The 70,940-nt window shown below is 47.7% G+C and overlaps 2 protein-coding genes and 1 pseudogene across 4 annotated transcripts in view; 2 read left to right on the plus strand and 1 right to left on the minus strand.

The window, feature by feature from the left end:
- Cbx7 (chromobox 7) overlaps nt 1-1,064 on the plus strand; it is a 16,600-nt gene extending 15,536 nt beyond the window's left edge. For all 3 annotated transcript variants that reach the window (XM_038344078.2, XM_038344079.2, XM_038344080.2), the window contains exon 6: nt 1-1,064. This exon is cut by the window's left edge. The gene's annotated coding sequence lies outside the window, so the exon portion shown is untranslated.
- Nucleotides 1,065-16,075: 15,011 nt separating this feature from the next.
- LOC119824003 (DNA dC->dU-editing enzyme APOBEC-3-like) lies at nt 16,076-31,292 on the minus strand. The gene is made up of 8 exons (XM_038344149.2): nt 31,003-31,292; nt 28,001-28,157; nt 26,648-26,927; nt 26,394-26,508; nt 18,357-18,522; nt 17,327-17,585; nt 16,978-17,090; nt 16,076-16,608 (listed from the first exon to the last, which is right to left on the minus strand). Exons 1-8 carry the CDS (start codon nt 31,086-31,088, stop codon nt 16,543-16,545), a joined length of 1,242 nt encoding a protein of 413 aa, XP_038200077.1. The 5' UTR covers nt 31,089-31,292; the 3' UTR covers nt 16,076-16,542.
- Nucleotides 31,293-51,764: 20,472 nt separating this feature from the next.
- On the plus strand, nt 51,765-53,021 carry LOC119823645 (annotated as a pseudogene).
- Nucleotides 53,022-70,940: the final 17,919 nt, after the last annotated feature.

Below are 70,940 nucleotides of genomic sequence, written 5' to 3' on the forward strand. Positions count from 1 at the left end.
TTCTTTCCTCAAGCTTCTCAAGTCCCTGGTCTCCCCTCTTTCTTAACTCTCAGTTGTCCAGGGTTAACTCAGTGCTTCCATTGGGGGCAGTCTCCTGTGGTGACCTGCTTCACCTCTCTCCTGGGTCCTGAATCTAGATAATGTTGGGGTGGGCCAGGAAAAGGAGTCAGGAAGAGCCCCAACTCTTGACAGAGAGGTGGGGATGGGTGACTAAAGCTTTTCTTTGCTGGCCCACAATTCTGGGGACAGCATCTGGTAGATGTCATGCTCTCCGTCCCTGGGGCACGAGACTAAATGCCTGTACAACTTGGATCATGAGGCTGGGGGAAGGGGGCAGAAAAGGCTGCTTCCGGGCAGGTGTCTTCTGTCTGTAACAGCAGGCAGTGTCCTTTTCTGTCATGTGACCCTTTATGAAACCCACCAGCTCCGGGAGATTGTGGCCTGGGCTGGGGATCCTTCAGGGCAGCCGTATGACTCTGGACTGCTGTGGTCTGGCTCCCCAGGGAGAATGGCTCCAGGCTTTGAGAGGCTACACAGGTTCTTCCCAGCCTGAAGATGGACAGTGTCCAAGTGGACAGCACCCCCCTACACACACTAACCCCCTCCAAGGCCAGTACTCAAATGAGGAGTGGTGGCCACCTGCTCATCTTTCCCTTGACTTCGCCCATTTGAATGTAGAGGTTGGGTAGTGCTTTTCCCTCACTGTGGGTTGGGGTGAAAATGTGCCTCAGCTTCTGGTATGGATACTCGAAGTGCCACATTTGAGCCCATTTGGGCTGTGTGGTTATCATCTGGTAAGATGGTTATTTCATTGCCAAGTTCCTCCCACCTCCTGCCCACTGGGGGAGGAGCTCAGTCGGCGAGGTGGTATAGGTTTTTTTTTTTTTCTTTAAGTGGCGGACCACACCCGCCCACCAGGTCTCAGCACAAGACCACTTTGCACAGAATGAGCTCCGAGCTTTGTTCAGACTATATGAATGTATTGGGAGGGATTGGGACGGGGCATGTGTGCTGGGGAGTCAGCAGGTACAAAGTGCGGTTTTATTTTTGTACTGATGGGTAAAAGAGACTATAACATCTATTTATTTAGATGGTTTGTCTGGTAGACGAGGCAAAGATTATTAGAAATACATTAAAATGATTTTAAAAATTCCTGTGTGTCTGTTTTTTGCTTTCCTTTTTTGTTTTTTTTTTAAGATTTATTTATTTATTATGTATACAGTGTTCTGCCTGCATGTACATCTGCAGGCCAGAAGAGGGCACCAGATCTCATTACAGATGGTTGTGAGCCACCATGTGGTTGCTGGGAATTGAACTCAGGACTTCTGGAAGAGCAGTCAGTGCTCTTAACTTCTGAGCCATCTCTCCAGCCCCCCCCCCTTCCCTTTTTATTGTTTTTTTTTGAGACAGGGTTTCTCAATAGCTTTGGAGCCTGTCCTGGAACTAGCTCTTGTAAACCAGGCTGGCCTCAAACTCACAGAGATCTGCCTGCCTCTGCCTCCCAAGTGCTGGGATTAAAAGTGTGTGCCACCACCACCCGGCTAAATTTATTTCTATTTATATGCATTTGTGTATGTGTCAGCACATCTGTGTCCAGCAGATGTGGGAAGATTGTGGGGGGCCTCTGGAACTAGAATTACTGAGGTTGAGATTATCTTTCTATTAATTTTTAATTATTATTATTATTTTGATAGTGTCATAGCTGAGTGGTACCCTGCTTCCCACCCCCACACTACAGCCTAGGTTGGTCTCCAGGTCTCCTAACTATAGTTTGTGATCTGGGACAAGTCATTCAATCTTCTGAACCCTCTAGACAATCAGTGAAAATCAGCTGGGAACTGAACTGAGACTAGTGTGTCAGAGGGCAGGGCCCCTGCAGTGTCATCAGTGACCACAATAAGGGAGAATTAGCACAGGAGAGATACTTATGCTGGGGATGTAGGAAGGCCGGAGGATTGTCACACTCGGCCTTGATTGAATGTGGGGTGGGGATGTGTGTGAATACACACCAAGATCATGCCTGAGTTTCCAATTTGGACATTGGGTAATTGTTTGAACCCCATCTGTAAGGAGACAGGGAGAAGTAGGTTTGGGGGTGTCCTGCGTTATCCCCAAAGCTGAGCCTGCGATCAGGATGTTCTGGAGTGTCTTAGGGGTGATTCGGGAGCAAAGTGAGAGGTTTGAATGAGTAGAAGGAAGGAAAGCCACCACTAAGGTGGACAGCTGGCATCAGTTGTGAGATGAGACTGAGATGCACACTGCATTGTGCAGTTCTAAGAAATAGGTGGGAGGGCAGCCCTCACTGAACGGCCCTGCAAGTCTAGTGTCCACCTCCTTAACCACCCACCTGTTGTATTGCACCTGGACTAGAAATTGATAACTGCTGTCACTTGACACCTGCAATGGGACCTTCATCCACGGCCAAGATCAGAGGTGATATCAAGAGGGCCACTGGAGATGTGGTGTCTGCTCCTGCTCTGTCTACCTGAGCCCCACAGTACGCCCAAAGGGGTGGCCTTGAAAATCCAGGCAAAGAGACTAGACCTTCTTGGTAGGCTGGCCATTGGTCCTGGCCCCAAGGTTGCAGTGAACAGTATTCATCGTCTCCTCCGCTCTCCTCAGCTCACATTCCCACTGCCAGTGCCTTCTTCTGATGGACCAGGGCCCAGTTGCCTTACCTTCATCAACCAGACCTTGCCTTCTTATATTGTCTTAGTCTCCATGGGATGAGAACAGTAAGACTTCCCAGAGACAACTCCAGGTTCCAGCCAGCTCCTCTCTCTTCTGGATGTGAAGCAGTAACCTCAGGGCCAGTGCCAGCCTCTGAGTAAGTGCTGTGTTGGTTTGTTTCTCCTGTTGATCCACTGGCAGCTTCTGAGGAGCACCCTGCACTGCTCCCCTGGAACAGGCCATCTGATTCTGTCCCACAGGACGAGCAGATTCTGCAAGTCCAAGGCCGGACTTACCTAGCTTCCAGTCTGCCCTTTCCTGGACATGGCAGCATTCATTGGGCGTGTGTACTGGACCAACTTACAGAGGTGCCTCCTGCACAGACACCCCTCTCTGGGCTGTGTAACTCATTGTCCCCACCAGCCCACTGCCCTGAATAGTGTTGCAAGGTGCAGGGCAGCGAATCTGATGACCGTGCCCACATGGCTGCATCCTCCCCACTAGGAGACTGCAGCTACTGAAAGCTGCAACAACGGAAAAAGGCTGTGGGGTAAATCCAGTGTTTTGTCACCCATAGATGGCAGCAAGGTCTTGGTGATGGACAGTCTAAGTGCTAAACAGATGCACATGACTAGAGGTGTTCTCAACCTTCCTAGTGTCGTGACCTTTAGTACAGTTCTTCATGTGGTGACCCCCAACCATAAAATTATTTTTGTTGCTACTTCAAAACTGTAATTTTGCTACTGTTATGAATCATAATGTAAATATCTGATATGTAGGATATCTAATATGTGACCCAAAGGGGTTGCAAACAGGTTGAGAAGGGCTGCTCTAAAGAGCCTAGAGTCCCAGGGGGACCAACCAGCCATTACACTGGTAAGTGGCCTCCTTGAGGCTCAGTGTCATTTGGGATCCACCATCAGTTCCTGCCTCTGATGGGTGGATGGAACAAGTCATCGTCCCTAGTATCTTTGAGCCAGCTTTGGGAGGGGGTGTCTATGCTGAGCCCTCACATAGCCTCCACTGTTGGTCTTGCCTGCCCTGGGGGCTGTGCCCTTGGGCAGATGCTGGGGTGAGGACTGAAGCTGGCCGTCACCCATTGTCAACAGATGGAGGAGGGGCAACGGATCTCCCATCCTCCTGTTTCCTGGGAGTCCTCTGTGGTCCTTGTTTTCCTTGCTGGTCTCAAGCTCTACTTTATATACACTTTCAGTCTCAGTGTTGGGGAGGCTGAAGCAGGAGGATTGTGGATTTGAGCCTTGCCTGTATATAGGCTGGGTCTATATAGTGAGCCCCTGTTTTAAAAATAAATAAATCAGGCCAGGCAGTGTTGGCGCACACCTTTAATCCCAGCACTCAACAAGCAAAGGCAGGTGGGTCTCTGTAAGTTTGGGGCCAGCCTAGTCTACAAGAGCTAGTTCCAGGATAGGCTCCAAAGCTACAGAGAAACCCTGTCTTGAACTCACCCCCCAAAAATAACAATAAAATAAATAAATAGAAATCCAGGTATAAGTCAGACATGGTTCTACATGCCCTTTAAGAGTCCTTACCAGCCAGGTGGTGGTGGTGCATGCCTTTAGTCCCAGCACTTGGGAGTCAGAGGCAGGCGGATCTCTGTGAGTTCAAGGCCAGCCTGGTCTACAGAGCGAGTTCCAGGACAGGCTCCAAAGCTACAGAGAAACCCTGTCTCAAAAAACCGAGAAAGAGAGAGAGAGAGAGAATCAGTCCTTTCCATCACTCTGGAAATAGAGACAAGCAGATGTCTATGAGTTTGAAGCTAACCTGGTCTACATAGGGAATACCAGCTACCAGCGAGCCAGGGTTACACTGGGGAGAGGGATCCTGTTTCAAAACCGAACAAAAAGCTGGGTGTGGTGGCCCATACCTGCAACGTTTGCATACTTGAAGGCAGGAGGATCAAGGAGCTCAAGGTCATCCTTGGCTACACAGCAGTTTTGAGGCCAGCCTGGGCTATGTGAGACTCTGTCACAAAAAAAGGAAGGAGAGAGGGAGAAGAAAGAAAAGAAGAGGGAAGGAGGATGAAGCTCACAGGGTCAGGGCTGACACTGTTCACATTAAATCCACTTACAGCTTCCCACCAGAAATCTCACTAGAGATCTCAGCTCTTTACTCAGTGACCCCCCAGGCTGAGAGCCCCTTGCAGAGGGAGAGGGGGTCCAAGAGCTCAAGGCAGACCTCCCAAGCAGACCCCTCATAGCCTGAGAGGGCCAGTGAGGAGGGAGATGGGCCTCCATGTTTGCTGTGGTGAGGGTGTTTGTGCACAAGGTGGCCAGAGCCAGTCTCCCATATTACTAAAAAGGGGTACACGCATACACTCTTACCAGCTTTTTTAAAAAAAATTTATTTGTATTTTATGTATGAGTGCTGTGTATGAACACCTGCATGCTAGAAGAGAGCATCAAATCCTATTATAGATAGTTGTGAGCCACCATGTGGCTGCTGGGAATTGAACTCAGGACCTCTGGAAGAACAGCCAGTGCTCTTAACCACTAAGCCATCTCTCCAGCACCTCACCAGCTTATTGATTTTTTTTAACGTGTATTAGTATTTTGTCTGCAGGTATGTTTGTGTGAGGGTGTCAGATCCTGGAGTTATGGAAAGTTGTGGGCGGCCATGTGGATGCTGGGATTTGGACCAAGGCCCTCTGGAAGAGCAGTGAGTGCTCTTAACCACTGAGCCATCTCTCCAGCTCCTCTTATCAGCTCTCACAGGTACAGAGGGGAGGGGAAGGTGGAAGCTGTCTTCACACACAAGCTTCTGGAGCTTTGTCATCGCTGTGGTGGCACTGGTACCAGGTGTCCTGGCCAGCCTGTGACATCCACAGGTGCCTGCTGGGCTGACCGTGTTCTTATGTCCTTTTGACACTCCAGCTACTGCATCTTTGGGAGGGAGTCTACTTCCAAGTATGGTCTGAGCCGACAGCTGTGGGGTCAGGGCATCGTTAGCTTGCGGGGCCTGTGTCTCTGGGAGACATTCTCCTGGTCACCGGGTGTGAGGAAGCTTCTTCTGGGGTCAGTCAGAGGACTGGTGAAGAGGGTGGCACCCAGTGCTGGTTGGTTGTTGCCAACTTGACACAAGCTACAGCCAACTGGAAGGAAGAGACCCCAGCTGAGGAAATGCCTCTGTCAGATTGGCCTGTGGGCAAACCTCTGAGGCATTTCCTTGGTTAACGATTGATGTGAGAGGGCCCAGCCCACTGTGTGGTGCCACCACTAGGCAGGTTGTTCTGCGTTCTGAAGGTGTAAGTCACAAAACAATCCCACACCAGTTTGGATTTATGATTAATAAAAGGGTTATTTATTTAAAGGGAAAAACTTACAGATCACCGTCCTAGATAACAGCCCTCTGCGTGGGAAAGGAGTCTAGTAGCTGGAAGCAGGGGAGAGAGAGTAGGGCTACTGCTGCTTTTTAAAGCGGAAGAGACCATGCCCAAGTGGGCTGGTATCTTAAAGGCTATTGGCTAAAGGAGCAGAAGGAGCTCCCGCAGCACCTCCCCCTTTTTGTTTAAGTAAGAGAGTTCCAAACCTGATACAAAACAATATACACTAGGAACAGATATCAAGTATAAGATTAGAATTACAATCAGTATAAATAATATTAAGCAAGGAACATATGCTAAATGTTTTAATAAGCATTCTGTCCTAAGGAGTCTATGTCTTGTATTGGAAATGGTTTGGCTAGATTGTAAGAGGACAGTAACTACGATTATCTAATCTTCAACCCTATCAAAGGCCTGAGAAAGGAGATAATATTACTTGAGCAGGCAGGAAGTACGGTCAAGTAGCTTCCAAAGTGAGCAATATATGACAGAAACAATTAGCTACCTGAGCAATCACCCAAAGTCTCATTTTGCAACGTTGAAGCAACCAACTTTGGCTAAGGCCTAGAATAACTGACAGACCATTTTCAAAGGCAAGAAAATTTTCAAAACCGTCTTACCCTGTCTTGACAAGATTTGACAGTCCTGTTTATCCATTTCTAGATACCATGTACCTTGTCAGTCGTTGAGGCATGGGCATTTCTTTGCCCAAAGGCCAGTTTTTGCCAAGAAGAAAACAGGCTCCAGGTGGAGTGTCTTTGGTGCTCAACATTCTCTGGGGAATAGATCGGTGCTGCCAGGAGCAATCATGTCTCATGTCAACAAAACCCTAAGTTATTTAAATGCCATGTTCCACAGATCCTTAAAGTGGTTGAAGATTATCTATACAGAATATAATCTCTATGTATCTAAAGAACCTGATTAGTTTAACTATAAGTATGACAAACATAGATGACTATTGATCTATAATTCTTAATACCTATCTAACTTAAAGACTAAGACAATACTGGGCAGTGGTGGAGCACGCCTTTAATCCCAGCACTTGGGAGGCAGAGGCAGGCAGATCTCTGTGAGTTTGAGGCCAGCCTGAGCTACAGAGTGAGTTCCAGGACAGGCTCCAGAGCTACAGAGAAACCCTGTTTCAAGAAAAAAAAAAAAGCAGACTAAGCAAGCTATGGAAGCAAACCAGTAAGCTGCACCTCTCCATGGCCTCTGCTTCAGTTCCTGCCTCCAGGTTCCTGCCTTGACTTCCTTTCTTGATGGACTGTGATCAGAATGTGTAAACCAAATGAACCCTTTTCTCCCCAGTTGCTTTTGGTCGTGGGGTTTACCACAGTGATAGAAAGAAAACTAAGACACGGCCTTTTCCCCACAGGGCTCCCAGGCCCTCGAGGAATTTGCTGGACCTTTGTTGTCCAGAGCTGGGGCTCCTTGCTTGCAAAAGCTGTGTGCTCAAGCTTCCCTCCATCCTTCATACCCTAGAAAAATACCAGGGCTGACCATACTCTAGAAAAATACCAGGGCTGAACGTACCCTAGAAAAATACCAGGGCTGTACGTACCCTAGAAAAATATGAAAGAAAGTGAAGTCTTTTTTTCCAAAGCAACCAGTTGAATGAGAAAGGCCTCTGGTTCTCACTCAGGCCCTTGTTGACCTAGGCTAATCCCACTGAGCCCCTGTACTCTACGTGGGGCTAGACATGGAAACTAAGGTTTCAGGCATGTGAGGCAAATACTCCATCATTGATGATGGCCTTGGTTCTGCCTGGTGTTTTGAGGATTGAGGTATTTTGAAGATTTGAGTGTCTCAAGGGCTGGGGATGTAGTTCAGTTGGGAGAGTGCTTGCCTAGCATGCATGGAGCCCTGGGTTTAAGCCCCAGCAACCATAAAACAGAACACCGTGGAGGCAGAGACAGGATTTGGAGTTCAAGATCATCTTCAGTGTGTAGTGAGTTTGAAGTTAGTCTAAGCTGCATGAAATCTTGATTAGAAGGAAAGAAAGACTCTCTTAAAAGTGCCCTTCCGTGAGGAGGTCCCTGCAGGTTCATACAGGGAGGCCAACCTTCTGACGAGAGGAAAATGAAAACCCAGTATAGATTGACTTCATCAACTTGACCCAGACTTCGGGGAATCTGATGTCATTGTCAGCATGTGTGCGTGTGCATGCATGTGTGCGTGGTGTGTGTGTGTGTGTGTGTGTGTATGTACATATGTTTCTCAAGACAGGGTGTCTCTGTATAACTACCGTGGCTGTCCTGGAACTACTCGTCTCTGCCTCCCAACAGCTGGGATTAAAGGTGTGTGCCACCATCACCCAGGTCATTGTCGATATGTTTAAAACACAGTCCAGTTTGGGCAAAGGTTTCCAGGCAACAGTCAGTCCAGTCAGTCCAATTCCAGGTGCACAATAAAGCTGAAGGTATGACCACACAGAGACTCTTTTACAAAGTGCGTGTGACTGTGAGGGTGGGCTCTGTAGCTCCAAGGCCTAGAATAACCTAACAGAGAGGTCGGCAGGCTGTAAAGTAGTGTGATAGTGTGGTATCTCCCTTAAGGGTGGGTAACTGTCTAGGGAGGGAAGAGTCTAGAATAGTCATTCTGGGGACCTTAGGTGAGGCCTGTCTCTAGCAGAGGTGGGGTGATGTCTGCCTCCACAGACAGTAAAAAGGTCACCAGGTCATTCAAAAGCTACACTCCCAGCCTTCTGAGTGGTAAACAGGTGTTTTATCTCCTCTATTGAGAAAAGAGCCTGTGCGTTTACCATTCTTGGTTTTCCTCACGCTCCTCTGTGAGTACAAGGATCTCTGCCCTCAACACATTAGGCCAGTCAGTGGTGGTGCACACCTTTAATTCCAGCACTCAGGAGGCAGAGGCAAGGGACTCTCTGAGTTCGAGGCCAGCCTGGTTCACAGAGAGTTCCAGGACAGCCAGGGCTGCGCAGAGAAACCCTGTCTCGAAAAACAAAACAAAGTGTCCATCTGAAGTCTGGGATTCAGGAGCAGGTTGCTTATGCTCTACCACCACTCCAGTTCTTCCTCATCAGCTGCGGTACCCAGAGTGAGGACTCCCAGCGCTTCTGGGTCTCTTCAGAGGCCAAAGAGCCCCACTTGGCATCTAAGGAGCCCCCAGCCTTGGTAGGAAGTGAGAGAGACACATTGACATTAGAATCAGCAGCGGAAGCATTTCGCAGGTACGAGTTTCATTCTGAGTTGAAGGCAGCTGTAGGTGGCCCCGTGAAGTCTGCTTGCCACACAGTGTTGGTTTAAAAACACTCACCGCCCACGGTTCCAGAGATCTGATAGGGTCAAGGCCGACCGGATGGTGCTGCTTGGCTGTGGTGAGGGATGCTAACTGATTTGTCCACGGTCACCTTTTCACTGATTGAATCTGGGAAGGGGGAGGGGTGGTATCTCAGGTCCCCCGTGTGTTGCTTGGTTTTCAGGTACTCTATATATTGTGTGAAACGGCCCCCTTGCGTTATGTGCGCATGTCTTTTCTTCTAGGCGTGCTGCCTCCCTGCTTTATCTCCACGTCTCTCCATGGCTCTGAGAATAATCTCTAGTAGCCATAGTTGTGGTTTAATGAGTAAGTTTATTTTATTTTTTTTTAAGATTCATTCTAAAAATATTCTGTCTGTGTATATGTCTGCAGGCCAGAAGAGGGCACCAGACCCCATTACAGATGGTTGTGAGCCACTATGTGGTTGCTGGGAATTGAACTCAGGACCTTTGGAAGAGCAGGCAATGCTCTTAACCACTGAGCCATCTCTTCAGCCCCATGAGTAAGTTTATTTAGTAAACCTCAAGCCAAAGTAAAAGAATAAACAGCAATAACAAAACATCATTAAGTGGGGCTTAAAACATCCAGCAAAAACCAACTGGGAAAGCCTCATTAAGGCAGCCAGCTGTGTTTCCACCCTAGCATCCTGGGCAGAGCAGAGTGCTCCTCCAGTAAGGCTTCCAAACCAAAGAGCAAATAGAGACAACATCATTCAGTAAGGTGCTCACATCACCCAGCAGAAAGCGCCTGGGGAAGTAGAGGCAGTCAGCTGGAGTTCCCAGTTGCTTCCATGCTGAACCCCTAGCTTCTTTTTTATCCTGGGAGATGGCTGACCTTCTAGCTGCTCTTTGTTTGTTTGTTTTTGTTTTTTGTGACAGGGTCTCCCTGGGTAGCCTTGGCTGTCCTGGAACTCTCTCTGTAGTCCAGGCTGGCCACAAACTCAGCGATCTTCCTGTCTCTGCCTCCGGAGTGCTGGGATTAAAGCCGTGTGCCTCCATCACGGCTCTTTTAGCTGTCTTTCGGATGCTGTTTTTTACTCTTGGGCTGTTTTGTGGGTCTCTCCTCCTTCTCACAGTTACATGGCCAGGGGTCTTGGGAAACAACATGGCGTAATCGTGCTTGCATCTGAAGCAGGTGGAGGGAAGCAACCCCACCTTCAGAACCAGACTCATCGAGTTTAAGCAACATACGACATTTACCAATACAATGTTCATTATACCCACACAAATGGCTTAGATCTCATCTAACCAAATAGGTCTAAAGTCTGTCTGCCTGTCTCTGAATTCTCAGTGCTCTCCCAGCAGATGTTTCTTTCCACTGGCAGGTTGAGCCACGCAGACACTCTTAGCTCTGGGGGAAACAAAGGTATTGAGAAAGGGGAGAGGGTTACACGATTAAACCAAGCATTGTCCACCTTGAGCTACCAACATTACCACTCCAGCCAAATCTGGGATTTCAGATAGTTTTTCCTTCATGTATTTGGCTTCTATTTAAAAATTTTTTTTTTAAAAATTATATATACATGTATGTGTGCACATGACTATAGGTTCCCATGGAAGCCAGAGGAGTCAGGTCCCCCGGAGCAGGAGGCAGAGATGGTTGTGAGCTACCAGATGTGGATGCTAGGAAATGACCTTGGATCCTTTACAAAAGCAGCACACATCCCTCTACCCCTACTGGCTACTAATCTTCCTTCCTTCTTTCCTTCCTTCTTTCCTTCCTTCCTCCCTCCCTCCCTCCCTCCCTCCCTCCCTCCCTCCCTCCCTCCTTTCTCCCTTCCTTCTTTTATTGGTTTTTTGAGAAAAGTTTCTCCGTGGCATGATCCTGGCTGTCCTGGAACTCTTTCTGTAGACAGGCTGACCTTGAACTCACTAAGATCCACCTGTCTCTGCCTCCCAAGTACTGGGATGTGATGATATTTTGCTTGCGTTTTAATAAATAAAGCTTACCTGAAGATCAGAATGCAGAGCTAAACCATAGAGGCCTGGCAGTGGTGGCACACACCTATAATCCCAGCACTTGGAAGGCAGAGACAGGTGGATCTCTGTGAGTTCGAGGCTAGCCTGGTCTACAGAGCAAGTTCCAGGACAGGCTCTAAAACCATAGAGGAACCCTATCTCGAAAAACAAAACAAACAAACAAACAAAAAAATATATATAAGCCGGGCGGTGGTGGCGCACGCCTTTAATCCCAGCACTCGGGAGGCAGAGGCAGGTGGATCTCTGTGAGTTCGAGGTCAACCTGGTCTACAAGAGCTAGTTCCAGGACAGGCTCTAAAAAAGCTGCAGAGAAACCCTGTCTCGAAAAACCAAAAAAAGAAAAAAGAAAAAAAAATATATATATATAATATATTTTATTGTTTAATTGTTCCTTTACATCATGACATTAGGTGTCTTTTAAACCTGTCGAATGCCTTAACTCCCCGACCTTGTTCGTATTGCTACTCCGGATTTGATGAGATGTCAGCAGACAAAAGCATTGCACATGGAAAGCCTGACAACCTGAGTTCAGTCCCGGGGCCCAGGGGCTGAGAGCAGAAGGGAAGAACCAACCCCACAAAACTTGTCCCTGGGGATGGGGACTGGAGAGATGACTCAGCAATTAAGAGCATTTGCTGATACCACTTTTGGGCATATACTCTAAGGATGCTCAATCATACCACAAGGACACTTGCTCAGCTATATTCATAGCAGTATTATTCCTAATAACCAGAACCTGGAAACAACCTAGATGCCCCTCAACCGAAGAATAGCTGAGGAAAATGTGGTACATTTACACAATGGAGTACTACTCAGCGGTAAAAAACAATGACACCTTGAAATTTGCAAACAAATGGACAGAACTAGAAAAAGCCATACTGAGTGAGGTAACCTAGACCCAGAAAGACAATATAGTATGAACTCACCCATAAATAGATATTAGATACAAAGCAAAGGATAGCAAGCCTACAGCCCACAACATCAGAGAACCTAGACCGCAAAGAGGACCCTAAGAGAGACAAACATGGATCCACTTCAGAAGGAGCAAAGGAGAGGATCTCCTGAGTAAATTGGGAGTGTGGGGGCCAGGGGGAGAGTAGAAGGGAAGGGGGTGGGATAAATATATAGCTCAATTAAAAACAATTAAAAGAACACTAATTAAAATAAAAAAAGAGCATTTACTGTTCTTGCAGAGGATTTGGATTTCATTCCCAGCACCCACTCTGGGAAACTCACAACTGCCTTTAACTCCAGCTCCAGGAGAGGCTGGTTTTTTGTTTTGTTTGTTTGTTGTTTTTATGCAGGGTCTCATTATGTAGCCATGGCTGGCCTGGAACTCATTAAGTAGACCAAGCTGAGCTTGAACTCACAGAGATCCACCTGTGTCTGCCTCCTGAGTGCTAAAGACTAAAGGTGTGGGCCGCCAGCCCTACTGTCCCTACAGCCTCCATCTTTATTTGCTTGTTACGTTTCAATGAGGAATGTCTCCCACAGGCTCAGATATTTGAGCTCTTGGTGCCCAATTTGGGAGGTTTTAGAACCTTTAAGAGATAGAATTTTTTGTTTTTTTGTTTTTTTAAGATAGGGTCTCTCTGTGTAGCTCTTGCTGTCCTGGAACGCGCTCTGTAGACCGGGCTGGCCTCAAACTCACAGAGCTCTGCCTGTCTCAGCTTCCTGAGTGCTGGGATCACCACCAGGCTAAGAGGTGGAGAAGGAAGTTTGTCACTGGGCATTGGGTTTAAGTGTTTATAGCCTCCTCGTGTTCAGCTTGTGCACTAGACTTCCTGGGTATGGGTGGGACTGTGAGCTCTCAACTTCATGCTTCTCTGTTGGCTGCTGTGCGTTCCCATCATTACGAAGGCCCTCCTTCTAGAACCACAAGCCAAAACATACTATTCCTTTCATAGTTACTTTTAGTCAGTGTTTTGTCACAGCAACAGAACTCCTGATATCTGTTTGTCCCCTTACTTTCATCCTCTGTTGCTTAAAAAGAAGAAGAAAGCAAGCCAGGCCAGGGCCTTTAATCCCAGCTCTCAGGAGGCAGAGGCAGGTGGATCTCTGTGAGATCGAGGCCAACCTGGTCTACAGAGTAAATTCTAGGACAGCCAGGGCTACACATGGAAACCCTGTCTCAAACAAACAAACAAACAAATGAAGGATGTTTCTTGTAAATACTATGAAATGATTTATGTTCTTTACGTTTAGTGTGATACAGCTGGTTCTTGTTTCTTCTCGTGCTGTGCTCATTATTGTAACTTATTTCCTCCTTACTTTTCCTTTCCTTCATCCTGAAGAGACTTTGAGAATTTTAACTATCTAGGAACTGTTAAGATTTTAGGTACCAGAACAGGAAGGTGTCTCAGCAGTTAGGACCAATGACTGCTCCTCCAGAGGACCCAGGTTCGATTCCCAGCACCTACAGAATCGCTCTCACCCATCTGCAAATTCAACCCCAGGGGATCTAAATCCTTCCTTTAGCCTCTGTGTGCATGGGACATATGTTGCACAGCCACACATGCAGGCAAAACACCCAGACACATAAGATAAAATAACAAGGAAAAAAAAGATTTGGGGTACCTTACAAATGAGCTAAATGCATTCTGAAATGAACTGGTTATAAGTCTTTGAGGATCAAGATGGAATGTTCTAGTGACATGTTTAGCTGTTAAATTGGCAAGAACACCTTTAAAAGATGATTATCACTGTCAGCCTGACTGGATTTGGAATCACATAGATAACACCTTCGGATATGCCTTTAACAGTGTTTCCAAAGAGGTCGATGTCATTTTCCTTGTGAGGTTTGTGTGCGTGTGTTGTGTGTGTGTCTGGGGGGGACACATGTCCATGTAGAGGCCAGAGGTCAATGTCAGTTAACTTCCTTTATTGTATTTCAATTTTTTTAGTTATTTAGTTAGTTTGTTTGTTTTTGAGACAGGCTGGCCAGGACTCCCAGTGTAGACAAGGCCGACCTGGAACTCCAGAGATCCGCCTACCTCTGTAGGTAGGAAGCTGGGACTGCAGACATGGACCGTGATGCCTGGCAACTAATTAATGAGAAAGAATCTTTCACCAAACCCAGGCAGGGTCCAGGGCTCACCATTTTAGCTAACTTGACTGGCCAGCGAGCTCTGGGGAATATTCCTATCCCTAAGCTCCCCAATCCCAACAGCACTGGGGTTCTCGGCAAGTAATGTCACACCTAGGATCCAAACTCAGGTCCCCTTGGGGCACAGCAAGCACCTTACCCGCTGACCATCTCCCAGATCCCCAGAAAAGTTTGAGAGGACTCACCTTGATGTGGGTGACACCTTCCCAGGGGTTGGGGCCCTGGACAGAGTAAGAAGGAAATAGAAAGCCAGGGAAATGCCAGCATTCACTTCTGTTTCCTGGCTGTAGACACGTCTTCCTAAGTTATCCAGGCTGGCCTTGAACTTGACTGAGCTCCTTCAGGATATTTAACCTCTGCAGTACATAGGATTGCTGGGGGACAGTCCCAAGTCTGCCTTAACCTGTTTATGTAGGCATATAATAGAGATTTGGGAGGGATAGAGCTCATTGAAAACACAAAACAATCTAAATATTCCACACTCTATAGGGAATTTGCCCACAGACTTTTTGTTTTATGTATATATACATATATGTACATATGTCTTTAGTCTATGTGTATACACACATATGGCTGTGGGGTGCCCACAGAGTCCAGGAAAAGGCATCAGATACCTTGGAGCTGGAATCAGCGCTGGGTTAGAGGCTGGAGATGGGTGCTGGGGTCTTGAACTCTGATCTTCAAGAGCAGCAAGCTTGTGTGCCTGTGAGCCATCTCTCCAGCTCCCTGTTCTTGTTCTTGTCAATCCCACTCTGATTGGTGAGTGGCCACCTTCTTAGAGAGGAACTCAGTGTTTGGCTAGGGGACTTTGCCCCAGCCTCTGGCATAAGCCCGCTCCCTGGGAGTTGCTTCAGTCCAAACTCCACATCCGAGAAAGCCTGCCAAAGGGTGACCCCTCCCCAGGGAAGGTTGGGATATTTAAACTACCCCCCAGATAATGAACACATGGTCTCCGGTTTTGCCTGGTCTCCCTTTCTCTCTCTTTCCCTCTCCATGTTTTTCCCAGGGCCACCTGGGAGTATTGCATTAAAACATGGGCATCTTTTATTTGGTCTGATTTGGTTTGATTGGAATTATTTGTTGGTGTGGCGGAGAGGTTCGGCTTAAGACAAATACCTAACACTCAGGAATTTGGATTTTAAAACTGTTTATTCTAGCCGGGTAGTGGTGCCACACACCTTTAATCCCAGCACCCAGGGGGCTTAAACTGTCTCTCTCTCTCTCTTTAAATTTATTTATGAAGTATACAGTGTTCCGCCTGCATGTAAGTGTTCAGGCCAGAAGAGGGCACCAGATCCCATTATAGATGGTTGTGAACCACCATGTGGTTGCTGGGAATTGAACTCAGGACCTTTGGAAGAACAGCCAGTGCTCTTAACCTCTGAGCCATCTCTCCAGACCCTTAAACTGTGTCTCAAAACAGACAGACAAACAAAGAAAAACTCAACTGTTTCTTCTCTTGATTTTTTTTTTTATTTTTTAAAAATTTTTTTAGGACAGGATTTCACTGTGTATCCCAGGCCGACCTCAAGCTTGTGGCAAACCTCCAGCCTCAGCCTCTCAAGTGTTGATTACAGATATGACCCATCATGGCCAATTTAATTTTTTCTTTCTTTTTCTTATTTATTTATTTATTTATTTATTTATTTATTTATTTATCTTTTTTGAGACAGGGTTTCTCTGTGTAGAAGTTCCTGGCTGTTCTGGAGCTTCCTATGTAGATCAGGCTGCCCTCCAACTTTCAGAGATCCTCCTGCCTTTGCTTCCCAATTACTGGGATTAAGGGTGTGAGCCACCATGCCCAGCACAATTTAAAATTTTCAATTACAAAATTAAGTACCTATCAATGAAAACTAAAGATAAAATGATAATACAAGAAAGGAAAGAAAGGTCTGGGATGGTGTCACAATCCCCAGAATGGTGGAGCACACCTTAATCCTAGTACTCAGGAGGCAGAGGCAGGTGGATCTCCACGAGTTTCAGACAGGCCTGGTTTAGTAGCAAGTCCAGAGTAGCAAACTACACAGTGAGACCATGTCTCAAAACAAAACAACAAAACAAAACCAAAAACCAAAAAACAGGAAGAGAACAAAGTCTTCTGGATCTGGTGTTGGGATGGAAGCCAAAAGATACACTAGAGACTACTGTCTCGAATCACTTCTTGCCATTCAGGACAGTGGGGGTCCAAGTTGTAGATTTCCAAGGTCATTCATCAAGTCTTGCAGACCCCAGGACTGTTGAGAGAGAAATTAGGTTGTGCGAATGGACATGAGAAAGGGACCAGAGATGCCATAGGGATGTTCAAGGAAAGAACAGGGACAAAGAGGTGAGGAGAGCGCCCGAGGGAGGTAGAGAAGGCAAGGACTGGGGTCCCTGGTGGGAGAGAACAAAAGATGTCTAGAGAGGAGGGTGTGGGGGATGGGGGTGTGGACAGCAGGGGCTCCAAAGCCCAGCTAAGGGAAAGAAAACCTGCAGCAATCAGGGTGGTAGGAAGGCGAGTACTGCGGAAGGGGGTGGAGCCTGAAACGGGAGGTGGCGTCTACAGTAGGAGGGGCCTGAAGTAAGAGGGCGGAGTCTGTAGCAAGGCGGATCTTGGATCTCACCTCCTTGATCCTCCCGAGCCGTCTCTGTATGCACCTGCTGTTTTTCTCCAGTTCCTTCCATGGCCTGAACGGCCCTTGGGGGTTTACAAAGTTTATCCAGCAGTCAGTAAATTCTGACATGGAAAAGAGGGTAGCCAGTGAGGCCCTAGGCTTCCAGAGACCTTCCTCCATCGTCCTCCCACCTTCCCCTCCCCATAGAATCCGCCCTTCTGGGTGGAGGCAAATCTTTGGCCTCAGCAGAGCCAGCACCCTTCCCTCCTGCCCAGCGTCTCCCCCATCCTCCTGGGTATGACTAGTCCTCTTGGAACTGGGAAACCTTTGCCCACTGATGGCTGTGGTCCCTTCTTACGTGGGAGGTCCATGACGTCCACCTGGATCCCTGATCGCCACAGAGAACACAACCCCTCCTGGTACTTCCTCCTCCAGTGGAAGTAGAGACGGGAGGCATAGATACGCAGGACCAGGCCCGGGTGATCCCTTTTGAATGCAACCAGTTCCTGGGCACAGTTCGGGCAGGGGCTCCATGTGAGGTAGCAGGTGATACGCTCTTGACTCAGCTTCAAGGAACGCATCTCATCAATGAAGAGGATTTCTGCGTGTTTACCTTTCTGAGAGGAGTCCAGGCAGAGAGAAGGAAGAGTTGGAAGGCAGAAAGAATCCGGACATCATGTGGCTGGGGGCAAGCTTGGAGACCAGGGGCTCTTTCTTGTGAATATCCTAATATCTTGCCTAGTGCGAGGAGAGCACTCCCCCACTAACTCCACACTCCCAGAGCACCACAGCCTTTTCTAAACTTGACACGGGTCTCAGAGGTGCCCAGAGAGAAGGGGTCAGCAAACAGTTGGTGTTTTCAAGTTATGGTCCCCAGTGCTGTGACCTCACTTCAGGATACTGACTGGAGAGGTTTTCTTTTCTTTCGATTTTTTTTTTTAAGACAAGGTCTCTCTGTAAAGCCCTGACTATCTTGAAACTCACACTATATAGATAGAGCGGGGCTGGCCTTCAACTCACAGAGATCCATCTCTGCCTCCCAAGCGCTGGAATTAATGGTGTGGGCCACTATGCAGGACAAGAGCTTTTCAAAGATGTTTTAATCAGGACTCAGGCTAGGAGACAGCCGCGGAGAGGTCTCTGTGTGTTTCTTCAATGCAGTAAAAAGGCTAAGCTGGGAGGGTGCTCAAACACTGAGTGAGGGCACCTTGAAGGGCAGAAGCGTGAGGTATGCAAGGTTACAGCCTCGCAAGAAAGACTGAGCCCCAGTGTGTGCAAAACAAAAAGAGAGGGAAGTGAAAGCTAGGACCCTCAAAATGTGCATGATGTATTGGAGAGGGGAAGCCCCTGGCTGCCTCTACATCTGGCTCTGAGAACCCATGTGGCACCTTGTTTTGCAGGCAGCCTTTGAATGGTTTTTGGTCACTGCACTGCTCCAGCTGGTAGCACAGATAGGTCTTCCTTCGGTAGTAGCGGTGCTGGACTGGCTGGACCCGGTGCCTGTTGTTAAATTGTAAGTAGAATGTGTCTTCTCTCAGCAGACTCTCTGGGCTTCTAGACAAGAAACAAGGCAAGGTGTGAAAATGTGAGCTCTGGGCTCAGCCAACTCAAGCCAACCCTGGCCAAGGAGGGGGGGAGGTGCAGGTGCACTGGGGAGTTCCCCCTCTCACCCTGTCCACTGCCCCACACTGCCCGTGGATGCCAGTTAGGAACGACGGTCATGCCGAACCATTCCAGAAAATGCTTTACATGTATTTATTTATTTATTAATTCTGGCTGTGTGCGTGTGTGCCACTGTGCATGAATAAATGTCATAGCACGTGTAGCGGTCGGAGGTTAGCTTGCAGGAACTGGTCCCCTCCTAGCGTGTGGCTCATCAGGTTGGCAGCACATTTACCCACTCAGATATATTGCCAGCCTGAGACATAGTTTTGTTTTGAGACAGCGTTTCTCTATGTAGCCTTGGCTATCCTGAAACTTGTCCTACAGACCAGGCTGACCTCAAACTCAGAGATCTGCTTACCTCTGCTGGAATTAAAGGTATGTGCTACCACTGCCTGGCCTGAGACATTTTTTGACTCAAGGTCTGGCTCTTGCTGTCCATAAGTCCAAACTTGAGTTGACGTGGCTACATGACGTCACTGCCTGACTGCCAACATAGAACCTCCCCGCAGAGAAGCAGCCCCACACTTCCTACTGCCTTGCCTGATGATCTAATGACGTATCTGCCTCTGCTTTTGATGTCTGCAGCATCAATCTGTCACCTCCATCCCCACCTGCCTGGTTCTCCAGGAGAAAGTAACCCCAAGTTCTCAGGGGGACCACATGCCTCGTGTGTGCAAAACTGCAAATACAGATTAACGGATAACGGGTTTTTGCCCCTCCGCTTTGCCCCCTGCCTGGCCTAAGGTTAAGTTCATTGTGCAAGATCAATGAAACCTTTCTTTTGTTTAAAAAGGATTTTAAGCTGGACAGTGGCGGCACATGCCTTTAATCCCCAGCACTTGGGAGGCAGAGGCAGGCGGATCTCTGTGAGTTCGAGGCCAGCCTGGTCTACAGAGCGAGTTCCAGGACAGCCAGGACTACACCATGAAATCCTGCCTCAGAAAAACAAAAACAACAACAAAAAGATTTTAGTTTTCATCTTTAATTATGTGGGGGTGGGGTGGGGGTGCACATGTGTGCAGGTGCCCACAGAGGTCAGAAGAGTGTCACAGTCCTGAAACTGGGCTTACAGGCAATTATGAGAGACCTGGTGTGAGCGCCTCTGCAAGAGCAGTTGGCACTCTTAACCCCTGAGCGCTCTTGGCAGTGCCCAAGCTTGGCTTATCTCGGCCAGATCTTGCTGGAAGGTAACATTCTATGGCCCTCAGACCCATGTGAAATCAAGTCCCTCGCTTCCCCAAGTGTGGGTGTGGGCGTGGGCACAGGCACGCTAGAGCACACAGATAACGTCCAGGCGGCGATCCAACTAGCAACACACGGGAACATTTGAGGATTAGCAGCACATAAACAGCCAGGCGAAGCTATCCTTCAGTGCATTCCACAGCTGAAGCTTATGAACCTAAACCAAGGATAAAGGGGCCAAAAGGGCAGCCGGAACCCAGGGGAGGATGGGTGCTCTCTGATGGGGTCTTACAACATCCAAAGTGCTTTCTCCTCAAAATGACCCCAAACCTACATATGCCCATCCATACCTGTGCCCACCAGACAGATCTTTTTGTTTGTTTGTTTTGTTTTGTTTTGTTTTGTTTGTTTGAGACAAGGTTTCTCTGTGTTACTTTAGAGTCTGTCCTGGAACTCGCTCTGGCCTCAAACTCACGGAGATTACCACCGCCCAGCTAGATCTTTTGTTTTTAAATGCAAGGTCTTACTGTGTAGCTCTGGTAGACCTAAAACTCACCCTGTAGTGCAGGTTAGCCTTGAGCTCATAGAGATCCACCCTATTGGTGCTAGGATTAAAGGCCTGTGCCACGGACTGGGAGTTGGAGGGGGGCAGGTTGATCTCTGAGTTTAAGGCTAGCCTGGTTCCAGAGTGAGTTCCAGAACAGCCAGAGCTACATGGAGAGACTGTCTCAGAAAAAACAAACCAAGCCAACCAACCAACCAAGATCTGTGCCATCTCACCTAGTGTTAGGCGGGTCCTTTGAAAACAATTCTATTTCCTCTTTATTTATGTGATTCTGTGCACGCACACCGTCCGCATGTAGCAATTTAGCATCTGGTGACTATGTGGGGACCGGGAAATTTTGCCTTGAACTGTTCTTTTATTTCTCTTGACTTGGAGCCCTTGAGGAGCTGGGGGTTTTCCCAATGTACTTGAGGCATCTGCGCCTGATGTGTGTGTGTGTGTGTGTGTGTGTGTGTGTATGTGTACATGTGCCTTAGAGGGAAAGGCCACACACACCCATGTGGGAGGGAACTAACTCTCCCAAGTTGTCCTCTGAGCCGCACATGCGCTCCTTGCCACACATGCACCCCCTTACCCATACACAAACTAAACACAAAAAGGGTTGAGGCTCTTTTATAGAATGGGAGAGAATCCTTGCTGGCCATACATCTAACAGAGAATTCATACATTGAAGATAAAGAGCATAACAAACAAACAAACAAACAAAAAACCCACCAAAACCCACTATCCAATCAGTAAATGAGAAATGAATCAGACAGTTATCACAAGAAGTACAAAGAAAGCCGGGCGGCGGTGGCATACGCCTTTAATTGCAGCACTCGGGAGGCAAAGGCAAGGGGATCTCTGTGAGTTCAAGGCCAGTCTGGTCTACAGAGTGAGTTCCAGGGCATCCAGAGTTACACAGAGAAACCCTAGCTTGAAAACAAAACAAAACAGAAGTACATGAGATCGACACATGGTGAAAAAATGTTCAGCATCTTTGGCCGGGAGGAAATGCACTGAGACTGGATGACTGCGGTGCTGAGACACTGGGCTGCGTGACTGCGGTGCTGAGACACTGGGCGTGCGTGACTGCGGTGCTGAGACACTGGGCGTGCGTGACATCCGGTGGTGTGACACTGGCGTGCGTGACTGCGGTGCTGAGACACTGGGCATGCGTGACTGCGGTGCTGAGACACTGGGCGTGCGTGACTGCGGTGCTGAGACACTGGCGTGCGTGACATCCGGTGGGTGGTGACACTGGGCGTGCGTGACTGCGGTGCTGAGACACTGGGCGTGCGTGACTGCGGTGGTGTGACACTGGGCGTGCCGTGACTGCGGTGGTGTGACACTTGGGCGTGCTGACTGCGGTGCTGAGACCTGGGCGTGCGTGACTGCGGTGGTGTGACACTGGGCGTGCGTGACTGCGGTGGTGTGACACTGGGCGTGCGTGACTGCGGTGGTGTGACACTGGGCGTGCGTGACTGCGGTGGTGTGACACTGGGCGTGCGTGACTGCGGTGCTGAGGTGCTGAGACACTGGGCGTGCGTGACTGCGGTGGTGTGACACTGGCCATGCAGGCAGGAGGACCTGGTTTGGATCCCAAGCACCCATGTAAAAAGCCAGCTATAGAGGTTTGGGCCTCTAATCCCAACACTGGCACGCTTTGTACAGGGTATCACTGGAGCCGGCCATCCAGCCCGTGTGGCACTCGGTGAAAATACCCAGCATTCCTCTGCCATTCCCAACATGCACACACACACACACACATGAACATATACACATACCTCACACCACATAAGCTATATTGAGTCTCTACCTCACGCAGCAATACCTCATGCACTTGAGCAGCAGAGGCAGGAGGATCACAGCAAGCTATGGTCTACATAGCAAGCTTTAGGCTACCCAGGGCTTTGGAATGAGAGACCCTGTTTAATAAAAGTAAACAAAAACATTAAAAAAATAAATAAGCGACCACAAATGTTGGTGAGGAATGGGCATAGGGAAGAAGCCCCCCGCACTGTAGCTAGGCACACGCTAGTGCAGTCACACAGAGGTTCTGCAGACAGACAAGCATTCACTATCACACAACCCCCACACACCACTCCTCAGTATACATGGGAAAGACTCCAAGTCACACGGCAGAGGCAACTGCACATCTGTGTTTATTCCGATACCCACAAAAGCCAAAATACGGGGCCAGCCTGGGTGTGTCCATCAGCAGAGGAATGGGTGAAGAAAAGGGAGCCTGGTTACATGATGGGGTTCTCCTCAGCCACGAAGGGGGAAAGTGTGTGTTTATTGGAGACCATGTGTGCGTGTGTGTGAAGTAAAAGGGAGACTGTGGTGAGGAAGGGTCCAGTGGAGAGGGAACAAGAACTCACTGGGGTGTGTGTGTGAGAGAGCCAACTACAATATATATTTGTGAAAACCCCCACAATTAAATCTATTATTTTGTGCATTGATTTTAAAATTATAAATATATATAAATACATTGGAAACAAAGCTAAAAGCACAGAACTGGGGAAAGAGTGGGGGCTTCTGAAGAGGCAGGACCCGGAGTGGGAGGGAGGGAGGGAGACGAAACAGCTGGTACTGTTCCGCTCTTTGGAGGCCATCTGTGGCCCTGGGAAAGTCCCTGGTTTGTGACTGGGTTTCTAAAACACCTGCTTGTGACTCACGCACCCCTACCAGGGTCTCTAGGTGGGGTGGCTCTCTTGTTTTTAATCTCCTTGGGCTCTGCCCATCAATATTCTGTTTTCAAGCCTCTCACATACCTGTCTTGGGGCATCCTGTGGGGTATCCTGGGCAGGTTGATCCTAGTCCTTGTCTGGGTCCTTGGGTCTGGGGCTCCACTTCCTACCAAGTAGGTTCTGTCTATGAGACCCTGATCATGATCTACAGGCCCCACCCCGGAACAGGAGGGCCCAGAGCAGTTAGGTTGGCTAGGGCTCACTCTCCTTCCTGTTGTTCTCTGACTTGGCAAAGCAGAGCCTAGGATGGAGACAGGTCTCCCCATGCAGTCTGAACAGGGATCCAAAAGGAAAGAGGAAGTAAATGCCAGAAAGGGAGGTGGGTGCAGAGCTGGACCACAAAGGGGGAAGGGCAGATGGCGCCTTCTTCACCCACTCCTAACTGGCACTTGGTGTGGTTCAAGGCACAGGATTTCCTCTCCAGCCTCAGAGAAGGTAACACCTCTGCCCTACCTGCTATCTCAGCAATACAGGAAGGGGGGTGGGGAGGTTGTGGCTCTGACATCTCAGAAGAGGTCTCAAGCGCAAAGAGAAACTGAGTCTCTAGAGGTCACACCGCAAATGAAGAACATGGCTGGAGAGTGGCCATGCTTGGCTGTGCTCCCTCCTCCTCCAGCTGCTGCTTCTGTGGCCCTCATTGTTTTCAGGAAGCAGCAGAAGTAGGGGTTGGGGAAGAGGTGGCTCCCACCCAGGGCCTGCCAGGTCTAAGCTACAAGGACAGGGACTTCAAGTTCACATTCCTGAAGCTGCCAGTCTGCTTTGGCAAGTCTCAACCAAGGCTCCTCAGATTAGAGAACACAAAGAACATTCTGTAAAAGCTGTCCCTTAGGGCCTGGCTCTCACAAGACCCAGAGTCCCCAGCGGGTCTTCAGTGACCTCTGTACCTCCTCCCCACTCTCAGCCTCCACCCTGCCCTGGCTCCGCTCCTGATGTTAACAGAGGCTCAAGCAAGAGTTTAGAGACACCTCTTCCCTCCCCGCAATCTGTCCCAGTGTCAGAGGAATATTCCGGGATGAGCCGGGTCCTTTTAGGAAGAGATCACATCTGTATACTGGCAGCTTATCCAAGTCAGAGTGCTGAGGCACGTCCCACATCAAGGAGTGGAACCCTGGCTTCTCCCTCGAGAATATTCTCACGTCTCCAGACTTAAGAGGCACTGTGAGGGACAGAAAACACCAACTCTATGAGCCACAGACAGAGAGGAGATTGCTGCCAAGGGAGCCGTGCCAGGCTCAGGCAGCTCTCAGACATTTGGGGGCAGGTTGCAAGGACAGGCCTAAGCATCTCCCGACACAAGAAGCAGTCTTGCTCAAGAGGGACAATGTTGATGACTGAGACACTGGAGCTTGGGGCCACATTAGGGCCTATGATGTACCTCTCCCCTTGAGGAAGATTTGGAAGGCAGACATGCTGACCCCACCAGAGGACCCTTGGATGCTGCCTTCAAATGCCATACCAACAGCCCAGAGGAAGATGGGACTCTGGCCATCACACAGTGAGCTCATGGCATCCCTGCCTCTGAGTCTGTATGCCTGGAGTCATCTGGGTCAAGCAGAGCTCCTGCTTCTTGTGGTGTTATGAAATGGCCTACTAAGGGCCTGTGGACCCTGGCCAACCCGTCAGCATGCTGCCTGAGCTTCCCTGAAACACCTGCCTCCTGGTCTCACTTCCCATCCTGCCTGGTGCCAGATGTGCATTCCCTGGCTGCCCCTCTTGAACTCACAGAGATCCTCCTGCCTCTGCCTCCCGAGGACTGGGATTAAAGACATGCACCACCACCGCCTGGCTTCTACTCTTAAAAAAAAACTATTTAATTGTATTATTTTATATTATTTTGAGTGTGTGCGCATGGACTAAGTCTGGAGGTCAGAGGGCAACAATAGCATTATTTCCCTCCTTCCTCCCTTATGTGGGTTCCAGGGATCAAATTCATGTCCCAAGGCTCGCATACCAAGCACCTGGACCGACCAAGCAATCCTATCAGCCTGCGTCTACCCATCTTGTTCCTCCACCGTCCTCTCCCCAGCCTCCTATGGAAGTATATATTCCACCATTCCTCTTAGTTCAGGCCCCAGGCACTGAGGCTCACCAGCACCCCACCCAGAACTCCATGGGAGGGGATCCAGGGTATAGCAAGGTCTAGATGAAGAGGGTGTTGGGGCTTGGTCAGGGATTCTCCAGCACGCTGACAATCAGAGCAAGGACACAAAGAAGCCTCCTACCGCCCAGGGCGGGGTAGTAGTGGTGCACACTAATCCCAGCACACTAATCTCAGCACTCCGGAGGCAGAGGTAGGTGGATCTTTGTGAGTTCGAGAACAGCCTGAGTTCTCTATAGCTATTGAGAAACCCTGTCTTGAAAAACAAACAAACAACAACAACAAAAGGAACTCAAGGAACCCAAGTTCAAGGTCCTAAGCCTGATTCCAAGTGCAACCATTTAGGCAAGTCCTTATCCAGGCCTTATGGGAAGAGGGAATTTGGACAGAGGGATACTAGGAAAGAAGGACCACACAGCACAGTGACTCAACAAGAAGGGACCATCTATAAGGCAGTGAGAGCCTCAGAAAAGCTGCCTGTCAGCCTCTTGGACCTGTAGAGAGCACAGGCTGGCTTAGCATCTGGTAGGTGACTTCATGGCAGCTGGGGCTCTGGCAGCCTCTTCCTTCCTCTGAGCACTCAAAGCTGCTTTTTAAAAAAAAAATTTTTTGTTTGTTTGTTTTTTGAAATAGGGTTTCTCTGAATAGCTCTGGCTGTTCCAGAATTCACTCTGTAGATCAGGCTGGCCTTTAAGTAAGTCACAGAGATCTGCCTGCTTCTGCCTCCCAAATGCTGGGATTAAAAACATGGGCCACGACTGCTCAGTGGCTGCCTTTTTTTTTTTTAAATGTATTTTCTTATGTGCTTTGGTGCTTTGCCTGCATGCATGTCTGTGTGAGGGTGCAGGATTCCCCTGGAACCGGACTTACAGTTGGCGCTGCCATGTGGGTGCTGGGAATTGAACCTGGGTCCTCTGGAAGAGTAGCCAATGTTCTTAACTGCTGAGCCGTCTCTTCATTAACTCACGGCTGCCTTGTTGGAATTTCTCTGCCTTCCAATCTCCATGCTTATACTCACACCAATTCACTTCCGTTTAGCAACTGGATTCAATCACGATGTCATGATGGCAGACACCAGGTTAAGGAGTGGGAAGGGCCTTGTGGGTAAAGATGCCCCAGAGAAAGAGGAGGTTTGGGAGGAGGAAGAAGAAGAGAGAAGGCCAGGCATGAGAAAGCCCCTCACCTGAGAATATCACAAAGCTTTGATTCATAGAACCAAAAATGTATTTTAAGTTTCTTCCAAGGCCTGAATGACTTGCCATCATTGTCCACAAATTTGTCCCAACACTTTTCAAATTCTGAGATAGAAGAGGAGAGAAAGCAGTCAGGGGCCAGCAGGACTTTCCACAGTCCCTCCAGGCCGACTCTCATACTGCTCCCCCTTCACCGTAGGGCACGCCCCCAGGCGCTCCCGCAGCCTTGATGCCCGCCCCTCACCTGGAAAGTCCATGGCCGCCATCTGGGCTCCTGCCTGATGCAGCCGGCGAAGCTTGTCCTGGTAGTTCGGAAGCCAAAAATAGTAGATGCGGGAGCTGAAGATGGCCAGGCTCAGGTTGCGGTGAGTGTCCAGGAACCTGGCCACCTGCTCAGCACAGTCATCGCAGGGGCTCCAGGAGGCATACCAGGTGATATTGTACTTTTCATCGGGAGGCAACACTTCCAGTACGTGGGTGTGGAACCAGTACAGGAAGCATTCTTCAGCATGGAGGCCGCCATTCTGGGAAAGAAAGGGGAATCCATGATGAGAGGGGAGGAGCAAGTTGCGCGCGGGCAAATAATCCTGTCACTTGACTGGTTCTGCGTCTCGGCTCCTTCCCCATCCTCCCTCCTTAATTTCGCATCCCTCACCAATCTTGGTTTAACTATCAACCTCACATCCATTCTGCATCTCCCAGGCTTCTCTCGGTAGCACTCTGAGCCTCGCTGGTAGCCATGTCCATTGGGGGCAACTAGATATCATCTGCCGTATCTGCTCAGGAGGGCATGGGCTAAGATGTTCCCTTAACCAGGCAAGGGTAGCTCCCAAGTCTTGAAATGCGGCTCATCCATATGAGTTAACATTTACAGCATCTGCACAACACACATGTTATTTTGTTCCCTCTAAAATTATCTATGTATTTATTTATTGGTTTTTCGAGACAGGGTTTCTCTGTGTAGCCATGGCTGTCCTGGAACTAGCTCTGTAGACCAGGCTGGCCTTGAACTCAGAGATCCAGCTGCCTCTGAGGCCTGTGGAGTGTTGGGATTAAAGGTGTGCACTGCCGTGCCCGACCATATTCTCACTGGGCTGAGTTCCTGCCTCTTCTAAGAAGAGTCTGGACAATCTATTTAGGTTTGTGTGTGTGTGTGTGTGTGTTTTCCTGTGTATTGGAACATACGTGTGCCAGAATGTGCACATGAAGTGGCTATAAATTAACACCGGATCTTTTTCTTGTTTCCTCTCCACATTGAGGCAGGTCTCCCACTGTACCCAGAGCTTGCTCTGGAGCATCCTTGGCTCTGCCTTCCCATTGGTTAGGATTTTAGCTGCCTTCTCTGTCCGCCTGGCTTTCACAGGCTTTTGTGGCACCCCTCTGCAGCCTCTTGGCGTTTATTTATTTACTATTTATTGATTTGTTTGTTTAGACAAGATCTCACATAACCCAGGCTGGACTCAAACTCTTCATAACCAAGGATACGCTTGAGCGTCTGGTCTTCCTGCCTTCACTTCCTGAATGCTAGGGTCACAGGTGTGAGCCACTATGCTGGTTTTTCTGTGCTGCCAAGGATCAAACCCAGGACTCCATGTACCTCTTTTCTAAAGACCCCTTGGCAAAGGGGGACAGGCACACCACGCTCCATCCTATTCACTTCATAGCACAAGAAGGTATTCTTTCGGTCGTAGGCATAGCGTAGGTTCTTAAAGTGGAAGTAGTATGTTTTTTGATACAACGTCTCTATCGGGTTTCTGCAGGCACAAGAGAGAAAACAGAAATTTCAGAGTGTGCCCTGGAGTGACTCCAAGCAGAACAAGGCCCCTGGAGTTCTGAGACACCGCCTGCTCTTAACCTTTGACAAGCTCTATAGTCTTTCCAAGCAGGAAGATGGGGAGAGAAGAGAAAAACGTTGCAGCCAGAGTGGTACCCTCCTACCCATGTCCCAGTGCTGGTCCCTCCAGTGGAACCCCTAGCTGAGACCACAGAAGGCCCCAAACTCTTCCATCTATGAGTAATAACTTTTAGCATTTCACCCCAGCTCCCTCCTGACTTGACACCTCTGCAGGGTAGGGAGGTTCTTAGAATCAAGGAAATGGTACCGGAGCAACAACTCAGTCAGAAAAGCGTTGGCACACAAGTCCTGACTCTCAGAGCAAATGTAAAAGTCAAGCATAGGGGTGTACATATCTAATCCAAGAGTTGGGGTACCAAGACAAGATCTCATTGGCCAACCAGCCGGAATCTGCAGCTTGTTTCAGTGAAAGACCCTAGCTCATAAAAAAAGGCAGAAAGCAACTGAGGAAAACAGGTGACAACAGCCTCTGGCTCCCAGATGCGAGCACACATATACAACCCCTTACACACACAGATCCACGGTTGGAGAAACTCCTAACTTCACATAGATAGTCTACTCTCAGCATTGGGTCTGCTGAACTCCTCAAATCCTTCCATGACCCCGAGGGAGATGTTCCCATTTAATAGACAGAGAAAACCCAAACCTATTACTATAGCCTTTGGGGATCAGGAACAGGGGGGTTATTCCAAGATTGAGTCCTGCTTGATCTATATAGTGAGTGGCAGGCTAGCCAGGGCTTCATAGCAAAATCCTGTCTGAACAAACAAACAAAAGCAGTCAAACTGCCACCACCACGAATTCCCACAACACAGTAACAAACAAACAAAACCGAGGAGACAGAACTCCCCTATCATAGAGCTGGGAGGGACAGAGCTAGGTCGGGTTAGGCCAGCTGATCCATGTTGTCATTAGGACAGGGGAGTCAGCAGCCTGTAGAATAAAAGGGCCAGAAGACCCAGACTTCAATGAAGAATGGTCAGAAGAATGAGGGTCTTATCTCTGTCACTGGGAGGAGAGGTGACTTCCAGGCCTGATTACAAGGCCACACAAGGGCCAAGGCTATTAACAGATAGGTGCCTGCCAGAGATTACAGGCGGATCGAGGCCAGCCTGGTCTACAAGAGCTGGTTCCAGGACAGGCTCCAAAGCTACAGAGAAACCCTGTCTTGAAAAGCAAAACAAAAGCAAAAACAAAAACAACAAAACCCAGATAAGTGCCTATACCTGACTTCAGGAGATCTAAGCCTGTAGAGCACACTGGCTGGCAAGGGGCTTTCCCTTGAAGATTTAAAGACATGCTTTTCTGTGCTATGCCTTGCTGAGGCCCCTCCTGGGAGTCACTCTAGACAGGTCTACCCATCACTAGACAGAATAAAGCTGTTCAGGGAAAGGTGACGTTCTAAAGACACGAGAAAAAGAAAAAAGAAAAAAAAAACAGTATGGCCCAGGGAGATAGATGATTCAGCAAATAAAAGTACTAGCCTTAAAAGCCTGCACCCCCTATCACACACACACACACACACACACACACACACACGCACACACGGTTGCTTGGGGTGCCAGAGGGCCAGTGGTCTCTGGCTGCTGACCGCTCACTCCCACTCCACTTTCTTGGCAATACACTGGGCCGTCTCCTTCTTACACATGAGCTGTTCAAAGAATTCTTGAATCGAGATCAAAAGCGCCAGGAGAGGGGATAGAAACCAGTGACACTGTGGGAGGAGGCAGGGCGGGAGCATAACTTTCATATATCTATATGGCTTTAAAATACGCGCATGGCGCTTGACATTGGATATGTGTACGTGCGTGTATGTGTTGTGTGTTGATGTGTGATGCTGAGTTGCCTGGAGGTCCAGAGAGGGCCTTGGATCCCCTGAAGTTGGAGATCATGGTTGTGAGCCATACATGTTTGTTGGGAATTGGACTTGGGTCCTCTGTAGAACTGGCAACGTTCTTAACTGCTGAGCCATGTCTACAGTCATCTCCCGCCCAATTTTTTCCTCAAATGTTATCTGAATGGTGTGGTTGAGAGCGGTCACAGTGACCATCCAGGCAGTGGGGGTGTTGGGGGATTTCTCACTCTTTCTTCCCCGGGGGACGCGGGGGAGGGCTACTTCTGAAAAGGTGATTCCCATAGTCTCAGAGAGTGGTCCCCTCTTCTCCCAGCGTCCCCCGAGGTTGGGTTAGAACATCCATCAAAAGTGCTCCAAACATGATAGTCCAAGGTCTGCTTCCATGGATTTTTCTTTAAATTCTGATGCCCAGGCTAGCCCAGGATCAGCAGGAAGACCTACAGGCGAGCAGCCCCAGTTTTTTTTTCTTTCTTTTTTTGGTTTTTCAAGACAGGGTTTCTCTGCAGCTTTTTTAGAGCCTGTCCTGGACCTAGCACTTGTAGACCAGGCTGGCCTCGAACTCACAGAGATCCGCCTGCCTCTGCCTCCCGAGTGCTGGGATTAAAGGCGTGCGCCACCACCGCCCGGCTGAGCAGCCCCAGTTTTAGGAAGAAATATGGACGGTGTGGAGAGGGAGTGCAGAGGGACCAATGTAGAAGCAGCTATGAGGCAACTGAAGTGGCTTAGATCAAGGACCCTCGGAGGGGAATGGGAGCTACAGAGAATCATGGAGAGAGATTGGGGGGGGGCGCAGGGCTGGGGACCTGGGGAAGAGGCCCAGCACATAGCACAATGGGGGCCACCAGGAAGAAACTGCAGTGGAAATTTGGAGTAGCGGGGCCAGTCGTACCTGATCGGTGAATAGGGTCTGCGACAGCGGCATCCCAGGCAGGTTGGTCCCATCCCAGCTCTGGGCCCCAAGCGCTGGAGTTGCATTTCCTGTGTACAGGCCCTGGCTTTGGGAGACCCCAGAAGTGCGAGTGACCTCCTGGGCCATGTGAGTGAAGGCCCCACCCTCTTCCTGCTTCAGCTCCCGGAATGGGAGGGCTCTGGGCGATCGAGCCCAGAAGGCTCCTGCCCACCTTCCCTCCTATCCTCTGCCCTCGGGCATGGCAGAGACCTGTTTCTCGGTACAGCGGCCCGAGGGAGGATCGCAAAGAGAAACAGAAAGTAACTGACGGCAGAGGGAGGCGGGTGCCGAGCGCTTTGAGGGGCAGGACAGACGCCTGTAGGGTAGCCCCAGGCTTCTCTATCCAACAGACCCCCACCCTGGCTGTGCCAGAGTTTGCAGCGGTTACTGAAGCCAAACCAAGGGTTTGACTCTCCGGGTGTGAAGGAGGCGTGGATTCTGGGTGGGAACTCCTGGGTTCTCTTCCCTCGATTCACGACGGGAGGGAACAGTCAAGCTTTGGGTTTCTAGTTGTGGGCTTGGATTTTGACATTCTTCATCTTTGATTTCCCAGCCGCTCCAGATGAAGAACCAGCCTGGGACCGACGGGGAACACAAAGTCAGATGGGTCATTGATGGCTCAGGATCAGACAGATCAGATGCAGGTGGTCGAGCTGGCATTAGAGCTCGTGATCCAAACTCGTTTCCTGTTTTGTCCCCTGCAGATAAGAGAGACCGATGCTAAAGATGAGCGGTCGATCTTGCTGTCCCCAATCAGCTGGCTCTCAAGGGTGCCAGTGCGAACCAAGACAAAGCTCGTGCACGCTGCTGGTTGTTGAAGTTCATCCAGAATTCTATGGAGGAATGAATGCACACGGGGTCAAGTCATCTACGTGCCCTGGGATACACGTCGGAGCGGGAGAATCCGGGCTCCCCGCAGAGACTCCGGGCTCACTAGCCCGCTGTTCTGGAGTGAGAATGTGTCACAGCGCCCACACATGGTGGACGTCTGTTCTACCTTTGTGCAGAGCGGATGGACTGATTAAACTTGGTGGGATGAGGTATGTGTGTGAAGTTTTTCCATTGCCATGAAAAACGAATGGGCACAATAAAACAGCCTTGATGGGAAATACTACTTCATTCAGAAGTAGACGCATTAAAAAGAAAAATATAACGAAAAGGGACCCAGAAAACACACCAAGCCCAGCTTCCAAGGAGTTAGAAGACAGAATGCTAAAACTCTAGGTTTGCAGCAAAGGAATGAACTCTGTCCCTTTATTACTGTGTGATCTTGGGTAATTTATTTAACATCCCCAAGTCTAATATTTCCCATTATAAATGGACATTTAAAAAAACAAAACAAGGGCTGGAGAGATGGCTCAGTGGTTAAGAGCATTGCCTGCTCTTCCAAAGGTCCTGAATTCAATTCCCAGCAACCACATGGTGGCTCACAACCATCTGTGATAAGGTATGGTTCCCTCTTCTGGCCTGCAGGCATACACACAGATAGAATATTGTAATACATACAAATAAATAAATATTTAAAAAATAAAATAAAAACAAACAAAAACAGCCTGGCAGTGGTGGCTCAATGCCTTTAATCCCAGCACTTGGGAGGCATGGGCAGGTGGATCTCTGAGTTCGAAGCCAGCCTGGTCTACAGAGTGAGTTCCAGGACAGCTAGAACTACACAGAGAACCCTGTCTTGAACACTCCCCCCCCCCCCACACAAAAAAAACCCTACTTTATGGGGCTACTGGCAAGAAAATATGGTTTATGTAAGAAACTTAATGGGTACCCAAACTGTTACAAAAACAGTCAAAGGAATGATACCAACACTCACACGGCATTTGTAACATAGTGTTTGTACAAACTCAACAGGGGGGTGTTGCTTATACAAGTCTGCGGTTATCTTACACACAGCTCTCACACAAGCTGGGGTCTTGTCTTCATTTTTAACCAACTGTTCTCCCTGTGACGGAGTATACAGGGGGAAGGGCCAAGCCATGGAAGAAGCTGGGTAGGCGGACTACTGTTCAGACTTACTCTGGGCCCTTCAGTGTGGTCCCCATGTGATTAGGGAGAGTCAGGGAGGGCAAGGGTATTCTCATAAACAAGTCAAGGTCATGGGCTGGGGAAGGCCAGGTTACAGGAAATCAGCTCCGACAGTGAATAGAAACTTATTTTTTAACAATACAGCATAATGGCTCCTCCTTCACAATGGAGCCAGGTGGGTTCCTCAGAATCTCACCCCACTTGTGTTTCTGTGTCTTAGTTAGGGTTTCCAATTGCTGTGGTGACGAAACCACTTGGGGCGGAAAGGGTTTATTGGCTTATGTTTCCATCACTGAAGGAAGCCAGGATAGGAACTGGAACATAGCAGGAACCTGGAGGCAGGAGTTGGTGTAGATGCCGTGGAGAGATGCAGCTTACTATCTTGTTCCTTATGATTTGCTCAGCCTGCTTTCTTCTCTCTCTCTCTGTCTCTCTCTCTGTCTCTCTCTCTGTCTCTCTCTCTACTCTCTCCTCTCTCTCTCTCTCTCATTTGTTTTGTTTTGTTTTCGAGACAGGGTTTCTCTGTGAAAACAGTCCTGCCTGTTCTGGAACTCACTCTGTAGACTAGACTGGCCTTGATCTCACAAGATCTGCCTATCTCTGCCTTCTAAGTCCTGGGATTAAAGGTGTGAGCCACCACTGCCTGGACTCAGCCTGCTTTCTTACAGAATCCAGGACCGCTAGCCCAGTCATGCCACGCCATGACTGGATCTTACATTCTCTCAATTGAGGGTCCCTCCTTTCAGGTAACTCTAGTTATGTTAAGTTGACAAAACTTGCTAGCACTCTGTGACTGGCTCGTTTCAATATCCTCAGAGTCCTGAAGAAAATCTCTAATTTCCTTTCTTTCCTTTCTTCCTTCTTTTGCTTGTTTTTGAGACAGAGTCACTGTGCAACCCTGGCTGGTCTAAAACTCAGAGACCTAGCTGCCTCTTCCACCCATGGCTGGGGTTAATGGTATATGCCACCATACTTGCCCCCCCTTCTTTTTTTTTTTTTTTTTTTCGAGACAGGGTTTCTCTGTGGCTCTGGAGCCTGTCCTGGAACTAGCTCTTGTAGACCAGGCTGGTCTCGAACTCACAGAGATCCGCCTGCCTCTGCCTCCCGAGTGCTGGGATTAAAGGCGTGCGCCACCACCGCCCGGCTTTGTTTTTGTTTTTTAAAGACAGCTTTTCTCTATGTAGCCCTGGCTGTCCTGGTATTCTACATGCTGTAGATCAGGTTGGCCTCAAACCCAGAGATCCACTTGCCTATGGCTTCTAAGTGCTTGAATTAAAGTGTGCACCACCACCACCCAGCCCAGCTTTATTTTTTAATGTCAAATACAGGCTGAGGCTGGAGCTGAGCTTTCGAACACTGTGTAGCACGCAGTGAGCCCTGATTTCACTCTCCAGCACAAAAAGGCAGCACTTAGGGAGGCAGGAGATCAAGAGTTCAAGGTCACTGTGGTTTGCTTTTGGAATGTGAGGACCATTGATTAATGTGCACTGTGTGCATGAGCCACATTCTGCCTCTCCATCCATCCGCTGATAGACATTCCATCTCCACATTTGATCTGTCGTGACAAATGCAGTCATAAACACCAATAGGCAAACCTCCCTTTGGCACCTTCTTTCAGTTCTTTGGGGTACATACTCAGCAGTGGAATCGATGGGTCATATGGTCATTTTATCTATTTATTTATTTAGGTTTTTCAAGACAAGGTTCCTCTGTGTAGTTTTGGAGACTGTCCTGGAACTTGGTCTGTAGCCCAGGCTGGCCTCGAACTCACAGAAATCCATCTGCCGCTGCCTCCGAGTGCTGGGATAATTAAAGACATGTGCCATCACCATCCAACTGGTCATTTTATTTTAATTTTTTTTGAGACAGGGTCTCATGTAGCCCAGGCTGGCCTTGAATTCACTACATAGCTGAAGATGACCTTGAACTCCCATACCTTCTGCCTCCATCTCTGAAGTGCTGGGTTAGAGACTTGTGCCACCAAGCTTGCTTTTTGTGGTGCTGGAATCAAACCTAGGACTTTTTGTCTGCTAGGCAACCACTCTACTGCAGGAGACCACACATCCCTCATGGGACAGGGTTAGTGAATGGAGGCACGCCAACACTGTCTTCTATCAGGTGTGTTTCCGTGAGCAATATCTTCCTGGTGGCTGAGTCTGTACCTCATCTATCTGTTTGATTTGCCGTTCACACTTTCCTCCTCCTTCCCCTCCTCCCCTCCTCTTCGCCCTCCTCCCCCCCTTCCTTCTCCCCCTCCTCCTCCCCCCAAATACCGTCTCTCCCCCTTCGCCTCCTCCCTTCTTCTTCTTCTTCTTCTTCTTCTCTTCTTCTTCTTACTTATTCTTCTTCTTCTTCTTCTTCCTTCTTCTTCTTCTTCTTCTTCTTCTTCTTCTTCTTCTCCCCTTCCTCCTCCTCCTCCTCCATCACTACCTCCTCCTCCTCCTCCTCTCTCCTCCATCCTCCTCCTTCCTTCTTCTTCGGAAAGGGTCTCACTGTGCAGTGCGGCTGGTTTGAAACTCACTAGGTGGACCAGAATGGCTTCAAACTCACTGAGTTCTGTCTGCTTCTGCATCTGGAATGCTGGGCTTAAAGACTTGTGGTAACCAGGCCAGCTTGTTTTTTTCTTTTCCAAGACATTCTCTTAAGGGTGTAAAGTCCCTCTTAAGCACTGCCTTGGTTTCATTCCACAGTCTGATATATTGGTGCCCATGAAGGTCAAAGTCATCAGCTGGGGTTACAGGCAGTTGTGAGTATCCCAACATGGGTCCTGGGATCCAAGTTCAGGTTCTCTGCAAAAGCATTATGAGCTCTTAACTGCTGAGCCATCGCTCCCCTCCCTTTGTTAAATCAATGAGCTCTAAATGTGCAGAGTCCAGTAGAGTTTTGTCTTTAACATACAAGTGGCTCGTGGGAGCCGAGTGCTGGTCTGGGTAAAAGCGAGAATGTTCCAGGGGCTAGAGAGATGGCTCAATGGTTAGCATCATATGTCACTCTTGCAGAGAACCCAAGTTCAGTTCTAAACACCCCACCCATGTAGGGCAGCTCACAACTGCCTATAGCTATAGTTCAGGAAGACCCAACCTCCCTGTCTCCCATGGGCACCTGCATTCATATTCACATACAGACACATGCACACACATAATCATGAGTAATAAAAATAAATATTAAAGGAAAGAGCTGAGTGGTGGTGGCACACACCTTTAATTCCAGCACTCAGGAGGCAGAGACAGGTAGATCTTTGAGTTCAAGGCCAGCCTGGTCTACAGAGTGAGTTCCTGGACAGCCAGAGCTGCACAGAGAAACCCCATCTCAATATAAACAAAGAACATAGAAGACTGCTGTGCTGGCTGTGTAGCCCAGCATGCACTTACTGGACCCCAGTAGCTACTTGTCCCTAGGTACCAGAGTCCTCAGAGCTCCACCCTTATCATTCTCCCCAGAAGCACAGTGTAACTCGGTGCTGTTAGACCAAATACAGAAAGCGCTGTGAAATTCTTCCTGTATGGAGTGTAGCACTGTGGAGCTCTTGAGGCAAACCTAGCTGTTATCTCCCTAGGTAATGTCGGAGCTTGATACATGCTGGGCGTGAAGATTGGAGATGGATGGTAAACACAGGCATGCAAAGTGCAAAGACAAACTGGAGCCTACAGGCCTGAGCATCGGGCCTCAAGGCCACACAGAGACCCACGTGTAAGAATGTGATGTTGGAAAATCCCAGCACTCGAGAGGCAGAGGCAGGCAGATCTCTGCATCAAAGGCCAGTCTGGTCTACAGAGTGAATTCCCAGACAGGCTACAAGGAGAAACCCTGTCTTGGGGGGCAGAAGTGGAAGAATTCAGCTTCTGCTCAGGCCTCCTTGATCAGATACTGATAGACATCTCTTGGGGACATTCTCTGTGAATCAGAACTAGCACACTTTGGGAGAGGGACGTCTTACCTGGAAGGTGAGTTTGCATGGAAGAGGTGTCCACCCCACTTCCCGACCCCTTCCCTGTCTCTTTTCTGGGGGTCAGAGAGCCTGGCTACAGGCTCTTGCTGAGAACCTCCCTTCACCCTAAGAAACTTCAGAAAGAGGGTCCCTCCTCTCAGTGGGCTCTGAATCCCTCCAGAAACCATGCCAAGCTGTTTCTCTCTGGTGCTGTGGTCTGAACTTTCCTTGGAGCCCCCTGCACCATGCTGTTGCCTCTCTGTCTGTCAATAAGTCTTCTAATAAACTTCTCAGTCCCCAGTGATCTGTCACAGTGTCTATTGAACCACCAGCCCTATTCAAAACCTAATAGCATGCATTGTTTTTGCCTCTGATTTTACCGGTGTCAAGGGGCTAAGGATGCTTGCCTAGCTAAGGGTCAAAGATGCTCAAGGACCATTCAGGGAACATTCTAGCAGTGATAGGCCAGGCTGCTGCTTCATACCAACGACAGTCATCAGCGTGCTAGAGCATAGCTACTGCTGCTTGTTCTTCACCCCGCTCCAACAGGTTGGGATAATAGTTCTTGCTGCCCACCCTGAATGGAAACTACTGGTTAGGGTGTTCTGCCAGGCCAACTGGTCATACTGCAGAGCTAACACTAGGGGGCAGAAGAGCAGCCCCACTCACCCCAACTCCATTTGGATGGCAAGCTCACGGTATCATAGAAACCAATGGCATCCCAAAAGGCTTCCTCTGTGGTTATTTAGAGCCTTTTTACTTTCTCTTAGTAACATTTAAAAAATATGTTTATTTTATTTTGTGTATGTGGATTTTTTGTCTGCATGTACAGACATGTATACCAAATGTATGCTTGGTGCCATGGCTCCCCCTAGAATTGGAGTTAAAGTCATGTGGGTGCTGGAATTGAACCCAGGTCTTCAAAAGGAGCAGCCAGTGCTCTTAACCATTCAACCATCTCTCCAGCCCCCAAATCCTTTTAGTCAGTGTTTACATTTTCTTTCTTTTTTCTTCTTCCTTCCTTCCTTCCTTCCTTTCTTTCTTTCTTTCTTTCTTTCTTTCTTTCTTTCTTTCTTTCTTTCTATCTTTCTATCTTTCTCTCTCTCTCTGTTCCCTCTGTGTTGTAGGAGGCCACTTGTTTGATCCCGGCTGCCCAGATCAGAAATAATCACTCAGAAACTATATTAATTAAATCACTTTTGGTCTATTATCTCTAGCTTCTTATTGGCTACCTCTTACATCTTAATTTAACCCATTTTGATTAGCCTGTGTATCTCCTCGTCGCCACATGTTCCATCCAGCATCTGTCTCTTGTGGGACTACATGGCATCTCTGTGACTCCGCCTACTCTCTCTCCCTCTCTCTCTCTCTATATATATATCTTCCGGTCTGGCTATATTCTGTTAAGGCATTGGCTGAAAGTAGCTTCTTTATTAACCAATAAAAGCAACACATATACAGAAGGACTTCCCACACCACCTCTGTCTCCCAAGTACTGGGATTGAAGGCATGCACCACACACCGCCCCACTTCTGGTATATAGACCAGGAAATTCTCACGGATAGAACTCACATAAATCCACCTGCCTCTGTTTTCTGAGGACTGGAATTAAAGGCGTGTGCCACCATACCCAGCATACCGAGCTTGCAAAGTAGATTTCCATGTACTGTTTGTTTCTCTGTGTCACCCTGGCTGTCCTGGAACTCACTCTGTAGACCAGTCTGACCTCAAACTCACAGAGATCCACCTGACTCTGCCTTCCAAGTGCTGGGATTAAAGGTGTGTGCTGCCACTGCCTGACTCCCAATGCACTATTTTTAGGGACAGAGAGCAATCGTTTACAGAAGTCACACTACTTATTTACTTGTGTACGTATGTGAGTAACATGTATGTGGAGTGTAACATGCATGTGGGATGTAACACGCATGTGGAGGTCAGAGGGCTGCTTTCAGTTCTTCCCTTATGTGGATTCTGGATCCTCCATCCAGCTTGGTTTATCAGGCTTAGCAGCAGGTGCTTTTGTCTGTGGAGCCATTTTGCTGGATTTTTTTTGAGACAGAGTTTCATATAGCCCAGGCTGTCCTCAAATTCACTGTGGAGCAGAAGATGGCCTCAAACTCTTGATCCTCTGGCTTCCACCTCCCAAGTGCTGGTATGCTGGTACTTGGGCATGTGCCTTTACCTTTTTTTTTTTGTTTTTGTTTTTGTTTTTCGAGACAGGGTTTCTCTGCAACGTTTTTAGAGCCTGGCCTGGAACTAGCTCTTGTAGACCAGGCTGGCCTCGAACTCACAGAGATCCGCCTGCCTCTGCCTCCCGAGTGCTGGGATTAAAGGCGTGCGCCACCACCGCCTGGCCTTTACTCTTGACGATAGTAAATACTTCTCTAATACTCGGCATGTGTGGGCCAAACATTCTTCATAGTTAGCTCTAACCCCCTCACAGCCAGCACTGAAAGAGTCCTGCCAATTCTGGCCTGGAGCAGCCTTTCTTTGGGCCACCAGCAAGCTCCCAAATCATGAAACAGAGACTTCATATTAGTTATGACTGCTCGGCCTTATCTTATGCTTGTCCCACTAGCTCTTATAAATTAGTTAAACCTGTTTCTCTTCATCTACATTTTTGCCTCGAGGCTTTTTGCCTTTCTTTCCTTCTTTCTTTTTGTTTTGTTCATTGCTGTTTTTTTTAATATTTATTTATTATGTATACAATATTCTGTCTGTGTGTACAGCTGCAGACCAGAAGAGGGCACCAGACCCCATTACAGATGGTTGTGAGCCACCATGTGGTTGCTGGGAATTGAACTCAGGACCTTTGGAAGAGCAGGCAATGCTCTTAACCTCTGAGCCATCTCTCCAGCCCTGTTCATTGCTGTTTTGACAGAAGTCCTGGGCCTGGAGTTACTGACAGGTGTGAGCTGCCATGTGGGGCTGGGAATTGAACCTGGGTCCTCTGGAAGAACAATCCATTCTCTTACCCACTGAGCCATCTCTCCAGCCCTGGCTTTTTGCCTTTCTTTCCTTCTGTTTTTCTTGCTTTCCCTGCTTCTTCCGTGTCTGAATGGCTGGCGGCTGCCTAACTGGCTGGCCACCGCAGGTGTCTCCTTCCCTTCCTCTCTTCTATCTTCTCTCTCGCTCCTCAAGCCTAGATTTCTCCTTCTTATTCTCTCTGCCCACCAGCCCCACCCATCCCACTACTGCCTAGCTCTTCAGCTTTTTATTAGACCAATGAATGTATAGACGCTGGGTAGATGATTCCATAAGCTTCTGTGTAAGGTGGCACACACCTGTAATTCCAACTCAGGCTGAGGCAGGAGGACCTCAAATTCAAAGTCAGCCTGAGTTACATGTTTAGCTTTTTATTGGACCAATCAGGTGCCTCAGGCAGGCGAGGTAGAGCAAATGCAGCAGATCTTTACCTAGTTAAACAAACACAGCACAAACCCACGCAGCACATCTTTGTTTGCACATCTTTGTCTGTTTAAGCAAATGCAGCATAAACAGATGTAACGCATCTTTGCCTAGTTAAAGTGATTTCCGCAACACTCTGACTTATACCATAGAAGAGAATCACAGAGAGCTATGTGACTCACCAAATATCAGGGCCTACACCTCTCATCGCCTTATCCTACATGGTAATGCCTATTCATGTTTACACGGGTCCAGGGGTGCCGACTTGAACTAGTTCTCTGAACAGGTTCTATGTACGACATAGCAAGGCCATCCTTCCTCAGCTGCCACAGAGAAGGAGGTCCATTTCGTCTCCAGCCCACAGTCCCATGAATTTATAAAGTTAAGTTAGCCACATTCAGTTTATATGATACTGGAGATCAAATCTAGGGCCTCGTGAACGCTAGGCAAGTGTTCTACCAATTTAGCCACACCCCCAGCAATCTTGCAATGAGTTCAGGTCGTGAAGCAAATGACAGCTTAAGTAAGCAGATCTGGTTATTAGAAGCTGCCACTAAAACAAAACAAAACAAAAACCACTACACAGTAATATGTAATGGGAGAGGGGTTGTGGGCAGGAGGTAATTTTCATACACACAGGGACGTAGTACACGGGGAACCGAGAGTACATAAAACAGACAAACCAGACAATGGCTTTTGCTGTGGTGTTTTTGTTTGTTTGTTTGTTCTTTTTTGGTTTGTTTGTTTTTCAAGACGGGGGTTTCTCTGTGTAACAGCCCTCGCTGTCCTGGAACTAGCTCTTGTAGACCAGGCTGACCTCGAACGCACAGAGATCCACCTGCCTCTGCCTCTCAAGTGCTGGGATTAAAGGTGTACGCCACCAATGCCCGGCTTGCTGTAGTGCTTTAAGGCAGCTCAGGCTGACTTTGAATTTGAGGTCTTCCTGCCTCAGCCTCAAACTGAAATTACAGGTGTCTGTCACCTCGCACAAAAGCATATGTATCTACTTAACATCTATACATTTATCTATCATTTATATATTATCTATCATCCATTCATTCAGCTATACATCACCAATCACCATCTAGTTATCACCTATCTATAATAAACTATTTCTTGACCATCCATCGATCATCCACTTTATCTACCCATCATTAATTGAGCTACAAAGATTTCGGCTTTCAGGGTCATTCCGATGCTGACCACAGGCTTCCCCGCTGCTTCGCTTGTCCTGGCTATTCGCTTGTCCTCGCCATGTGGGAGTTCTGGGATGCATTCCTGGGAAACAACCTAGCTTGCTTGTTCACTCTGTACAATACGCATGGGATACGTGGGACCTTGTTTCTTCCGCCCATCCCACAGCTCCGAAGACTGGAAACACCTTCGAGATTGTAGGTTTGCTTGGTCCGCTCTACTCCGCCCAGGCCACCCCCTGATTTTCCGTTGGTTGCGCTGTTGGGTCAACTCCCTCTCTGAGATCAGTCTAGCTTAAGAAGCGGCCACTGCACCCTTCCTGCAGCTGCGCAGTCTCCAGCTGGGACGCCGGGGCGGGTCCTCCTGCCGCCCCTCCCCCGCTGCTTCTCCAGCTGCCGCCTGCAGGGGGCGCCCGGGCCCGGGGCACTGCATTCCCAGCCACCACCTTCACCGATCTGACAATTCTTGGACCCAGTTGTGCAGACTCAGACTTGGGGCGGCGCTATTCACCGCAGAGCTCTGAACAGCACCTGAATCTTGGCGTTTTAAACCACTTAGATCATTTGGCCAGCGATATCTCTAGTGTTAAAAGACTGCGATTGGATGGTTTTGCAAGCTACGAATCTATACCAAAACCGAGAATATTTTTAATATATAGTGCGTGATTGATAAGGAGCAAAGGAAAGGCTGGCTCGAGAAACGGGAGCATCTAGATCCCGCGCGGGAAAGATTGGAAGGGCCCCGGGCTCGGGATGCGAGATTACAGGTGCAGGCTGTCAGAGAGAGAGAGAGCGAGAGAGGAGAGAGAGAGTAGAGAGGAGAGAGGACGAGAGAGGACGAGGAGAGAGAGAGAGAGAGAGAGACGAAGAGAGGAGAGAGAGCGAGAGAGGATGAGAGCGAGAGAGAGAGAGAGAGGAGAGGAGAGGGAGAGAGAGAGAGAGATTGAGAGAGAGGAGAGAGAGAGAGAGAGAGAGAGAGAGAGAGAGAGGAAGAGAGAGGGAGAGGGAGAGGGAGAAGGAGAGGGAGAGAGGGGGAGAGGGGGAGAGGGGGAGAGGGAGAGAGGGAGGGAGGGAAGGAGGGAGGGAGGGAGGGAGGAAGGGAGAGAGCTTGGCATGCGGGTCCTGTTCTGGACTTGTGGCTTTTCTTTTGGGCCAGCAGAGGTTACGTCATGCTGTAAGAAACCGAGCACGCTTAGAATTTAGGGGTTGGACTCTAGGAAAACCCTTTCCTATTTATGCTAAGTATTCATTCCTGGGGCGGGGCGGGGAGTTCCATCCCGCGACTGCACTCAGGATGGATGCTGTCGGTGGGCTAGCAACACCTAGGGATGCTGATTGCTCTAGCTCTTAAAGCTTCTGCATGGAAGTGACGTCACCTAGCCTCACATCTAATTGGTCAAAGTAAGTCACACGACCAGAGTGAACCTTAAAGATGGAAAATCTGACTCCATCCTGTACTTAAAAGAGGGAGAGGAGGGAGGGGTTCCTACTAGCAATCCTGAGCCAGTGCCTCATTCTGCCTCCAGGTGCAGTCAAATTCTCTGAATGTCTGCCCTAATAAATAAGGCAAGGAAAAGGGAGGGAACTGGCTGCTGTGCGAGTCTAGATCACTATTACATCCTGAGCCTGGTAGAAGTTAGCATCAGGGTCCTAGCTCAGGAACAAAAAAATCATTTGCCAAGTGTCAGCTATCACCAGCCTCCCCCTAGCGGATGAAAATATTTAGCTAGGAATGGAGGGAAAGGGGGGGCGGGCCAGGTGGCACAGGCCTTTAATCTGGGCACTAGGGGATCTTTGTGAGTTCGAGGCCAACCCACCATAGTGACTGAGGTCAATCAGGGTTAAGTGAGACCCTGCCTCACAAAACAACAACGGAGGGAGGGAAACTAGAGAACAGAGCATCCACGGTCTAGAAATCCAGGAAGATTCCTCCCCCCCCCCCGATATTTGGTTGCTTTTACATCTGCCTCTACTTCTCCCCCACTCAGGCACTCAAATATATCTAAACATGTCATAGACCTGAAAAAGCAGAAAAAACAGAGTCTTACTATGTAGCTCTGCTTGGTCTTGAACTCACAGAGATCTACCCACCTTCTGCTCCTTTCCCCCTGTGCTGGGATTAAAGTTGTGAGCCACTATGCAAAAATAAAATCTTAAAGGCTACCACTTAGAAGAGATACCTTGTCTGGAAAGGAATGAGGGAGATTCTGGTTGACAGAGAACTGCTCTCAGGTTACCACCCGGTTTCGTTTTTTGAGTGCGCCAGGTTGCCCTGTGTTACCTTGTATCTCTGACTTACAGAAGTGGGAAACAGTGTTACCAGAGAGTTCTTTAAATGTAACAATGAAACCACAGCCTAAGGGTCAACGAGAAGGCTCAGCAGATAAAGGTGCTTGCGGTCAAGCCGGAGGGATCAGCAGCAGTCTCCCATACTCACAGGATTAGACTGATTTCCACCGGTCCCCTGACCTCTCTGTATGCCCAAGGGTGCATGACACATAGGGCAATGGCATAGAATAAAAAGGGCCAGGGGGGCTGGAGAGATGGCTCAGTGGTTAAGAGCATTGCATGTTCTTCCAAAGGTCCTGAGTTCAATTCCCAGCAACCACATGGTGGCTCACAACCATCTGTAATGAGGTCTGATGCCCTCTTCTGGCCTGCAGGCATACATGTAGACAGAATGTTGTATACTAAATAAATAAATATTTTTTAAAAAAAAGAATAAAAAGGGCCAATGAGAAAATGGCCCCACGAAGGTCCAGAAGGGGACTGCAAACATAATGAACAAACAGTCCTCCAGGGTGAGTATAAGATTGGAAATGCATGCTCTAACATAAGCAGGTACTTAAGTAATGATTTTACATATGCGGCCATGAATCAGCTTTGCAAGTTCAAGGAGGGCTCATTGGCCGTTTCATTAGCCGGACCAGCTATCCATTTTCCCCTAGGCGTGAATACATGACTAATAAAGCCTTGAGGCATGACAGTCTGAAGCCACAGAGACATTTTCTATTTAAGGGCTGGAGAGGTTAGCTGGTAAAGAGCTTGTCTTGCAAGTCTGAAGACCTGAGTTCGGATCCCCAGAGCCTGCATAAAATCCAGGGGTGAGAATTCCAGGGATTGGCAAAATGGGAGTTAGCACTGGAGAAGCATGGGGGCCAGCGGGCCTGTTCTTTGTGGTGAAGTTCCTGGCCCATGAGCTTGTCTCAGGACAAAGGTAGGAGGCTCTGGAGGACCAACACTCAAGTTTATCCTCTGCCTTCTACACACACAGACACAAAGACACGCATTAAAACAAACAAAACCCAACTTATTTCCCCAGAATAAGCATGAAAATGCCTTTTTCTTTGTTTTATATTTTTGTGTTTTGTTTGGTTTGGTTTTGGTTTTTTTGAGACAGAGTTTCTCTGTGTAACCCCGGCTATCTTGGACTTTGCTCAATAGACCAGGTTGGCCTTGAACTCACAGACATCCATCTGCCTCTGCCTCTCAAGTGCTGGGATTAAAGCATGCTCCATGAAGCAATGCCTGACCTGGATAATGCCTTTAAAAACAGTACTGGTTAGTCTCTCTGGGGATGTGACCCAGTTTGTAGCATCCATGCCTAGCATGCAGGAAGCAGGGCTTGGTCCCTAGCACTGAATTAAACTATGGTGTTGAGGAAGGCGTAGCAGCTGCTCAGCTCCCTTAACAGCCCCAGCTGGCAGCACCAGCTCCCACCAGTGTCCTGGACTCCTGCCAACACTCTGTAACACCAACTATGTGGGGGCCTGCACTTGATGTTGAGAAGGGTACCACCCCTGTAAGAGAGGATGCTGGCTAGGAGATGAACTCTCTGGCCTGCTCTAACGATGGCAAAGCAGTGGCTGTCCTGCGCTACCCTGAGGTTGCCCTGCATGGGGCTGAAGCTGGTGGGTTTCACACTAGCTCTTCTGGGTCACCATCTCAAACAGCTTCCACCCCTTCAACCTGCACCCATCCCTCACTTATTGGCCTTAATAGCCAGTATCGTGAGATGGCCACCAGGGGTGGGGGTGGGAAGGCAAACCCCTGCCAAACTGAGACATTGGGGCCCAGGGAGGAGGGAAAGGACCAGGCTCTCCTGCCTTCTCAGAGCCCTGCTATCATTGACTCTGATGAGAAGGTGCTGGTGTTTCCTGTGGTAGAATTGCAGCCTGTGGCTGGGACAGGGTGAGTCTGACCTCAGGACAGACTTTCCTTCCGACTGCTGAGGCCAAGTGTTCCCAAAGGAAACAAATGTGGTGACACACTTGTAAGCCTGGCACTGGGGAGGCAGAGGCAGGCGGAGATCTAAGTTTAAGGCTAGCCAGGTCTATAGAGTGAGCGTGAGTTCCAGGCCAGCCAGGGCTGTTCAGGAAAACCCTGTCTCAAAAAAAAAAAAAAAAAAAAAAGGCAGACGTGGTGGTGCTTTTAATCCCTGAACTTTGGAGGCTGAGGGAGGCAGATCTCTGTGAGTTTGGGGCCAGCATGGTCTACACAGTGAGTTCCAGGATAAACAGAGCTGTTACACAGAGAAATCCGAAACATGTTAATTTATCTTGTTCCTAAAGGTGCGCGGTGACAGAAGACAGAGCCCTCCCTCACTGTCCTCTCAGCAAATGCACACACAGTCATAGCCTCCCCAGGATGTTAGCCGATTAATCAGCTGCCAAGATAAGAAGGAAGACTGTGCTGGGAACCAGCCAGGACAGGGACAGAGTTCCGTGATCAGGTGGGGCTGCTGAACGCGGCTCTGGGTCATTGGGAGCGCACAGAATAGGAACCGGTTGGCGCGCACAGGAGCAAATGCGTGCAGCGTTTGAGCAAGCGGCCTACGTTGCTCATGCGCAGAGCAGCCCTTGGCACACAGAGGCTCCCGCATGAAGAATGTTGCCTGGCTTGCCATCTTGTTTTTCCTGCCAAAGTTATGATAGAGGTTTTTTTACTTATAGGTGATTTACTTTGTGAGTCACGGGCCAGAAATGGAGCTTTGGGATCTGAGCCAGCGTGAAAGCAGGCATGAGCAGGAAGAAGGGCTCTGCTCTAGGAACAAAGGCCTGTGTTCTTCCCGTGGCTTTATTTACAGAAAGGAGTTAATGGGCACCAGTGACATCTCTGGACCTTGATTCTGGTCAAAGGAAGCAAGCAGTCGTTTAAAAAAATTGGACAGTGTCTAAAGTTTAACGTGCTCTTCAGCAGGCGGTGTAGAAAAGCAGGTAGGGGCAGGACAGTGTGTGTTCAGTCAGGGGTGACAGGAACCCAGCTCCAAGGGGATCAGACGATAAACGGAACTAATGAGGGCCTCTGGGATGTCAGACTCTGGCTCCTGCAAGCCGCAGGTGCCTTGGCTCCGCCCTCCATGTGCTGGCCTCTTTTCAGACCAGCTTCTTGCAGTAGAAATCGGTTGCAGCAGCAGTGGGTGACAAAGCCCTCCCACACCATCCCAGACCAAGGAAAAGGAGCTGCACCCCAGAATTCCCAGGGGAAAAAACACGAGTTTGAGATTGATTGGACCAGTATAGGTCATGTGCCCACTTGTGACCCAATTACAGTGTTGCTGAGAGCGGCATTCATTAGTGTCCACAGATGTCCCAGGAAGGGAGGGAAGGAGGGAGGGAGGGAGAGAGGGAGGGAGGGAGGGAGGCCTATGGGTACAAAACAATTATTAATTTCTGAAATGATGTTTTAGGGGCTGGAAACATGATTGCTCAGTGGTTAAGAGCACATACTGCATTTGCAGAGGCCATGAGTTCGGTTCCCAGCACCCACAAGCAATCAGCTCACACGTTAAGCCCACCAGACAGGAGTAAAAGGCCACCAATCCAAATGACCAAATTGGAGCAAACTTTTCTATTGCGCACAGCAGAACAAAGCAGGCCTGGTGGCCATCTCCCCCTGGTGCAGGTTTTAGAGAGTGGCCTTGTAATAGGGAAGATAAGGTTTATCCAGCTCAGAAGTAGGGTTCCCAAATGGGGGTTTGGTAGACAAATAAGTGGGGTTACAGAAGCCGATCATAAGGATAACAAGTTGGTTGTAATGCTCTCCTGAGTGGAAGGTTGCGGCTCTGCTTCCTGGAACAGAATCATTTGTAGTTAGGGTTCTAGGTGGGGCATAGCTTAATCCTTGACAGTCAGAGATTTAGCCTAGGCGTGGGGCACACAGCTTTAATCATAGCACTTGGGAGGCAGATTGCTTTGAGACTGAGGCCAGCTTGGTCTACAGAGTGAGTTCCAGGAAAACCAGGACAACACAGAGAAGCCCTGTCTCAAAAAACAAAGAAACAAACAAACAGAAACCCAAAGACAAAAAACATAGATTTAATCATAAATAGGAACAAAGCTAGTTTAACTTTGCTAATAGAAGGCTTTCAAGCTCAAGATGAGCCAGGCTGGTTCATCAACAACCACCTGGAACTCCAATTCTAGTAGATCTGATGCCCCCTTCTGGCCTCTGTGGGCACTGCACTCATGTGGCAATAGTACCCCCCCCCCCCATAAACACTCAATTTTTTTTTTTAATGTGATGCTTTACTTTTTCCTCCTTTCCTTCTCTTTTTTTCTTTTGACAATCTCTTTGTGTAGTCCAGGCTGGACTACAGCTTATGATCCTCCTGCCTCAACTTCCCGAATGCTGGGATTATAGGTTTGTGTCATCATACTTTATCAGCTTCATCTTTTGTTTTGAGACGTGCAGGGTCTCACAAGGTACAGTTCTGGTGGACATGTAACTTTCTATGTAGACCAGGCTAGCCTCAAACTCACAAAGATCTGCTTTCCAAACACTGGGGTTAATGGTGTACACCATCTCATCTTTTAATTTAGAAACATTACTGGGCCAGGTGGTGGTGGTGGTGCACACCTTAAAGACCAGTACTTGGGAGGCAGAGGCAGGTGGCTCTCTGTGTGTTTGAGTCCAGGCTGGTCTATAAGTGAGTTCCAGGACAGCCAAGGTTACATAGAGAAACCCTCTCTCAATAAACAAAACAAACGAATGAATGAATGAATGGATAAGTGTGATTTAAAAAACAAAACAAAACTAGGAATGAATGATCTGTGTGTGAGTGAAGTGCCCGAGAAATGATTGATGGTGAGCTGTGCTGAGGGGAAGCTTCGAGGATCCCACAGCTAAGACGACCCTTGCAGATGCACACTCCTCCAAGATGCACACATTTAAGCCATCCCTACAGATTTCTATCTCCTCGTTCAACTGTCCTTCCTCTGTTCCCTGCACTGCTCAGCAAGCATCCAACTGTAAGCGCTCTCCAGATGTCAGCTGACGGTCATTTTGCCTGACCCCTGCACCAGTCAGATGTCCAGCACTCACAGGGGTTTCCTCACGGAGGCAGCTCCTCTGTCTGTCTACCCAACTCTGTGTCAACTTCTCTCTCCTCGAGTCTTTCAATCTATCTGCCCCTCAGTCACTTTTCATTGCTTGCAGAGGGATTCTGTTCCTGCCCCCGATTGTGCCCTCAACCTCAGGTCTCAGTGATCTTCTAGGTGTCCCTCTGTTGAGCATCTCCTCAAGAAGGAATCTGGTGCAGCTCGTGTGGGGTAGGTTGCCACTGCTGCTCCAATCAGCTCAGAAACATGCATTGCCCACCAGCGTGGGAGGCATGTGATTAAACCAAGGGATGCTGGCTCAGTAAATGCTTTTATTGGTACATGACCTTTGAAGGCATCCTCTGAGTGCACGCTGGCTGCACCTCTGATCCCAATCGAAGGCTGGGTGACTGCCAGGCTGATTCATCCATGGCCTGAAGGAAGCTGCTCTCTCTTGGCCTCCTAGCACTACACCTGAGCCATTTCTTGTTGTTGCCAGATCTGTCACATCTTTATTGGCTTCCCTAATGACTTCTGTTGTTGGAAGTCATCCATTATGTTTGTTGCCTGGAACCTAACCATGAATGGGGCTCGGAGACAGGGGAGAACCCTGGGCCCTGCTGGGGTTCAAGTCCACCCTCTTCCCCTCCCCCACCCTGGCCCTCTAGCTTCTGGCTCCATACCCCAATTAAAAATAGATCCTGACTGTGTGATCCTCTTTCTGACATTTTGACTTCTGACCAAGACGTTTGTCAGTCCGAGGTCCATCTTCCTCTGTCACAGAAGGCAAGTGCCCACTGAGATGTAAGGAGACAATGATGACTTTGTGACCTTAGAGATGAGAACGACTTGGGTTTGAGCCTCAGATGCACCAAACAGCAACAGGCTCTCACTCACTGGCTCATGTCCATGAGCTCCTCCCTCCCTCCCCTTCCCTTCTCTCCTCTTCTTCCCTCCTGCCTTCCTTCTTTCCTTTTTTCTTCCTCCCTCCCTCCTTCCCTCCCTGATGTCGGATTCCTCTCTGTATGCTGTGTGATTAATATTAATGAATAAAGAAATTGCTTTGGACCTATATCAGGGCAGAACAGAGGTAGGTAGAAAAAACAAAACTAGCCAATAAGAAGCTAGAGCTAATAGACCAAGCAGTAATTTAATTAATACAGTTTCTGTGTGATTATATTGGGTCTGGGAAGCCGAGAACAACAAGTGGCCTTCTACAACAAATTGGTGCTCCAACGTGTGCTAGCTAAATCCACATAAAACCTGAGAGGGCTTGGAAAGGAATTCTAGACACTAAAAAAACAAAGTTTAGCTACATTTTCAGCTGCTGGTGTGCAGCAGCTCCCTTAAGAGAGGTTTTTCCTGATTCAGTGGTAGCAGAAAAAAAAAGCTATGCAGTTTTGAAACAGCAGCTTTCTGGGGTGTGCTGCTAGCGCAAACTCTGGCTCTTTCAGGAGGCTGGGCATTTAAATGGGGTTTGTGGGCAGCATGCTGCAAGTTATTTGGTGGCAGCATGGGTCAACTTGTTAACAGAGTTGAGGTGGTGAGGACGGCTCCCACCAGGCAGTCTCAGAGGCAGTGAACGGACTCCCATGTTGGACTGGGCAGAGCAAGCAGGAAAGGCCGTGTTTGCCCTAGCAATGCTGCCACTTAGGTACTTAACAAGTGCTTAGCATTTTAAGAAGCCATCCTGGGCCGGGTGATGGTGGCACACACCTTTAATCCCAGCACTTGGGAGGCAGAGGAAGGCGGATCTTTGTGAGTTCGAGGCCAGCCTGGCCTATAAGAGCTAGTTCCAGGATAGGTTCCAAAGCTACAGAGAAACCCTGCCTCAAAACAAAAACAAAAACAAAAACAAACAAACAAAAAAGAAGATTACAGATAGGCAATAAGGACAGATTCAGGCATAAAGACCTCATAAAGACACAGTGTATTTAAAAAATGTGCATAGGCTTGAGAGAGAGAAGAAAAGGAGTAAAGAGACAGTAAATGTAATATAAAAGAGTACAGACAGAGGGCTGGAGAGATGGCTCAGAGGTTAAGAGCACTGCCTGCTCTTCCAAAGGTCCTGAGTTCAATTCCCAGCAACCACATGGTGACTCACAACCATCTGTAATGAGGCCTGGTGCCCTCTTTTGGCATGCAGGCATACATGCAGACAGAATATTGTATGCATAATAAATAAATAAATATTTAAAAAAAGAGTACAGACAGTCTAGATTAAAGGGGTAAAGATAATAAAATAAATATTAAACTTGTAGAAAAAGTAAAAGAGTAAGAAAAATAAGCCACATAAAGATGGAATATACACAGAGAGTCTGGGTTATGTATATTATTGTGTTTTCTTTGAATTTTTTGACTGTGCAAGAGCTAAGTACAGAGAGACATTTCATTATATGGGCTGCTAAGCTAAACCAGCATATATCTTGTCTTCGAAATTTGGGCTTTAGGATATGTTGCTTTGGAAAAGAGTTTCTTCTTTTATTTCCACAAAAGAAAAGAATCTGTGGATTAATTCCAGGCTAATGTGGCTTGGATGGACCAAGATCCCCCAAAAGGTTGCCGTGAACACCCTCAAAAATACTTTGCCCAACAAGAAGCAGAAAGCATTTTGGAGAGAACTACGCCCATATTCCCAAATATTGTTTTTAAATGTTTGTTTACATTTAAAGGGGGTAAGCTATAGAGATTATCATTGGTATGGCTCTTGGTTTATTGATACAAATTTAAGGTCAATTTTATTATATGTATATTTCTGCTCTTGATTAAGGTATTGTGTTTGTGAAGCTTATTTAAAAATATATAATTAAGGTCTCAAAAATGGAGGTAAAACCACCGCCTGGTCACCCCCAGCCTCACTCTGGTCATTGCCGCCACCATGGCAGGGGTAGGGATGGGGGGAGGGGGGCCATGATCCAAAGGAACCAGAACAGTTGAAGAAACTGCTTAATGGTGGTCTGAGCTTTGAAATCACAGATGATGGCTTAAGAGAACATTTTGAGAAATGGGGCACACTACAGACTGTGTGGTAATGAGAGATCCCCAAGCAAAACGTTCCAGGGGCTTTGGTTTTGTGACTCACTCTTGTGCTGAAGAGGTGGATACTGCACTGTGTGCTCAGCCACATAAAGTTGATGGGTGGGTGGGGGAACCAAAGAGAGCCATTTCCAGAGAGGATTCTGTAAAGCCTGGTGTCTGGTTAACAGTGAAGAAAAGCTTCGTTGGTGGTATTAAAGAGGATACAGAAGAGTATAGCCTGAGAGACTATTTTGAAAAGTATGGCAAGACTGAAGCCATAGAAGTTATGGAAGACAGGCAGAGTGGGAAAAAGAGAGGATCTGCTTTTGTAACTTTTGGTAATCATGACACAGTTGGTAAAATTGTTGTTCAGAAAACCACACTATTAATGGGCATAATTGTGAAGTGAAAAAGGCCCTTTCTAAACAAGAGATGCAGTCTGCTGGATCACAGAGAGGCCGTGGAGGTGGATCTGGCAATTTTATGGGTCGTGGAGGGAACTTTGGAGGTGGTGGAGGTAATTTTGGTCGTGGTGGAAACTTTGGTGGAAGAGGCGGCTATGGTGGTGGAGGTGGTGGCAGCAGAGGTGGTTATGGAGGTGGTGATGGTGGATGTAATGGATTTGGAGGGGATGGTGGCAGCTACGGTGGTGGTCCTGGCTACAGCAGTAGAGGAGGCTATGGTGGTGGTGGACCAGGCTGTGGAAACCAGGGTGGTGGATATGGTGGTGAGGGAGGAGGATATGACGGTTACAATGAAGGAGGAAATTTTGGTGGAGGTAACTATGGTGGTGGGAACTATAATGACTCTGGAAATTATAGTGGACAACAGCAATCAAATTATGGACCCATGAAAGGGGGCAGTTTTGGTGGAAGACACTCGGGCAGTCCCCATGGTGGTGGCTATGGATCAGGTGGTGGAAGTGGTGGATATGGTAGCAGAAGGTTTAAAAAAACAGCGGAAAGGGCTACAGTTTTTAGCAGGAGAGAGCGAGGAGTTGTCAGGAAAGCTGCGGGTTACGTTGAGACAGTCGTCCTAAATGCATTAGAGGAACTGTAAAAATCTGCCACAGAAGGAGCGATGATCCACAGTCAGAAAAGTTACTGCAGCTTAAACAGGAGGCCCCTCTTGTTCAGGACAGCCACAGCCACAGTCTGCAGAAGGTGCAGCTACTGATTAATGCAATGCAGTGCCAATTAGATGTGCATTCCTGAGGACTTGCATCTGTTGTAGCTTTGTCTTTTCCTTTTCATTACATCAGGTATATTGCCCTGTAAATTGTGGTAGTGGTACCAGGAATAAAAAATTAAGAAATTTTTAGCTTTTCAATATTTGTGTAGCTCAGTTTTTTTACATTTTAGTACAGAAACTTTAATGAAAATACGTGGTTTTGAAGGTGTTTCCTTGTGAGTTAACAAGTAAATAAGATCATTGTTAATTACTATTTTGTATGAATTTTGCTAAAGTTAACTGTAAAGAAACACCTACTCACTTACAATTTAAGGGAAATTGAATCTATTCTCCCCATTTCCAAAAGCATGATAAATGGGCGCTGACATGTGGAGAGAATAGATATTTGTATGTTTGCAATGTGTGTTTTAGATCATTAGGATTGGGCAATAAAAAATAGCATATTTGTGATTTAAGAGCATTAAGATTACTTTCAAATGAAAAAGATCTCAAAAGTTCCTATTTGGTTTTTGTGCATTTTCTTTCAAAATGTAATCATGATTTTAGTATGTTAGATTTATTGAGTCCTAGCCGTTCCTCATTTACCTTGATCACATTGAAAACTGCTGCCCATAGTTTGGGGTATAAAGTGTTTATACTGCCCTCTACTAAAGGTTGGTGAATGTACTTTATCTCCCAGTTTAACAGTTCTAATACAGGATCGCTAAGTCTGCCCTGTCTGAGCAAACTGGTGGATACCTGGTTTGTCCTGCTTTTCAAGTTTTGAACCCCAAAGCACACTGATCTAGTCCCTTTCCTTGGTTTACTTTCCCTCACACACAATTTTTCAGAACTGAGGAATAAAAATCACTTGTTTGAACCCTTAACTGGCTGGCATGCTTTCCTGTTTATACCCTATACATTTTGCTGGATGATGAAGCCAGGATAGTTAAGGTGTCATTGTCCAAAACAAAGCAGCAGAAAAAGTAGCAGTTGCTTAGTGTGAGCCACCTCACTTCCCAAAGATCTCGAGTTCAAATCTGGAGAGTCCTGAACGTTTAAATCCCCAAAGAGCACACGGCTATTCTTTGTATGTATTTCATCCTAAAACATGTTGGTGTTTGTTCAGGGACCCTGGTTGAGAAGAGTTCTAGATACTAAGGTCGTTTGAAAAAGGTCTACTGTTGGGCCAGCTAGTGCTTAACAACTTCATTCAAGCCCTGAGTTTGTGCTCTGCTGCTGCTTTCTTTGGCAGTTGAACGCGGAATTCAGATTTTTACTTGGTTTTTGAAGTATAAGCAAAACAAGCAATTAAAAGGGGAATGGGGAGGGCTAGTGTTCAAATATGCTCTCTCGTGCTCTAATTCTGTGCCCCTGTGCATTATTAATATCTGGGTGCATGCAATGCTAGCACGGAGCTTTGGTCTTCACAAATACTGCAATTTTTCCAGAAAACACTCACAAACCAATAAATGTAGCAGACAACATTCCAATTGTTAATGGGCATATGTGAATAAGCAGTGGAGAAAATAGGCTCATGCTAGAAAATGGTTACATCTTTCATAATAAAGTATGGTTTTATATATATATATATGTCAATTTTCATAATTTAAAACTGGGTATCTGGTCAAAATGCTTAGGAAATATTAAAACTGAGCTAAATTGTATCAAGTCCTTTTATTCATATAATGAAGATTGAAAGGATTGGGGAGGTTAACATTTCCTGGCTTTGTTTGTGAAATTGTTGGACGCAACAAATTTGTTGACAGTATCCTTTAATGTCATGAGGTCGATTGCATTGTTAAACAACTTTTTATATTCTGGAACAAGTATAATAGTGAAACATTTTAAGTAAGTTGATGTTTACAACCTGTAATCAGGTAAAATCTGTGTGTGACCCATTTATAAATTGTACAGGGTTAGCTTTTGTGAACAGTACGGAAAAGTAAGCCACGAGAGCGACTTAACCAGCTTTAAAGGACCCAAGTTGTGCTTTTTAAGCACTGGATCAAGGGAAACCCACTAAGACAGGACTTCAGCAGCCTTTGAGTTTGGACAAGTCAGCATAAACAAAGAATGAGAAGGCAGCAGCCAGAACTTCAACTACAGAGAAGTAGAGGCATAAGATACTCTGGTGATAGTGAGCAGCTTTCCAAAAGCTACTTAAATCTGCTTATTGCAACTGAAATGTCGAAGAAAGAAGCAGGAAGGAGCTCTGCCTTTTGGAACAGCAATGAGATAGTTGCCACAGTCACTAGGTCTAGCACTTAGACCTGCAAGAAAGGGCAATAAGCATTAGGTAAGGCTTGAATTTGAAATTTTTCACTAATTAAAAAGTACATTTTTGTAAAAAAAAAAGTATAATTAGGAAATATAGGTTAGCAGATAGTCATCTATAATAGTCAAGCTTGTAGTCATGTTAGTTAGATTTTCTAGATGTACAGAGGTATATTTCAGGTGGATAGGGATTCTTTCAAAGACCTTCATAATATGTCATTTTCAAAGACCTTCATAATATGTCATTTAAGATGTTTAAGAACTTAGGACTTTTCATGACAGTGAGACACATCTGCTTCTTACAGCACCAATCTACTTCAAGAGGAAGATGAGCATCGAAGAGGCTCCTTATGGAGTTGGCTAGCCATTGGGACAGAGACTGCTCTTGCCTGGACTGCTTGATGTTTGTGTGAACTGGACATGCAGGACCCAGGGAGAAATGACTGGTGAACTTGCCTAAAGGTGAGATGGTCCTTCGGGGTTCCTGCTTCATGAAAGAGTTTGCCAGACATTCTGCAGGGCACAGAAGAAAGTGACTGACAAATTGCCAATATAGGCAGAACTGTCTTTGAAATCTGCTGCTTCATGAAAAAAATCTGCCAAATTCTATGGGCCTATAGGTTGAAGATGGATGCCCCAACATTACAGAAGAACTCTGGGTGACTGTCCAGGCAGTGAGATGTCTCTGTCAATTCTAGAGTTTTGGAAGTTGCTTACAATGCACCTCCTGTTTACTTAGATAATATTATATCCTTGTGGAGTCTTTAATGGAGTTGCAGAACATATAATTGTAGTTATAGTTTTCCTTAGTTATGATAAAACATAAAGTAGATATAAATATTGTAACTGTAATTCTTGCTTGATACCTATTTTGTTATATGCAATTTTACTATGTTAAAAGTTAAAACCTAGCCGGGCGGTGGTGGCGCACGCCTTTAATCCCAGCACTCGGGAGGCAGAGGCAGGCGGATCTCTGTGAGTTCGAGACCAGCCTGGTCTACAGAGCTAGTTCCAGGACAGGCTCCAAAGCCACAGAGAAACCCTGTCTCGAAAAACCAAAAAAAAAAAAAAAAAGTTAAAACCTTCCTTTCTATTTAAACAGAAAAGGGGAGGTGATGTGAGATTCCTCTCTGTATGCTGTGTTTACCATTAATGAATAGAGAAACTGCTTTGGACCTATAGCAGGGCAGAACAGAGGTAGGTGGGGAAAACAAAACTGAATGCTGGTAGGAAGAAGGCAGAGTCAGAGAGAAGCCATGTAGCCCCACTGGAGACAGACGCTGGGACTTTACCCAGTAAAGCCACAGCCTTGTGGTGATACTCAAATTAATAGAAATGGGTTAGCCGGGCAGTGGTGGCGCACGCCTTTAATCCCAGCACTTGGGAGGCAGAGGCAGGCGGATCTCTGTGAGTTCAAGACCAGCCTGGTCTACAAGAGCTAGTTCCAGGACAGGCTCCCAAGCTACAGAGAAACCCTGTCTCGAAAAACCAAAAAAAAAAAAAAATAGAAATGGGTTAAATTAAGATGTAAGATCAAGCCAATAAGAAGCTAGAGCTAATAGCCCAAGCAGTGATTTAACTAATACAGTTTCTATGTGGTTATTTTGGGCCTGGAAAACCAAGAACAACAAGCGGCCTCCTACAACACCTCCCTCCTTCTTCCCTCCTTCTTTGAAACAGGGGCTGTGCATCCCAAGCTAGTTTCAAACTTGCGTATCCACAAGTGACCATAAATTCCTGATCTTCTTGCCTCCATCTCCAAAGTTCTGGGGTAACAGGCATGTACCCCATGCCTGTCTTGGACCTGATTCTTTTGTCCTCAGAAGCTAGAAGGAGGGTATTATGTTCCTTGGAACTAGAATTACAGGCAGTGCTGAGCCACCATGTGGGTGCTGAGAACTGAGCCTGGATCTTCTGTAAGAGCAGCAAGTGCTCTTAACCCCCGAGTCATCTCTCCAGCCTCCATTGAACATGATTCTTGATTGAGAAATCTGTAATAAATCTTCCACAAGGATTAAGTAAAAAATACTACGAGCAAATTCTTGAAATGTCATAGACTGTGCCAGGCAGTTTTTCTACCCTCTCCACAGGCAGCAACAAAGTTAGACCTTATTCTGAGGACTTAGTGGGGAGTCTTTGTCTTATGCACAATATCCAGTCTACAGAACTAACACTCATTGAAACCCCTGTGTATATGATGGCAACTAACACTCACTGAAACTCTGGTGTATTTGCAGGCAAGGCACTAAAGGAATCTCACATGGGCCCTGATACCCATATATTTGAGATCCTGGGTCTCCATCCCTTTCCATGGCTTCTATTAACCCACCCAGAATGGGAACTGTATGGTGAAACCAAGAGCTTCCTGAATCATAAGAGGCCTTGGCAACTGTAAAATTTTGGAAATGGAGGCCAAAAGAAAAGCCCCACTTTCTTTTTCCAAGAAAGACCTACGCAGTTTTCTCAAGGATACAGACTGCTTTTTCTTCCCTTTCTTTTTTTTCTTCCCTTTTTAAGATTTATTTATTTATTATATAACAATAATTGTATAATATATAAATATAATAAATTTATATGTATATAATATATTAATATAAATTTATTATATATACAGTGTTCTGCCTTCATATATGCCTGCAGGCAAGAAGAGGACACCAGATCTCATTATGGATGGCTGTGAGCCAGTATATAGTTTCTTGGGAATTGAACTCAGGACCTCTGGAAGAGCAGCCAGTGCTCTTAACCACTGAGCCATCTCTCCAGCCCCACAGCCTAACTTTTCCTCCTCCCTCTACACCTTGCTTTGCTGCATGCCTGATTTCTTAATTCTGGATGAGTCCTCTGCCCTACTGGAAGGGGGAATGATGGGTCCAGAGACCCCCAACCTCTCTTAGGACCATGAACAGCACCAGATGCTGCCTCCCAGCAGGTGACAGGTTCTAACAGCCCAGGGGCTCTCTGCCTCTATAAACACAGGCTTGGCTCTTGGAATTCTACCTTGATGTTCACCAGAGCTCGAGTTGTACACTGTTCAACCCTCCCTCACCCTCTGCTCTGGGCTGGAAGGTGAGGCTAAGAACCTGAACTACTCAGGAACACATTCCATGTTAATCCCAAGTAAGGATAGATATTTATCTATAACCAGTTTTAGCCAAGTTATACGGGGTCCACTAAAAGTCTCCTAGAAACAGCCAATGACAATCAGATGCAAGAGTTCCCAGGAGGGGTGCCATGCTAGAGAAAGCCAGGGCCAAGCCAGAGGGCTGACCCTCTTCCACCGACTTATTTTTGGTGGCTACTAGTGTTGATACTGTCTCTTTAGACCCCATTTTTAGATTTATGCATGACCATTCTGGCTTTGCGATAAAGAAACACAGTGTAACTTTCTTCTTTCCTGTCTCTTGGGCACATGAGCGTTCTCAGTCTGGTCTCTCCACTGTGTCTCTCATTTGCCACGTCTCCTGTCTCAAACCTCAGGTCTCACTTCCTACCTCTGGCTCTGAAATCCACTTTTCCATCCTAGACCCCACTCATCCATGGTCTCTAGGACAAAGCCCTTCAAGCATGAGGACCCAGAACATGTGAGGTCAGGAGGCCCTGTGTGTGGGTAATGCTTTTGTTTAGACACCAACATAAGGTAGGCTTTCTCCCGTCACCAGTACAAGAGTCCAGATATTCATGAATGGAGGATGGAGGTGTTGGTGGCCCCCCAAACTGCCATCATCCTCCCTCAGAGTGTTTGCTACCCCAGCTCTGACCTCTGCAGGTTTAGAGTTCATGGTTTCTGAGGAAGGAGATTTCTGTAGGAGAACACAGATTCAGCTCACTCACCCAGATGCTGGGACTACCACCAACCCTCAGGGCTTCTTATGTCTTTTGTGTTAGTCACTTTTTAGATGTCAACAAGAGAAGCTTGAGGAAAGGCTTTAGTTTTCAGTTTTCAGCTGCAGCCCATTTGTTGGAGGAGGTTGCTTGTTCGTCCCAGCCGCCCAGAGCCAAAATAACCACAGGGAAACTATATTATTTAAAACACTGCTTGGCCCATTATCTCTAACTTCTTATTGACAAACTCTTATATCTTAATTTAACCCATTACTAGTAATCTGTGTATTGCCATGTGGCTGTCACTTACCAGATAAAGTTCTGACATCTGTCTCCAGTGGGGCTACATGGCTTCTCTCTGACTCTGCCTCCTTTTTCCCAGCACGCCATTTAGTTTTCTCTGCCTACCTAAGTTCTGCACTATCAGCAGGCCAAGGCAGTTTCTTTATTCATTAGTGGTAATCACAGCATACAGAGGGAAATCCCACATCACATGGGGGGGAAGCCAAGGCCACGGGAGCATGAGGCGGCTGATCACACTGTGACTATAGTCAGTGTGATGGCTTGAAAAGGAAATGCCCCCCAAAGGGAGTGGACAATGAGGAGGTGTGTCCTTGTTGGAGGAAGTGTGTCACTGTGGGGTTGAGGTCTCTTATGCTCAAGCTTAGTTCAGTGTAACAGTCTACTTCCCGTTGTCTCCAAGATGTAGGACTCTCAGCTACTTCTCCAGCACCACGTCTGCCTGAACACTACCATGTCCCACCATGATAGTGGACTAAACCTCTGAACTGAACTGTAAGCAAGCCCCAATGAAATGTCTTCCTTTATAAGAGTTGCCGTGGTCACAGTGCCTCTTCAGAGCAACACAAACCCTAGCTAAGACAGTCAGGAAGCAGAGAGATGAACACCAGTGCTTGGTTTCCCTTCTCATTTTCGTTTTGCCTCTGTCTGGGACCCCAGCTCATGAAATGGTGCCACTCACATACAGGAGGGAGCTTCTCTCCTTGATTAACTCAATCAAACTCCCTCACAGAGGAGGGAGTTTCCTGCTCGGAGGTTTGTCCTCTGGATGGTTCCAGAGCCTGCCATGTTGACAATATTAACCATCACCTATTTGAGTCGAGAGTGACTGATCTCCATTACAGAGAGAAATGAACTCACTGCTATGGGGTGAAGTAGGTGGTAGGTGTGTCTGAAACAGTCCCTGGGAGGGTTCCTTGTATTTCTGTTACACAGAGAAACCCTGTCTCAAAAAACAAAAACAAAAAAACCAACCAACCAACCAAAAACAACAACAACAAAAGAAAGATGTTCCTTTTGGACTAAGATGCATTAGTTAACAAGTGCAAAAAAAATAGAGAGCCAGTGTTTTGCAAACCCCATGAAATCATGGGTCTAATTCATGACCATCAGAGGATGATAACCTATGAAGTGTGAGTCTGATAAGAGGAGACTCACACGGAATCAAAGAGGAGGAAGAGGGAGAGAGAGGGGGGGGAAAGGGAGGGAGGGAGGGAGGGAGGGAGAGGGAGAGGGAAAGGGAGAGAGGGAGAGAGGGAGAGAGGCAGAGGGAGAACATAGTTTATGGTCTTTGGATCTCGATTGTGTCTGAGTTTGGTGACAAACACCTGTAATTTCAGTACTCAAAAAGCTGAGGCAGAAGGATGGAGTGTTCTCGGCCAACTGAGAATCGGTTAAAAATATGGTGAGAATCAGTCTTAAAAAAAAAGTAAGGTAGATCCTGAAAAGATAGCTCAGGGATTTCTTGGTGTTTTTGCAGAAGACCAGAGTTCGGTTCCCAGCACTCACATGGCAGCTCACAGCTGCATGTAACTCCAGTTCCAGGGGATCCAATGCCCTCCTCTGGCCTCTGCAGACAGCAGGCATGCATGTGGTGTGCAGACTTACAGGCATCAAAGTACTTCTACACATAGAGCAAAGTAAATATCTCCACAGTTTAGGGTTCTGTGTTGTGGGCCACCATGTGGCTGCTGGAACTCCAACTCAGGAGCTCTGGAAGAGCAGAGGAACCAGTGCTTTCAGCCACTGAGCCCTCTCTCCAGCCCTGATCTAAACAACTTTTAAAAACAAAAAACAAATAAACAAATAACAGGAGATGAACACATTGCCTAGGCACAGCAATCCCCCAGGGAGCACCTTTTAGAGAACTGAAAGAAAGAAGAAAAATGCCATGATGTAGATGCAAGAAGGAAAAAAAAAAAACGCCAGGATGTAGTTGTAAGCTCATACACAGAGAAGACAATCGAAGTAAATAAGAAATGATTAAACTTTCAAATTGATTCTTTTTTAAAAAAAATATTTCTTTATTTATTATGTATACAATATTCTGTGTGTTTGCCTGAAGGCCAGAAGAGGGCATCAGACGGTTGTGAGCCACCATGTGGTTGCTGGGAATTGAACTCAGGACCTTGGGAAGAGCAGGCAATGTTCTTAACCACTGAGCCACCTCTCCAGCCCCTCAAATTGATTCTTAAAATAAAAAGGATCTAGCATAAAAGGCAATTCTTGAACAAAAATGTGTAGCCATAGATGCCTTTATGTTTTGATCCAGAATGTCTCTCATAGGCTCAGGTATTTGGAAATGGGCCATTTCTTCAGCCTTGTAAATGCCTGTATTTAAAAAAGAAAGACCTCAAACCAGTGAGGTAGTACACGCCTTTAATCCCAGCACTCAGGAGGCAGAGGCAGGTGGAGCTCTAAGTTGGAGGCCAGCCTGGTCTATAGAGCCCATTCTAGGCCAGCCAGGGCTACACAGAGAAACCCTGTCTCGAGCTCTCCCCGTGCCTCCCCCCAAAAAGAAAGAGAAGCTTCTAAATGTTCTACAACAAACAGATTTTGTATCTGTCATGAGCCACCGCACTGAGAAGAGCTAGGACAAGAAAGTTTTGCTAGTGAATGCCACAACATTTCTTTCTTTCTTTCTTTTTCTTTTTTAAAGACTTATTTATTTATATTTATTTATTTAGTATACAGTGTTCCATCTACATGTGTGCCTGCAGGCCAGAAGAGGGCACCAGATTTCATTACGGATGGTTGTGAGCCATGTGGTTGCTGGGAATTGAACTTGGGACCTCTGAAAGAACAGTCAGTACTCTTAACTGCTGAGCCATCTGTCCAGCCCTCAAATGTCACAAACATTTCAAAGAGACTTTAACACTAGAACTCAACTTTCCAAAACAGCAGGAAATGTTTTCTAATTCATCCACAAGAAAGAAAACTTCTGATCAATATAATTTGTTAACATTAATGCCAAAACCTTAACAAGGGGCTGGAGAGATGACTCGGTGAGTAAGGGAGGGCACTGCTCTTGCAGAGGATCCAAGTTTGGTTCCCAGCACCAGAGCTGATGGTTCAGAACAACCTGGAACTCTTGCTCCAGGGGATCCAGCTTCTGACCTCTGTGGGCACTGGTGCTCACACATGCACATAACTAGAAAATAAAATAAAGCCAGTCGTGGTGGTGCACGCTTTTAATCTTTGCACTCGGGAGACAGAGGCAGGCAGTTGTAAAACTACGCCGGTTCGGTTCCACGCTGGTTCGGTTCCACGCTCTACTCGTTAGGTGCTACGGGAACTAGGCTGAAAATTTAAAAACATGCAGAGACAGAGACAGACAGACGGAGGCCACGGGGACATCCTTGAAGCAAGAATGCCAAGAATGCTCACTTTATTACTCAGAGGACGCTTATATAGGGTTCTGGCCACGCCCCAGCTCTCGGGATCTTTCAGCTGCCGACTCATCAGAACCTATTTCCCTGCCGTCAGGGTCTCTGCTTGGAGCAGCTGCAGGCTGAAACTCAGGGTCTGGTAGCCCGCAGACCCCAACAGACAGTCTCTGAGTTCAAGGCCAGCCTGGTCTACAGAGCTAGTTCCAGTATAGCCAGGACTATACAGAGAAACCCCGTCTCAAAAAAAATAAAAAAAAAACCAACTCCATCTACAACAGCATATGTTTAAAAATCTGGAATAAAGTTGAGAAAGGAGATGAAATATTTGCGCCCTGGAAATTATGAGGCATTACTGAAATAAATGAAAGGAACATTAAAGAGATAAAAAAAACCCTTGTGCTCATGGGTTGGAATATTTAATATTGTTGACATGGCAACATACCTTGGAGCAAACTACAGATTTGTAGTCTCTATCAGAGCAAACTTCATAAAAATTAATGGGCCATAGGGAAGCCTGTCTTCACATCACTGTGAACGAGCCAGAAGCTCCAGCTAGCTGGAACACTCTGACGGACTAGGAATGTGGCTCAGTATGCAGATCACCTGTCTAGCAGGCACCAGACCCCAAGTACCACCTCCGGCATCACACAAACTGGACACAATGATGCACACTTGTAATCCCAGCACTTAGAAGGTTGAGGCAGGAGGATCAGGAGTTTAAGGTCATTTGGGGTTACATGTAAAGGTTGAGGCTAGCCTGGGCTACATACATGTGAAGGTTGAGACTAGCCTGGGCTACAAACATGTAAAGGTTGAGGCTAGCCTGGGCTACATGTAAAGGTTGAGGCTAGCCTGGGCTACCTGTAAAGGTTGAGGCTAGCCTAGGCTACGTACATGAGCCCCAAAAAAGAAATGTAAAGGCTGTAGTTTCCACTTTCAAGGTGGATGACAGAGCTCCATGAACACACTGACTAGACAGCGTGGTGTTGGCATGAGGGTGGTGGAAGACAGTTCGTCATGGGAGCAGACAGGGGAAACCACAGCCCATTGCAATCCATGTGGAAAATGTTTGGTAAAATTGAGCTTTTGAACAATGCCCAGCCAGGTTCTATGACACAGGCCTGGAGCCCCAGCTGCTCAGGAAGCTGAGGTGGGAGTTTGAGATCAGCGTGAGATGAGATAGCGAGACCCTGTCCCAGTAAAGAAATAAATAAGGCTGGGCACAAAACTCAGCTTTGGCAGAGCACTTGCCTACCATGCCCCGGGTTCTAACCCCAGCACCAAAAATCCGTGTGTGTAACGCCTATGATTCCAGTACCAGGAGGATCAGAAACTGAAGGCCATTCTTGGCTACCTGGTGAGTTCCAGACCAGTCTGGAGTACAGGAGAACTTGATTCCCACCCTGTGTGAAGAAGTTGATGCGGTTTGTGTCTATCTGGAATTCCGGCCCTCTGGTGATGCGATGAGACAAGAGACTGCCCTGGAAACTCAAGGGCTGGCTTCTGGGGCTCAAACACAGTGCAAACAGGGCAGACTGTATCCGTGTGTGAGGTGGAGGGTTAGAGCTGACCCTGAGACTCTCTCTCTCTCTCTCTCTCCTCTCTCTCTCTCTCCTCTCTCTCTCTCTCTCCTCTCTCTCTCTCTCTTTCTCTCTCTCTCTCTCTCTCTCTCACACATACACACACACACAAAAGATAAACTATTAAAGTAAGCTAGGTGAGGGGGTGCTGGAGAGATGACTCAGCAGATAAGAGCTGGCTTTTCTTTCGGAGGACCCCCGCTTGGTTCTCAGCACCCACATAGGGGCTCACAGCCTCTGCTACTCTGGCTCCCTGGAATCGGTGCCCTCTTCTGATCTGATGGACAGCAGCTATGGAGACGGTGCACAGTCCTATCTGTGCAAGCAAAGACTCTTATACCAAAGATAAAAACAAGCAAATCTTTAAGAAGATAAGTTGGCATGTGCTTTAAAGATTGTCACTGGGAAGATATAAAAATTCTAAGTCAGAACGCCAGGTTCCTGTTACACATGGCATGCAAATCAGATGGGACCAATACCAAACTGCCTTGAAGTTAGAAAGTCAGTTAGAAAAATAGGTTCGGTTCTAGAGTTATTTGTTATGAAGATTTTTTGCTTGTCTGTTAGTTTGTTTTTAGAGACAGGGTTTCTCTGTGTAGCCTTGGCTGTTCTAGAGCTCACTTTGTAGACCAGGTGAGATCTGCCTGCCTCTGCCTCCCGAGTGCTGGAATTAAAGGCACGCGCCACCATCCCTTTCCATTTTGTTTACTTTTAAATTTTTCCTGTAGAGCCCAGTTTCCTTCCTTGTCCACGTGTGTGCTTGACTTAACCATTCACATCCCTGGCCCAAGGCTGCTCACATTCTCCTAGTTTGGGACTCTTCTCATTTCTTCCCCTGACAACATGCCACATTTAATTCTCAGTAAGTTGCTTTGTTCACGAACTGGTTCTGCCAGTCTGCCAGCTTTGATTTGTCTTTTTAAAACATTAGCACTTGGCTTGGTTCTATGCTTGCTCCCCAATTATTTCTACTTTTCTCTTCCTTTCCTCTTTCCTGTGTTCTTAGCATTTACCCAGCTGCTCTCTGTCCCGCCTCTCCTATTAAATGTGTGGCTCCCTGGCCAGGGGAGATGGCAAAGTTGGTGAAGGGCTCGCTGTGCAAGCAAGAGGACCTGAGTTCATCGTTAGATGCTACAGAAAGGGCTGGGTGTGATGGCACGTGCTTGTAACCCTGGATCTGGGGATGAGGAGGAGGATAGATCCTGGGATTCACTGACCAGCCAGTATCATTCCAGGACAAGAGAAAGATCTTGTTTTAAGTTTTTTTTTTTTTTTTTTTTTTTTTTTTTTTTTTGGACAGGGTTTCTCTGTGTAGTCCTACCTGTCCTAGAACTCACTCTGTAGACCAGGCTGGCCTTGAACTCACAGAAATCTGCCTGTCTCTGCCTCCCAAGTACTGGGATTAAAGGTATATGCCACCACCACCTGGTTTATATATATTCTGTTGGTTGCTAATTTTTCCTGAAGTTTAAGAAACGCGGTGGCATTTTCGTTTGTTTCTGTTCTGTTGTTGTTTCTCTGTCCTACCTTTTGTTTTTCGCTGCTTTGGTTTCTGGAGACAAGTTCTCACGGTAGACCCCATGCTGCCTCAAACTAGCACTTGCAGCAATCCTCCTGCAGATTCAATCCAGCCTCTTGACATGACAGGAGATGACTTTTTGGTGAGAAAAATGACCGGATTTTGTAATGTTTCTGGTGTAATTGAAAAAGAATGTGATTCCTGAAGTGACTTGGGGGAATGTTCTGGAAGTTCCCAGGAAGGGAAACTCACACTTCTGTAAGTCTCATTTCCTCAAGCCTCGCTGCCTGGGGGCTGCTTCCTCCATTTCTTCAGGGAAGACAAATGAATTCACTGAGCACTGCTGCGCCATCCATGACCTCATGGTCTCTCTCTCTCTCTCTCTCTGTGTGTGTGTGTGTGTGTTTGTGTGTGTGTGTGTGTGTGTGTGTGTGCGCGCGTCTGCTGTGTCACACCAGAAAATGGAACATGACCCAGGACAGTAGCTTTGTCCCTCTGATCCAGTTATGAAAACAGGGTAGACCCGTCAGGGTTCTCTAGAGTAACAGACTCCCAATATGTCTAAAGAGCTTTGAACGTCCTGCTGTTAACAGTCCATGTGCTAGGCTCAACTCTGGGTTCAGTGGGAGACCCTGCCTCAGAAAATAGAATGGAGATACAGTGTGCCCGGCTCAGATCAAATGCTCTCCGTGTATTAAGTGACTCAGCTTTAACAAACCATTGCTTCTCAAGGGCCACGCCTTAACTCTACCATCTTTCTATCCATCTATTCCGAGATGAATTAGGGCGACTTACCCAGGGAGGTCCTCCATGACTGCCAGAGGAATAATGGAGAGCTGTATTTATTGACAGGAGAGAAGACAAGGTTTCTCTGTGTAGCCCTGGCTGTTCTGGAACTTGTTCTGTAGACCAGACTGGCCTGGAACTCACAGAGATCCACCTGCCTCTGCCTCCCAAGTGCTGGGATTAAAGGTGTGTGCCACCACTGCCCAGCAACAACTTTTACTTTTAAAAAGATGTATTTGTGGGCTGGAAAAAGATATATTTGTGGGCTGGAAAGATGACTCAGAGGTTAAAGCCACTGGCAGCTCTTCCAGAGGTCCTGAGTTCAATTCCCAGTAACCACATCATGGCTCACAACCATCTGTAGTGCATACATGTAGACAGAACACTGTATAGATAATAAATAAACAACTCTTTTAAAAAAAGATGTATTTGTTTTTGTTTTATGTGTATTTGTGTTTTGCCTGCATGTATGTACATGTACCACATGCATGCCTGGTGTATGAGGAGTCAGAAGAGAGCACCAGATCCCTGGGACTGGAGTTAAGGACAGTTGGGAGTTCCAGTGTGGGTTCAGGGAAGCAAATATTGGTCCTCTGAAAGAGCAGTGAGTTCTCCAACCACTGAGACATCTCTCCAGCCCCTCTGGGTCCAATTTTTAACCATGTTATTGAGTCAGTGCACTGGACTCTCAGGTAGCTCATGTTAGCCTCCGGTTCTCTATACAGCTAAAGATGTTGCTGATGCTGAGCCCCTGACCTTTCTGTCGCTATCTTTCCAGCCCTAGGGTTGCAGGCCTGCACCACCATGTCCAGCTTATGCAGAGCTGGGACTCAATCCCAGATCGCATGCATACCAGCACTTAAGTGACTGAACCACAGTCTGAGCCCCTGGGGTTTAGTCCTTCACATAAAGCACTGTAATCGGACTTCAAGTTCATGTATTTATTAGCTGAATACATTAGAGTTATAAGATCTACTTGAGGGGCTGGAGAGATGGCTCAGAGGTTAAGAGTGTTACCTGCTCTTCCAAAGGTCCTGAGTTCAATTCCCAGCAACCACATGGTGGCTCACAACCATCTGTAATGGGGTCTGGTGCCCTCTTCTGGCCTGAAGGCATACACACAGAATATTGTATACATAATAAATAAATATTTAAAAAAGAGGTTCTTCTTCTTCTTCTTCTTCAAAAAAAAAAGATCTACTTGACTGGGTGAGGAGACCTGTTGGCCTACCACTTAGGGAACTGAACGAATACAGAATGGACCATACCTGATGGAAGGCTTAAAGGAATTAATATTTATAAACTGGACCAAATTAATCAAAGCCTCCTAAAAGGTAATTACTTGAAAAAAATAGTGGTTATTGAAATCATCTAGACCCATAATTATAATAATACTTTTTAACATACTGAATTAAAAACTAAGCTAAATGATAAAGTAGGTTTTTCCTCTGGTGTTTACCTTTAATAAATTAAATATTAATTTTTAAAACCTAAGTAAACCAAGGAGTAATTCTTTTCTGCACACCAAAACACCTTGCAGGACATCGGGAAACCCCACATCAGGGGTCGAGGTGCTCATGGGGCCGGGGTTCCCATTGGTGTGCGGCTAAAAGGGCACAAATCTGGAGTGTCTTGAACTCATGGGAAATGAGCTCTGGTCACAGCTCTTCCTGCTCCACACACAGCTGATAGGCGCAGGTCACAGGAGACCCAGGGGACACTGTCCCCAGCCCAGTCAGGTTTGAGGTTGTGGCTCCCAGTGTCCCACGCTGTGGGATACTCTGGGGACTGCGGCTGTGCTACATTGTCGTCACCACAAGGCGCAACTCACCAACACCATGATGCTGTTCCCTTGGGCAAAGGCTAGCAGGCAGCCCATCCAGATAGAGGCCTGCCCCGCCACCTGGGAACTTCTGGGGCGGAGGAAAGGCCACCTGGAGGACTCCCTAGTTGGAGGAGATGTAGGAAGGCAGCAGCATACAGCCCCAGAGACACTCTGTGACAGCCCTTGGGGATGGGCATGGTGATGCTTATTGGTGGTGGCTGGAGGGCCAGTGTCCCAAAGTAGGGACTACACACAGCAGTTGCTTCTAAACTGATGTCATGAGCAGCTGGGTATAGCCTCTCGTCCCATGGCTCTGGCCTCCTCAGTCACCTGAAGGCAACACATACCTACAGAGTCCTTCCGGGGGACTTCCAGGCTCATCCCCAGGTCCAGTCTGGGCTTTCCCGCTCTTGTCTTGAGGTCGTGTGCTCCGTCCGGATGCACACCTCACAGTATTTAACTACACTCTTCGGTATGAACTCTCAGGAGTTTCTTTTTAAAACGGTCCCTTGGCCAGTGAGATGCCTCCCAGCCTGACAACCTGAGTTCGGTTCCCAGGACCTACATTGTAGAAGGAGAGAACGGATTCCCCCAAGTTGTCCTTTGCCCGTCATGCCTGTGCATGCAAAGAAACAAATGTAAACAAAACAAAACTTCTGCAGAGGTAGCGATGTCACCCAGTGGTTAGCAGACTTGCTGAGCACGTATATGCAGCTGTGGGTTCTAGCCCAGCACTGAAGACACAGGTATGGTGGCATGTACCTATAATCTTAGTACTCAGAAGGTGGAGGCAGGAGGATCGGAAGTCCAAGGCTATCATTAGATGAACACAGAGTGAGATCAACTTAGGCTATATATCACAACCAACGAACCAACCAACCAAACAGACAAACAGAAAGACCAACAGGCAAACTATCCCAAAGCTATTGTCTCTGCAAGAACTGAACCTCCCCAGCTGATAGGCTTAGATGTTGTCACTCACCCAAAGGGGCCCCGAAGAACCCAGAGAATGAGAAAGGGAAATGGCTACATGACCCACAGTAGCAGGTTATACTCATCCAACCAGGAATCATGGTCCCACCTGGGAGCAGGACCACAGGGATGCTAGCCAGAGCTGGTAGTGAGCACCATGGAGCAGCAGCCTATCCGATCCCGTGCTGGGCCCTGAACTGGGGACTGAGTATGGAATGCTCAGTGGATTTGTAGATGGAGTCCAAGATGAACCAGTTCCAGCAGCCCCCTGCAGCCCCCTGTAGCCCCCTGCAGCCCCCTGCAGCTCTTGGCAGCCCCCTGAAGCCTCCAGCAGTCCCCCGCAGCCTCCTGCAGCCCCCTGTAGCCCCCAGCAGCCCCCTGCAACCCCCTGCAACCTCTGGCAGCTCTCAGCAGCCCCCATGTTCCAAGTACTGCTTGGCCTTAATCTGAAATGAGAAATACCTCGGAGGAACAGCGTCCGCCAAACACAGGAAAGCAGCTGCAGAGGAAACTTTGCCAGTGATATGGAGAGCACGGACAGGACATGTTCACACAGAGCTGGGGAAGAGCAGGCCAAAGCAAGCAGCTTCTCACCTGGCCCATGTTCCCTGGAGAGAGGGGTGACTGGCGGGGGTAAGGGGCCCACTGGAATCAGAAGCCTTCCTGGAGGCGTTGAGCGCCTATCTGCACCCCCACCCCTCCACTGCCCCACCCCACCCCGCCTCTGTGCCGGCCTCTGGCTTCCTTCCAGGTTGCATGGAAGAGAGAAAGTATTCTTTAAACCATGGTGGTGGTGTGGGGTACAGAACTTCCGCCTTTGTCCTACCTGGCAGGCAGAAAGAAAGTCACTATATACACACAAGTACACCAACACATGCACACTCACACACATGCACACATACGCACACACACATGTTCTCACACACATACATTATATGTATTTTGTGCACACTGCTTGTTATCCCAGCTTGTGATTTCTGCAGGAACCATCTACACTGTTACTCTGTCTCCCAGAATACACACCAAAGGGGCCATGCTACAGAAGATGTGATAAGCAACCATTTCTGGCCACTTGGAACCTCACCAGCAGTTCAGGCTTGGCCTTGATATGGAATTCACGGGACCAGAGCCCTCTTGTCCTGGGTTTTGTCCAGAGCCTTCTCACGGCTCTCTAATAAGAAATAAGCTCTCCGCCAGGGCCTGGAAGGGTCTGGGACAGACCTTGCCTCTCTCCAGCTCCACACTCCTGGCCCACTCAGCACTGGCCCCACTGGCTCCTAGGCTGGCTGGCCTCAGGGCCTTTGTACTCATTCTCCCTCTGTCTGGGATGCTCTTGCC

The sequence above is a fragment of the Arvicola amphibius genome, chromosome 9 (assembly GCF_903992535.2).
Source record: "Arvicola amphibius chromosome 9, mArvAmp1.2, whole genome shotgun sequence".
Taxonomy (NCBI): Eukaryota; Metazoa; Chordata; class Mammalia; order Rodentia; family Cricetidae; genus Arvicola; species Arvicola amphibius.

What these genes read in the sequence shown, in the direction of transcription:
- LOC119824003 (XM_038344149.2), bottom strand. Translation starts at nt 31,088, where the DNA reads ATGCAACTCCAGCGCTTGGGGCCCAGAGCTGGGATGGGACCAACCTGC. An exon ending in AAGGCTGCCTGCAAAACAAG is followed by an intron (nt 17,586 to 18,356) that starts GTGCCACATGGG and finishes GACTCCTCTCAG; the next exon opens with AAAGGTAAACACGCAGAAAT. An exon ending in GGCTCGGGAGGATCAAGGAG is followed by an intron (nt 16,609 to 16,977) that starts GTGAGATCCAAG and finishes CTCTCTCAACAG; the next exon opens with TCCTGGGGTCTGCAAGACTT.